The 62,187-nt window shown below is 40.4% G+C and overlaps 1 protein-coding gene and 1 long non-coding RNA gene across 11 annotated transcripts; both read right to left on the bottom strand.

Annotated features, from left to right (window-relative positions):
* Positions 1-24,419: 24,419 nt before the first annotated feature.
* Positions 24,420-42,861, bottom strand: LOC111245587 (chitinase-3-like protein 1). 8 transcript variants are annotated; one of them, XM_086980356.1, is made up of 12 exons: positions 42,537-42,861; positions 41,333-41,519; positions 35,483-35,578; positions 34,950-35,114; positions 29,664-29,814; positions 28,752-28,908; positions 28,325-28,489; positions 27,899-28,129; positions 27,493-27,674; positions 26,572-26,681; positions 26,254-26,379; positions 24,420-25,994 (listed from the first exon to the last, which is right to left on the bottom strand). In XM_086980356.1, exons 5-12 carry the CDS (start codon positions 29,764-29,766, stop codon positions 25,797-25,799), a joined length of 1,272 nt encoding a protein of 423 aa, XP_086836482.1. In that variant the 5' UTR covers positions 29,767-29,814; positions 34,950-35,114; positions 35,483-35,578; positions 41,333-41,519; positions 42,537-42,861; the 3' UTR covers positions 24,420-25,796. The 8 variants fall into 8 exon arrangements, 6 of the variants coding, with proteins under 6 accessions (XP_086836482.1, XP_086836483.1, XP_086836484.1 ...); XM_086980357.1 differs by lacking the exons at positions 34,950-35,114; positions 35,483-35,578; positions 41,333-41,519; positions 42,537-42,861 and adding exons at positions 30,970-31,163; positions 31,711-32,493; XM_086980358.1 differs by lacking the exons at positions 34,950-35,114; positions 35,483-35,578; positions 41,333-41,519; positions 42,537-42,861 and adding exons at positions 31,054-31,163; positions 31,711-32,493.
* Positions 42,862-45,252: 2,391 nt separating this feature from the next.
* Positions 45,253-51,037, bottom strand: LOC111244507 (uncharacterized). Of its 3 annotated transcripts, none has more exons than XR_002670903.2 (3): positions 48,561-50,876; positions 48,331-48,427; positions 45,253-46,845 (listed from the first exon to the last, which is right to left on the bottom strand). It is a non-coding gene; the product is annotated as an uncharacterized LOC111244507 (long non-coding RNA). The 3 variants fall into 3 exon arrangements; XR_015321514.1 differs by having other exon boundaries at positions 48,331-49,457; positions 50,728-50,871; XR_015321513.1 differs by having other exon boundaries at positions 48,331-51,037.
* Between the last annotated feature and the right edge of the window lie 11,150 nt (positions 51,038-62,187).

Here is a 62,187-nt window from a genome sequence, read left to right as displayed (position 1 = left end):
TATATATATATTTTGTCGTTACTACTGTGCATGTAATTCTATTTCTATCAGGCTTACATAAGAGAGGTAAAAAAAATTCTGAAAAATTCATAAATATAATAAGAAGCTCGATGGATTATTTTTAATATGAATCGAAGTGATCAAGTGGTAGAGATCTGCATCATTATCGCAAATTGTATATCTAATTGGGAGGAGACACAGGCTGTGCCATGGGTTCTGATCTCTTTTGAGAGCAGTTCATTCCTGGCGTGAAGCATGGCCCCAATGATCCTGTTCTTTATTGAATAATTCAACATTCAAAGAAAATATAAATTCTTTTAACATTGTTAATAACCACTAATGATGATAACAGAAATGCACCACTAGGACTAAGTTGCAATGCAGCAGTACTCAGTTTGCATGCTTCACCGTAACTTAAGGCTGTAAGAACTTGCGACGAAATGCTCTGCTCTGCGTTTATTCTAATCAAGTTCTATCTCTTTGTTCTTATGAAAATATTCTACTCCGCATACGCTAGTCTCTCGTCCATTTCGTGCAAACCCTAACTCAAATGCGCGCTCATCTAATCGCTTCACTCAGTGCCAATTCGTAGTCGTAATAACTATTACCCTATAATAAGCGTTTAAGAGTTCTCATTTGAATATCGGAAAACGTCGAATGTTCTAACGGCAGTACCGACGTAAAAACATCGTAAGGTAGATGTTAACGCAGGCACGGAACTACGATGATGGATTACTGATAGAACCCACCCCACTGGATAGCCCGGTATACTTTTCTCATGTACACATGGAAAGTTTCCGTAAGAAACTTTTCTCTCTGCACTTAATTATGTTCTCTGAAGTATCCTAATGTCACCGACAACTAGCTTTGAAGAAATATGTAACATCATTGCTCCAGAGGTCCGTTGAAAGGAAAGCAAGCTTAGGCAATAATATGACTTGGCATGACAAAGTGTCTACGCCATATTTTTATCGATTTTGAGTTTCACGTATTTCCTGAATTATTTAATTCCTTTGAAGATCTGACCTTAGTGCTACTGCATCAAAGGCATGATTTGCTCACTTTAGCCAGATAATACAGTTAAGGTTCAAAGACGGTTCCAACATGTATAGAAAACGTATCTCGATTTTCTCAGCATATTCTCGATTCTACCTGAACTAGACTTGGACCCTTTTGCACGAAAACGTGTTATGTCACACATAGTTCCGCCGTAATTTGTTATCCCCACACCTATGCTTCTTTCTAGCTCTATCTGGAAACACTCTATTCGTGCAATTCTCTGTTCACGAAACGACAGGCGCATGAGCGGTTCCCACGTGCATCTTGTGTACGTTTGCTAAAGTGACGATTCTACTTCGTAGTGGCGAGGAACAGGAGCAGGAAAGCAGATACATTCAATGAAGATGAAACGACGATGGTGAAAATCGTCAGAAATTAAGTCATTAACTCTCTTTGGGTCGCTTTTCGACAAACTGAGGCTAGCTATCACATTCTATTCAATAGAATAAGCGTCTTCTTGAGGTATTCTGAACATCGATACCGGCTCGTATTATCCTCTTCTCATAGCATTCTACTATATTTAGCAATTTTTCGTTTTTTGCTGTAGTTCAGAAAGCGTACGTACGCATAAAGATTTGTCTATCAAATGTACCGTACAACAAATGCTAGTAGCAGCACAGAGCGAAACGAGACTGACGGAACGATAGACAGAACTTACCTGGCTAGCAATAACTGGTCTTAACGTGTAGGCGAACTGCGTCGAAAAAAGTGCCTCGTTTTCTCTTTCCGCGCTGTGTCCGCCGCCTGTTTCCTGTATTTGAATCCGTTTGAAGTTGAATTCAGCCAGTATGTTCATTTGTTGTTTTTGTTGTCATCGCCGTCGCCACCGTCGTTGTTGACTTTGTTGTGCTGGCCATGTTCGTGGTGATATTGTGTTACTATTGAAAAATCACATCCGTTAGTTTCAGTTAACATTTGTCGTTGCTATAGGTGGCGGGATCGCTATCGACTGCCGGAAGATATGAAGGTGCTCATGTCAGGTTGGATAAAAAAAACTACACGAAGCGGGTCTCTGTCGAGGTGACAATGAACCTTTACTGTGATGTAGGCAGTGGTGGCGACATAAGCAGTAGCGAAGGCCTCCCAGGAGAGCTGCTCACTGGTGGCTGCCGGGGGCCCCGTGCCTGGTGGTTTGTGTAGTAGTCGACGACTCTGTCGATAAAAGCGGCAGACCGCCTGACTGACTCATGGGGGAATGGGATCGATGCGAGCGAAGAGAGTTAAAGAAATGTTGTGCTTCGTAACGTTTGTTACCAGAGAGACGAAAAAAGGGTGGCCCCAATGTAACGCACGATGCTATAAGATAGCGCCATGCTTGCAAAAAGGTGAGGTTGCGATTGTCAGCTGCTCCTATGTGTATGGCTTCCACCTGCCAGCAAAGCTGAGACAGCGGTAGTTTTTCTCGTTTTTCCAGAAAACCAGGGCAACGATAACGACAATAACGACGACAACGAAAGCCAGGCTATTCGTATTGCAGTAGCCTCTCAAAATCTACTGCTAACGTTTCTGCCAGTCGCTGAGCTTGCAATGTCTACAACAGCGAGAAATTCGACAGAACCTGTATAGTGTGCGGGTGGGTTCGCTTGCTAATGTCCAATCCGGTACTACCTAGAACCAGCAGAACTAAGCAGTGAATCTTAGTAGTGTGCAGATGTCATAGCCATTTCCACATGTGCAAGCCGTGGATTTCTTCTAACATCTGATGATAGCACACCAGCGAGTCAACGAGGCGGATACAGTGGAGGGATTGACACAGCAACACAAACGGAGAAAAGGCCGCTATTATAGGGAAAAATGGACTTTGACGAGTTTATACGCGCAAGACTGCTTGTAGACATTCGCTGATTCGATGTTTTCCATATATTGCTATTGAAGGAGATACTAGGCTTACTGATTTAGAAGTTGCTCTAAATACTGATTTAGAAGGAGAACGAGAGTTTATCTTTGGCAGCTACAAGATGCAACGAGTGAATTAAGACGTTAGAGGAATGTTCTATCATCTTTTACGACAAATATGAAATCACATAGATTTGTAGTGGGATGTTGGAATAACTGCGAAGATAGGGTCTACCAACATTTGAGAGAAATTTATAAAATGTTATCAAAGTTTTACTTTTTCTAAGAAAAATACCATTTCACTCTATTTTCTACCTATTCACAGTTGCCAGTATTTCTACCTACACAGTTGCCTGACTAAATAGATATAAATTACCCATCTGACGAAAACGAATAGGTAATCTTACCCTTCGCACATGTCAAATTTCGCTGGTCTGCCTGTCAAAGAGACGTGTGATCTTCTGAATGTCTTGGATACACAACATCATCTGCACATGGACGATGCACAGTCACGGTGCGACCCGTGCTCTTACTCACATGAGGGTACTGATAGGAGGGCGGCACAAGTCCACTGGAAATTTGCCTTTTTTCTAATGCGCAGAGAACCACATGTGGCAGTCGTGGAGTGCTACTCCGTAGTTAATGCCGCCACCATCTCTATAGTCTGGTTCTGGCTCACCGCTTCTCGAAGCCTCTGTCTAGCATTTAGTCATCCCCTTCGTCAACCATTTTCAATCGTTGAATCCTTCAGCACTGTCTCGTTTGAGTCGGTTCCGATGCAGACCTCTTCATGCCAAAGTGGAATTAGCAAAGAGGCTCAACTAATACAACGATACTTTCTTGTCGTAACGCTGTGCCCACGTTGCTTCTTTATTTTGCAGAGCAAAAGAGAGTACAGCAGCTCCCGTCCGATAAGAGGTGCTACCCCATAAAGAGGCAGAAAAAGACAGGGATCGTCCTCTAAACGTAGCATAAACCTGGTATAAACTCAGAGCTACTGAGTCTTCTGTCTAATGGGGCTGAGCTTAAAAGCGATGGCGAAGCTAATACTCTGTCTGGTTCACGCGGCCTGGTTTTTCTTTTTGCCCCCACCGATACCATTTGAAATTTCCCATCTGCTGGTTTGACTATATTCTAGGTAGACGTTGTTGGCCAGGAATAGTACTTCTACTAGATGTGTTCTGTCTGTATGGAGTAATCTAGTAGCCCGGGTGGAGCTATGTGGGAGAACACGAACACGAGCGCATGGCGAGTGAAAGGAAGCGAGGAAGAGGGGTGCAGCCTGTTAGCAAGTGGTAGATAAGCGACTAATGTCCCCTCATTGCCCTGGGTCTAGCAGGTCTCGAGAAGAAGGACTACAGATGTAGAGTTTCGTTGGGGAAACGTTCACACACACACAGACAAATGATTGGGCGGTTGCCTCGTTACTCACTGCGACTGGCTTTGTAGAAGGGGTCAACTGGCTGGATGGATAAGCCTGTGCCCGAGTAGCAAGTAAATGTTAAACTACCGATGACGCAATATTATAACTCTGACTGAACTAACCCTCCGCATGGCTCTGTCTTAACCTCACGCTGTTCAGTGAGACGAAGAGCTCATTTCAACCTATCGAATACCCTTCTTTGCATTACATTAGCACACACGCTCCTGCATTGGTAGTCTATTAGGAAGTAAGTTTCCGCTGAAAGGTCAACTCCCTCTGGGGTCACTTGTGTGAACATTAATTGAGCCCAACCTCTGGCCAAGCGAAGGGCAGCTTCTGACATCTGTACAGCTGTTTCGTTGGCGTCATTCCAAGCAGCGTCCTCTAACGTTTCGGTTCGCTCTATAATATTCCTAGCACTCTGCGTGGTGAGAGATATTTCGGGTGCGTCAATAATTTATGACAAACCTAATCCAGATAAACCGCGAAACAGCAGAAAAGCCGCGGGCAAATGTGGGAAGACGAGCATACACAGAGGTTATTTGCAGCTGTAGCCCCAAATAGTATAATACGAAAATTTACCCCTTATGTGTACCATGACAAACGGATCAGATACGTTATACAAGAACAAGACAAACACAGCTTGATTGGAAGAGAAGACAGTTAAATTCTGGCGCAATGCACACATACGACCAGCGCTATGCCCAGAGCAATGAATGAATTATGGAATGATCTATAACCCTATGACATACTCATTTTGTCGTCTTAGATAATGGTATTTACCCAAGAAGTGTTCCTCTATACCGTACTTTATAACACTTACAAGTAATGGGAGTAAAAAGACCTGTATTAATATTATGTCCCAGATATTCTTGAAATAGGAATAGAGTATTAAAGAACTTGTGTCGTAAATTGGAGGCCTTTGTTTTAGTCATTTAAATTAGGCGCTACAAATATTCCACAACACTTTCCATACTCGCCAGCTAAAAAAGAAGTATATTAAATAAACATAATAATACAATTCTTCCGGCCTAATAATACCTGTTAAATATGTAGCTTATGTGTATTTGTAAATCGGTTTCTGCTATAGATTGCTCTTGCAGTTGTTAGTCCGATACTGAGCTCGACACTCAATACTGAAGTTTGTTAAACTCCATGATTGGTTTGAAATGACAAACATGAGAGACAAACAAGAGCTGGGTCGTTCTTGTTTTTGTCACTTTGTATAATGAAAGATTAAACGTTTCGTTTTCGAGATAGCATAATAATTAGAAACGGACTGAAGCGTAACCGTCGCCTGTCACTAAAATATATGATACTCTTAACAGTGCATCCTTCCGAATGCAAAGGCCTTTTGTAAGGCTTTCCCTTACGAAACATATTTCATAATTTTCGTTTCGTTTATTTTTTGTAGTATTTTTTTTCGATTAGTTTTTCATCCTTAAATAACTCCTTAACACTCTTACTTTTCCCTATAAGACTTGCTCTCTCATTTCCGTCTTGATCGACCCACAACCGACGTTTCCTGAACCCATGTTGGACCACACTACATTTGGATTTTCAACTCTAGAAAAACTGGGTCTTACAATGCCATTTTATTCAGAATAGCTCAAAAATAATTTTTGACCAATTTGAGAATCTACGAACATCAACACAATCGTGGGACAGATCATGAGAACTATTTGGGCAGTAAATCCATACGCATAATGCATTCGGCATTATCGGTAAACGTGCTCCTCTGGACTACTTTAACAAACAAACATTAATAGCTTTACGAACTCATTAATCATTGCCTCTTTCTAGGTATGGCAAACAACTTGGTAACTTGAGGATTGTTCTTTTGCTAGGAAGCATTATTGACGCACGAACCTGTTGCATGAAACAGTGGTTGTTCTACGAGATCTGGTCTTATTTCTAGAAACTGTCTATTTTAGACTACCGCTCGACACTTTTTCAATTATACCCCGAATTTTTACTCGGCTAGCATAAGTATTGACAAGAACATCAACTCAGAGAAGAGCTTCGATATCACAGAAATCCAGCTACGAAAAAACGTGTCTCGTTTCAATCATTCCTCGTTCTAAAGGCCGACGATGCTCATTTGTATGACTCCCTTGTCGATGTTCAATAACAGTCTCATTCTATTAGCTGTTATTTATATGTAGTGGCAATACAACACGTCTGTCAACGAGACCAGTTCTGAGTGCGCCACGAACCACTGTGAAATGCAACGATAACGTTGTTGACTTGTTTTTGTATCATTATATCTTCAGTCGTTATCGGGGTGAAAACACGCGGATAGTCAGGACTCTGGTTTTCGGTGAACCTTGCCTCTCGACACGCGGATTCAATGGCGCGACATGGAAGTTCTACAGGGTTTGACCGCTTCATTGCTAGTAGGACCGCCCTAACAGTCTAGCCACTGTTTATCAGCACTGACGGCTAAGGCCAGCCACGCTTAAGCACGTACAATCGCTCTGTTACGAGCTCCGACAAGACTACCGAAGATAGAAGCCTACTAAAGAAATTGTCTCCAACCAGCTAACGTTTTGCTCAAGAAGGTACAAGTTTTTCAGCTAGCAAGCTGGTTCCTCTCCGTTGGGCACTGTTAGCCTGTGCTTTTTAGTACTTCTGGCTAAATCAGTCCATATTGTTATCGTAGAAACAACGAGCGGATTTCTCGAGGTTGGCGCTATCACTTCGGCAGCACAACGAAAACCGTGTATTGTCTTCCCTAATCTTACCAAACAGACCCAACCACTCGTTAACATAAAGTTCCATGATTTACCGTCGGAGCGATGTCCAACCCAAAGCTATGCAGGCGATCTGCATATACCAGTTGGATGGCTTCTCTATGCATAGTAAATGTAACAAGCTGATTTAGTGGTGCTAACGAGACATTTGACCGGCTGGCTAGCAAAATTAACCATGACGATTGTTGGCTGAAAGCGATAAAGGTTTTTCCTCCGAGACGGTCAACGAAGTCCTATCAAACAGAGACTGAGTTAGATACAATGGATGCGATAAGCTGAAAAAATAACAGGCCTGATTTGTTTTGAGAAGAGCTGACTTTCTGCTAACATTAAGAACGGTCAGTGAACGCATGTCGGCTACGACGAATACTCTAGCAAAGATTACCCGAATTTGAATGCTCCACGCTACATAGACACATATAGCAACGTAGTGATGTAGTGATGATTACAGACAAGCGTAATATTTGTCTGTTTTCTGTGAAAGAGCATCTATTATACCATACTAGCTCGACTTGATAGCTATTCCCTTGTACTACGCCATGACCTAATATACACAGCTTTTATGGACCTACAGCTACCAGCACCGCTGCTATTATTGACTACATACAACCATTATGGATCCACTCGTGTAGTCTCTCAGTAACTCAGATAGTCTATTTTCTAAGAGATAGAAACTCGATCTACGTAAGTAGAACAGCGAAGAGAGGGTTTTCCTCGTATTGCATTTGATGATGTGACTGGCTTACTAGGATAAGCGTTCTCTCGTGAGGTTCAACGATCGCAAATTTCCTTATCCACTGGCTACTGAATGAGATTGGCTATGTTTTCTGTCGTATTGTATCACACACTGTAGTTTGTCGTCGTCCCTCTGACTGTTGTTGATGCCGACTCGAGAGCAAATAACCGAACTCGACCAGACCTTGTTTCTCGTAACGATAGATGGTGAATTAACTACGAAAGCTGATTTAATATTGACAACAAAGCCATTAAATGTTCGATATCATTCCGGCCGGGCATTGCTACTATTCTTCAATCGATGCGAGCACCTTGTAATGTTAACATGAGTTTCATCTTAACGTCCGAGACACAAAAGAGGAAGCCTAATAGTACCGTGGAAACATTAAAGGCAGGTACAGCTCAACGCGTTATGCCTTCCCATCGTCTTTTCCTATAGAAGTCAAGAACAAAATGTACGTGTAAAAAACAAGGTAACATATATACATATATACGCGGTAGGAATATCACAGGGTAGTCGACGAATTTTTGTACATTGTCTTGGCTCAATCAAGAATCCTATGACGAAAAACTATCCGGAGAAATTCAACTGCGCGTGCTCCCCCAGCTACTCCCCAGCTAGGTATATTTGTTCAATATTGGATGATTTAGTATCATTAAAGTACATGTTTGGAAATTATGCTATATACATAAGAAAATCACAGTCGCTATAGGTGATTATTCAAGTGTATTAATAGTATGTAATAATAAATAAAGCTGAATTGTTAATTGTTGTGTAGGAAGTGACTTAAAGTAGCAGCTATTGGTGTGGCTGCTGTTTACTGTCAATAAGACGAAATTGTATTCCGTTTGAACTAATTTACGGCACTGCTAAATCTCCGTATCATTGTCACATCACTTCTATACCGATCATGTCAAGCGACGCGGGTAGGAGCGCGTCCTCAAAAAAAGGACAGTGTAAACTAGCAACATATGGAGAGTGCGAGGCTACAGGGCCAAACGTGCGTACCTTATAGCTTTGTGTAGTAGCGAAGTTTGAAAATCTTCAGAGACGGAAGGCTATGGGACGCACTAAACCGAGGGTCGGTCAGAAAAAAATACATATATCTATTTGGTGTGTGCCACTAAGTGTGTATATAATTTATCCATGCGAAAAAACTAAAAGGTAACAGAGCTGCTTAAAGTTCGGCTCAAATAAAATCTCTGGAATATGAAACAAAGCTAGGACCTACTATGACTATGCTTCATCCCCATATTAACCATATATATTTAGCACATTCAAATCCTAACCCGTACCTTTCTTCTAATTTTAGTCGTCTGTTTATATTCTGTCATATTCAGTCATAGCTGTCCATATACTAGTGTCTCTTCTGCGACATATCCCGTTTCTAAGAAACTAGTCAGTTCAAAATTAGCGGGCCATTGTTATAGCCCAGTTTCGCCTTCACTGGGGCACGCGCCTCGTTTCATATGGCTTTTGCCACGACCATTCTTAATATTTTTTTAGCCATTGATCAATTCATACTGTTCAACTTCTCAGAAGACTGTGCAAAACAGACCCCAATAACCGCGTGGTGTTCGGCAGTACGGGCCCTCCTTGATTCTTTTGTCTCTTTGCATTTTCTGCCCCGGCTTGTTCGCAGTCCTTTGCGCTTTTTCTCCAGCCGGAAAAATGTTTCCTATTGCAGAAAAACACTCCGATAACAACTAGGGCTTGCTTGTACTTCCTGTGCATAGCAGTAGTAATAATAGAGCTTCTTCCTGGTGTTTGTTTCGAAGTTTTCTCTTTTTAGAGAAATAGCCACAACAGCGGTATAGTACTCGACCCGTACTGGCTGACCCAATCTTTTCCTCTCTTACCGCGAGGCCCGCAATTTTATCTCGGGCTCGGAATGAGATGGTCGCAGACGTGCGTTGAATTTCACGAATCTTCCTCCGCAAAGGCGGCGGTACGAGGAGGGTCTTTGGGGTTAACTTGCTGCTTCGGGCGGTTCCCTCGGCGACTCCTCTTTCCCGCTATTCTCTCTGCGTACAGTGCTACCTTTGTATTTCCGTCTTTTGCGACGAAGCAGCTGGCACTAAAGCACCGCTTCCATCACCACAACCTCTGGCTCCATCAGCGTGCACGCTGACTTACTCTTCAGCTGCTGGCTCTGTTCCCAACTGCGAGGAATTCGGCCGGCCCTTTTTCACTCCAACTGGTTTTCTTTTTTCGTAATTATCGTATGCGTTTTCCTGAGTTTCCTTTTCCATCGTGCATAGTTCCAATCATGCTGCTCTCCTTAACGCTGAGCATGCTGGCCTGCTCAATCTCACTGTTTCTTTGGTGGCATGGGAGCCACCCGGGCTGTGACGATCTTTCAACCTAGTGCTTTCCGCGGGTTTGTAGTTATTTGCCCCTAGCTCGTCCTCTGTAATCGTGCTTGATAACACATCCTCTTATGGTACACCCATTTCCTCTTTTTTTTTTTTTTAGCATTCGGTCATTTCATGTGACCTTCTTTTTGCTTGTTGAGGTCTCGCGCTTCAGTCAACTACCCAATCAATATAAATCCGCCTCTCCTGCCAAGAACCACTCCACCATCACAGCAACTGGTCTCATATAACTAACAGATATTAGTCAAATATCCAAACACGTGAATCTGTAGTATCAAGTAAACAAATATAAATCTGAGCTGGTACAAGCTCAGTTGTACAGATTTGTGTGCCAGAAATTTCATTACACGTGCCCAATCGACGACTTCATCCTGCACAACACAACAGTGGCCTATTGTCGGGAATGGAAAACGTACTGGAACGGCTATGATTAGATAGTTTGAAGTCAAAAGGTCCAACAGGATAGCTTGAGTGGCCATCACCGTCGTAGACACTAGCAGCAAAAAAGTCTGAAAACCGCTATTACTGGTTGACAATGCAGGTAATTTACGGCAAATACAATAGTAGCAGAACCTGGAAAAAATCACAGTGTCAGTGCAAAAGCTGGCATCGACGAGGTGGCGGTCTTTTGTCAAGGCCATAGAATGGAGTTAAGACAAAAATAAAATGAACCCAGATAGGGTAGCGGCTATAGGTGGCAGATGGGGCGGATTCGTAGGGCAACCAGGAGAGTAGTAGACAGTAGACTTCGCGTGGGAGTAACCCCAACGCCACAATACCTACTACAACTCGCATGCTATCACGTTTCGACGAATTACGCGGCATTAATAGAACAGTGTAAAGTCATGGCAAGACGACGGCCTATAGGCCAGGATAGAGGTCCGGTAGATGTAGGCCTCGTGTAGCTGCAACCGCTATACACTCACACAATCATTGCAGCAGCAGCAGCAGCAGCAGCAATAACAGTAAAAAGAATAGCCGCAGTAGCAGAATCGGGAAACTAGCGACCGTTGCGCCCCGATTGCTGGATGCTGCTTAGCACTTAACTGAAAGCCTAACAGCGACTGGGTAGCCGTTGGGCTATTGGGTAGAGGGCTCGTGCATGCCTGCTGGCAACTACATCCAATAGATAAGATGGCCACAGCCGCTGCAACAATCGGAGGATGCGGATGAGAAGGAGACAGAAGAGGAGAAGGAGACCAAACGAACGAACCGCAAGAAAAGGGAATAAAGCCAGTTGCGGCACACCCTGCTTGTCTTCCGACTAACAGTGAAATATTCATGAGATAAAAATGTTCTCTGTACGTGAATGTGGTTAGTAAATTCCGCTGGTAGCGCTGACGGCCATATGCGTGGGTTGAAGCTAGCGGGTGTTCGTCTACTATGACTGTCTGCGTGGCTGTGGGTTTTGGGTTTGTTCGGGTTCCGTTTCGGTCTGACTGAGGCGAACCGGCCACGGCCAGGTTGGACGGCGTGGGCTGGTATCGAGGGACAGCCCTAGGAAGCAGGATGGCGGAGGGGCATGCTGAGACGAGTTAGAGGGCATCCGAGTGTTAGGGGCCACAGCTCTGATGGGATACCGTGTACGCGGTAAATAGTATTTGGCAGGATGTGGAGGAGAACGAGCCGGTCATAGATAATGTTACAATGCAGTGTCGTTTATTCTGTTGTTGCTGATGGAGAATGAATGATGAATGCCACGAGACGGACACACTAGACATAACCCTAGAAATTGCGCTGGTTGAGAGGTCCCGTGATGAGGTCGAGAAAGTCTCAGAAGGGGCCTTGCCGGAAGGGCAAAGGGGTCTTGACGTATGATGGGACTAATCGTAGGAAGCTAGCAGGTTAGGTTCAGGCAGATCGGTACTCTGTCTGCCATCACCCTATGGCACTAACAATAGGCTTTATGTCATGTATTTTTGGCAGCTGTAGTTGGCCAGTTAGTTATCTCATTAACTTCTTTACTCACTCGCTCCTAGCTATCGATGTACCATGGAAAACTTGGGAAGAACTACTGCTGCTGCTCCTACTAGTGCCAAAAGGTTTTCTATCACCTGCGGTACCTTATCGTAGTGCCCACGAGTGCAGCTGTCCACAGCCTAACATTGTCCGGGTACGTCTTTGCGACAGTTAGTGTTGGCTATGTTGTATAGACAGAGGTCTACAGTTAGACCGCTGCAGGACCATCGGATCGAGGAGAACAAAAAGTATGGAAGGGATCGCACATCACGCCACTCTTCGCAAGCAGTCTCACCGGGCTCTACCGAAGTATAATGCACGTCAACGGAGCACCACCAGCAATCATAGAAATAGCCGGCAAACGGCTAGAGCTGTACTGCCTACCACATGACCACATAATGGGCCGTTAGGGAAATCTCCGTAAATTAGTTCGGGCCGTCTGCTGGCGCTCCGGCCGCCGCTTCAACTCCTTCTACCTACATCGAAGCTACTATGACTACGAAAGTTGCAAACGGCATTTGTTGCCAGTTTAGTTGCTAGGTCCGTAGAATTATTCTTTTCGTGGAGTAACCAAGGCCAAGCGAAGCTTTGACTTGTAACAATGATTAAGAACATAGCAATATCTTGTTCGAAGAAAATATCTGCGCTGCGGTAAACGAGATAACTAATTTGTCATCACTTTGTGTATAATGCTAAAGGGAGGTTTATTTGAGCGCGAAATGCAGCGTCGGACGCTTGTGCTGGTTGCAACGGTACTCATGAAGCCTATCAGGCCGACGACGACAAGCAGATTATAGGGAAGGAAATTATTTCTATACCTAGCACAACATGAAACTTACACAGGTAACTGTACTTGACGACATCTTGCTCAAGTTCAATTGAAACATAGTAGATTGAGTTTTTCTTATTGTTAACCGTTTGTGCGCATATGAGCTTTCATTACAACGTTTTCACATATTGACGTATGGGGAAGCCAAATGAAATCCTCCGAGTACCAGTGTCCATTTTTAAAATTGTAATTGGAACTTGGGCATCTAAGACTCTGCTGAACTTAGTCCAACGTGCGCGAAGTACTGCCAAAACATTCGAGAAGGGGTTGATTTTAAATATTAGATTTGTTAAGATTCCAATATGATATACGGGCCAACTGTCATAAGTTAATAAGTTCTGTTCCACGTGGTGGTAGCTTTTTATGATTCTTTCTTGATACACTCTCATAGATTCTTAAAAGGTTTTTTTTTAAGAGTTCCGTCAGTCATACACTCAAGTTAAGCTTTCGCTAACAGAGACGATAATTCAATCGAATTGCCGTCACATGTAAATTACGTTATTGTTAGTTACAATGTGCAGAATTAGCAAAAATCATGTTATTAGCGGGACTTCATGCTTTGCCATGTTGCATATATCCTATACAACGATGCTCACATACGGCACTCAGCGTGCCGTTGCTAACGTTTCTTATAAAGACATCTAAATTTGTTGTATTGTTGGTAGTGTTCTTATCGTTTGCTAGGACCTCTACGGTGCATAACCAGTGTTGATACTTACTTACTACTATTAATAGTCTTGGAAATTCCTAAGCGTAGCGATATACGAATATACCTAATAATGAATAGATTGGACACGTGTGTTGCCCGCAAACAGAGGCAGTGACTGAAACAAGAGCCTTGCTGTCATGATTGCATCTGTGTTGTCTTTGTTGCGTGAAGATGTTTCCAATGTATATTACCTGTTTACTCTATAATAATCGGATGCTTTTGTTCTACGTTAGTCCGTTCCAACCGCTTCGCGTGAGGTCTGTTCGAGCCCGGACTCTTATCTTCAGCAGGAGAGGATTTTTGTATTATTACTGTCGCCTACACGTTACTAGTTCAGTAATACCTCTTGGGAACCCGGCAGGCCACTGGGTGAAGGTGTCGAAGTTTGGCAGGAGACAAATAAAATGACTAGGCTCATTGCATCTATGTATACCTTAATTTTCTGTGCATTGTGGAAGAAAATATGAGCACGATGCAAGCATCTGCTCCGCCCTCGTATGAACATCCCCTGCTGCTCGGCCGCAAGCCTGCTATGTTCAACAGCTCGTATGGCGGTTCAATACTGTAACGACGTGCGTGGTTTGGCCGTTCACGGTCACCGCCCCACTATCAGAAACTCGGCTCTATCAAAGATTGGCAGAGTTATTGTCGTCTGCTGCCGTTATGCCACTATTGTTACTCTAGGGCACACCTACTTCTGGTATCCTTAGATCCATCCATAATAGCAAAACTCTTTTTTTCTCTGTCATTCGTCCTTCATTTAGGGCCTCTAAACTCTGTGACAGGAGAGGCAAGCACAGCTCGATATATTTAGTTCAAAGCTTACTACTAACACTACTACGGTTCCTGCGTCATATAACTGTAACGCTAGCGTTATCTGTAATCGTGGTATAGCACCCTTTTGAACGCAACGACTGCCAGGGGCAATAGCGGCCTTCCCTGAAATTACATCATCTACATATAGCCATAATGTGTAGCCACCCTTGTAATCCTGCTGCGTGAGTAGGACTTAGGTGCAGAAAATACATGCACTCACATGGCCCGAATACGGGCCAAGGACAAGGTTCATCATCCGACTAGTAGTCCACCTTTAGGGAAGGAAGGGGAAAGATGAATCCTCGTTTATCTTGTCTACTAGCGGGGTCCCCTGTGCTAGTTCCATATAACCGACGTGTTCGTCTACGCATCGCCGTATGGGTTTATTTTCCTTACCGGTTTGCAGGGTATTCTCACTATAGTACAGACACTTATACTAGAGGAAATGATAGGTAGTTTATCGCGGTGAACAGGAGCAATCACATGTTGACTACGAACGCAATGTTGGTTGTTTTGGGTGTGTCAAAATAGAGAGTGGAAATTCGAAGAAAATGGGAAACAGCTTCCAAGGACAGGCGATATTGTATATTTGTTTACTAGATCTTGATAAGCCCTCGCAAAGCGGGTACCAATTAAAGGATGAAGTCTTCTGTAAAGTATTGGATGTTGTGCGACACGCTTTATTGATTGCCAGTTGCGTAGCCAAGAAGGTAAGCTTCTGTCCTAAGTTGAAAGCAATCCACCAAACGATCTTCGATATTTGCATTCTGATATAGCGATAGCTAAGTTTGATTTGCTACTCGGTAATAAGTAAATCTAGTCAAGTGAACCCGTAATATTTGTACAAGCAACCGTCCACCCGTTATAGATGAAGAATAGCGGAAAAGAATGAGAGACAAAATTACCTTTAAATTTAACCAAAACACTTTTTACCTAGTAGATGGGGAGAAATAATTCAATAAATGTTTTACGTCGGGAACTACTGCTAGGAAATACTTTCGATCAGAGTTTTCCTACGTTACGAAACGAAAAGCAATTACACCCAGACACGAACCTAGCGAACTTTCCGTGCCCTTGGGTTTAGTAGACAAACATTTTAACATTCTACCATCATGACGTTTAACGCCAAATACGTTAAAATTGCACAACTCGTTTCGTTGATTTTTCAAACCAAAAACAGCTACGCACCTCAAACAGCTCTGCCAGGTATCACAGCAAATTGTCAGAAAAATAGACATCATATTTCATAATATAAATCTATGTCTACACCCAGCTCGTGGTGTTAGTTAATAAAATACATTGCACTAAACATCAATAACTTCCATCAATAGCAGCGATATGAACGCTGGGATCGTTGTAGTGTTGGCTACTGTCAACTACTGCATCTCGCTTTCGTAAACAGGGCGGAGACGCTCACGAAAACGCGTCTACCATACTTCGGGAGTCCCAAGGCACACGCGACGTGGATTCAGCATACTGCAGCACGGGACCCTGGTAATGGCAGCTCATAAGAAGGTTGAGGGCGGGTACATTTGAACTATGAGGCTTACTCTTTACTTAGGAATCGTTCGGCTGTATTCTTGTAGCTCTCCTGTAGAAATGGCTGCATGGATATGAAGCCAGTTCGGGAAACAATGTCGTCAAAAAAGATCGGTACAGAACCCGCAAAGCCACCGAAGTTGGATACTACCGATATTATATAAAGGCATTAGATTATTCCGGTTAAGGGCGGTGCATTATCAACAATTTGCGTGCACTCTATATTGAGCTCCTTGTTCCGCATGAGAGGCGGTGCGTTCGATAGGCTGCAGTCGCTGCTATTAGTCGGGCCCTTGATAGGCAAAACTGACATTATTGTTGTGTACAGTGATGAAAACGTAAACCTCTTTAAATGATAATTATTGTAAAATTTCCATCTTGAGCCGAATTCTGCACTATGTAAAGAGAATATAAGCTGCCTTGTCCGCTATCATGTCACGATCAATTTGATTGAATACGAAAAAAGTAATAGAAAAATGACCAAAATGGCTCTGTCAATTTTCAATGTAATAAATGAATAAACAAGAGGACATTTTAGCATTGTAATTACCAGTGGCTTCAATTGGTTAATAGAAGTGCAAAAACTCATCGGATAATCAGAAATTAACTTTTCAAAAAATTTAATCGTTTTATGTTTATAATAGTAGCGCAATTTATCACTATTTTTTTACGAAAAAAATATTTGTCCATTTTTCACATGTTGTAAATATTGTTATTAAAAACTAATCTTTAAAGGCAATATAGACACGATTAGGGGAGTCTGTCTCTTACGGAAGGCTTGCTACGACCCTCAATGGGTTCCAAAAATACAAACCTGCTTTCAACCGTTGCTTTGTGCGACTTCGATCAATTGGCTTCTCCGATTTCCCTTAATGTTATTCGACTACTTCATCTCGATTTGCCGCTTACCGGATTTATCTCCACTAAAACTTTAGATTTGACCGCTGCCGTGTCAGATCTAAAGTATCATCTCATAGGGTTTCAAATAGGCCAATCTGTCCTTATGGACTGAACGGCCAGTTGGTGTCAACGAAGTGGACTTTTCTTTATCATTTTCGCTGGCTTTAACATGAAGCGTTCCATGATGTCTTTTGCTTCTGCATGAAAATTGGTGACTTTAGAGTCAGATAAACCGCCAGCAAGATCTGCAACTGGTATCACATTATCTGAACGAAAATCGGACCGTGAGTGGAGCATAGTGCCAATTTGCCTTTCAATAATACCTTATAGCTAGTTTTGTTCGCATGGACGATCAAAGGCAGAATTGTATGCCAATATCTTTGATTTCGAGACAGAATTTACTTAGCATACGCTATTTGTTATAGTCTGTTTCTTCTCTTAGGAAGAAATTCACAGCGGCACCTTTCCGTAGGGTATCCTGAAACGGCTGCTTGTCCGACCTACGACTTTTATAAATATAGAGCCTCTGCGGTAATCCGAACCACACTTTTAATGAATAAAAGATAATTAAACTAAAGATTCTAATTGTCCTGCACAAACGATTGCATCTCGCTTTTTACATCATGGCAGGTTGACGTTTTAAGCCACCACCCACTTTTGCCTGCAGGACCTTTATTCGATCATCTGCCACCAGATGTTTTAATAAGGTCGCAGGACCTAATATTCTGCACATATGGTTTAACTGGGGTAAACTTTTTTTTTCAGTGATGAAAGTGGAGAAAATCTGTGTCATAATACGGATCAACTTCTTCTGTTCTACTGTTAGACTCTACGATAATGACGTGAGTATTAAGTAAACTCAAACAGCGTATTTACTGCTACGTAAAGTACGTTACCAATCTATGTAGAAGTGAAGGAAATAGAAAGACATTTGATTCTGCAGAATCGTACGTACATCCATCGTTGTTGTTTTTCAGCTTCATCTTTATCTGCACTTCAAATGCTTTGGGGCATCATTTTGTTTTCGCTGTGGACAACCACTAAAGTATGCAAAAACATGGTGTGTATTCTACAACAATTTACAGTTTGTTAGAACCGCTGAATGAATGCATATCCACGTTATTGTAAGCCTCGTATATACAGGTAAACCGGGCATTCGAAGATTCGTGCTTGTAACACCCAATGAATAGTCTGTAATCCATCAACAATGATGATGAAAGAACAATAGAACAATGATATAGATCCCATTGGCATTGTTACACAATAAACGGGGTCTGTTGAGTCCATCTAATGTTTACAATATTTTATTTGTTCAGTAAGTATGATAAACACACCGTATATACTAATGCATCATAAAAGGTGTTTAAAGTACGAGCTGCACATCTGAAATTCAACTTATTTTTAAATGAACTTTACTAGAAGACAAAAGTTAGCAAGCAAGAGCTGGTATAACAATTTCAAGAAGGAAAATTTGCACGCGTAAGACGTAATTAACGGATAGCTTATTTAAAAGATCCTGCTTTGAAATTGTCGTAACTTTCGAATAGGATACCCCATTATCTGTGTAGAAGTTACACTATAAAATTGCTCAACGATAGCGAAGGTCATAAGGCAAATTTTCAAAGCCGAAACGGTTTTTTTTTATAAAAGCAATTTAAACAAGTAGATACATTAATCACCCAACGGTGTAATGCATACAAATTACTACGATACGCTACTAAGCGGAGTAAGCTATTTATAAGTCGACGAGGCAGGAAAGGACGCTAGTTAGGAAAATCCGCTTTATTATGCTTCAAGTAACGTGTACTTCGGAACAATGATGTCCCACTCGATTCCATGCTACATATATATGTATAGTTCAGACTTGTGGGATCTAATCACAGCTCAAAACGTTACAAACAATTCAAAATTAATTTTTAAGATTGGTTTTACCTCACATACGTCACACGTCAGTGATTAGAGTTTAAGGTAAAACCTTGAAATCTTCTATTCAGACACGTAAAATAACATCATGTGATTTAACCACTTAAGTCGGCTCTCGGTCTACAAATCCTTGTCGACATTTTTTCATTACGTTCTACCGAGCAGGGGTACGTCACACTTAAGACATTCCTAACTATCAACGAAAATCCCCTGTGCCGTGTTACTAGAACTATCAATGTCCTCTGCCATTTTGAACGTCAAGATCACCCTACGGGTACAACTTCATGTTGGCTACCTCCGTTTGTAAATCCACTGGCTCCGTCAATGGTCATCCAATAATCATGTTACCCCAATCGATCCCTTGCACACAGCCCTTCTTGGAGTGTCATCGGGCATACATCGTCCGGCGACTAAGATATACTTTCTATCGTTGGTAGTCGCTGTCCTCTGTGTTCTGGCTAGCATTTCCTAGGAGACGGTTTTGCTTTAGCACTGGACAGACTTTTTTCGGCTAAAAGTAGTCTAGCGTGATCTAGATTTCCTCGTGTGTCTCTCTATCGAGGTCATTTTTTTTTTATCTTTTACTTTATCCTCAGAAGATTTAGTGAAGCTTGTGAAGCTTACGACTGCCTCCGACCTATAGCCCTATAACTAGTGATCAATAATTTCCTCTTGTTATGTCTTGCATTGACTATATCAACATTGGTAGTTGGTTTACGTGAAGTCGATATCGATATACGAAATATGAAATGTTGCAGGTAACTTTAGTGTAGAATCAGAAGAATGGTTAAAGCTGGGGCAATTTTTTTCCTGATTCAGAACGGTTTCCTAACCTTGGCTGAAAGTTACAAGCAGTTACAAAAAAAAACTTAGCAAAAGCCAATATCTAACCAAAAATATAAAAAGCTCAGTTAACCGTATAACGATTAGGTAGCAAAACATTTATATAGAAAGATTTGTTGCTCCGATAAGTTACTCATGCGTGTTTAAAAAATCCTGGATGCTACATTCAACTTAAAACGATTGACGGCGAGATGGTTCGAAAGCATTTGCTCACTCTAAAGCATAATAATAACCTAAACGCTTGAAGCTTTCGAAATATTCAACGAATTCCTGCTGGTCTTGGGTTCGCAAGTGTGAATGTAATCTGCTTTTAATGCTACAGAGGCACCCAACAACCCCTCAAAATAGAGCACTACGAGCTCTTAAAAGATTGCCTTTGAGCGAAGCAGACTTCTGTCTCCATATGGTTACATGGGACTGTTGAATAGACATCTGTCGCTTCCGTCGTATTACGTACTTCTGCTTGTGTGGCTTAAATGCCTAGCGCTCACAAAGAGTAAAGTGTAAACATTGTTTAACATGTAAATAGTGTTGCACACCAATTAAATATCAACAAAACCGTAGAAACATTTTAGAAATGAAGTTATCCCATGAAGATTTGCTTATCGGGACTAGGAAATCTATTTAAAAAAAAAAAAAAGGAAAACCGAAACACTGTTAAAACATTTAGAGATTTTTTTAATTTTTAACAATGGGTTTGTACCAGAATGAAAAATTATTTGTACAGGTAACATTAGGAAAAGAGACGTTTGACAGCCAAAAAAAACAAACTCAACTCAACTGGAACCATTTTAGATAGCGACGGTCAAATGCTATTAGGGTTTTTTTTAACTGACCCCTTGCCAGTAACGCCTGGCGCTTGAGGCTCTCACGGTACTACTATAGGAGCTATAAGATAACCTGAAATACTAGTATATTAGTAGTAACTATTTGTCCTACTTGTGTAATTGTCATTGGGGAACCAAGTGTAATAAAATCAGTCAGACATTTAGATTAAGCAAAGGGTGACCACTGTTACAAGATTTATCCCAGCTTTACTTCTGTCCATCCCTACAGCTCGGTACGGTTGACGTTGATGATCCATTTTTGAAGGGAACGAAAAACAGCTATCTCATTTTGCCGGCGCACCCTTTCTCGTATCCAACGCTATTACGATACGGTGCGTACTTTCATTGCGTCTGTATGTGCATCCTAGGTACACCGGAGTATCTAAAGGGTCACGACATACAGGCGACACGCTGGGCCATTGCACGACATTATTGTATCCAGTGGCCTTTGTGATTAAACAGCATTTCGACGTTCAGCCAGCCAAGTAGGTAAGTCATGAAATTAGATTATAGAAAAAAAAAGCAATAACGGAAGAAGTTGACTGAGACGAGCAATTTTAGGGAGTGCTTCGTTGTAGCTAGACAGCCAACAAACGGGGTATCCGGTAGGCAATCAAAACTACTAACACCACTGGCACAGCTGCCGTCGTTATCCGATTGGTCTGCCTACTGCGACCTAACTAAGCCAAATAGGACGATAGAACAGGACAACCTGGAGAAAATTAATGTGTACGAATTTCGCTACCATCCAGAAACGTGTCGAGATTTACATCCACTCATTAGTTAGCCATTGTTTGAGACGGCTGACGTTCTCAGCCAGTATGACACGAAAAGCGGCTACGTTAGTTTTTTTAATTGCTATTTTAAGCTACTGTATAAAATTCTAGTACGATTATTACTGGCGTTGTTGCCACTACTCCGTGTGTTTGTCCTATTTTAACCGTACTAGACAGGGTAAAACAATTAAAAAAGTACGTCAATCATACATACGACTATACAATTCCGTATTATTTGCTGATGCCAGTTCGTATAGGATTCTATTACGCAACCCTAAAAAATTATATCGTAAAGAGATTTTTTTTGTGCTCAGAAAATTAGACCACTCGCCATACAGGTACCAACAGAAGTGTGCAAAAAGGAATGTAATTCGGTAAGATTGTGCCTTTTTTTTTTTAAACACGTTTAAAAAGTCAGGTAACTATGCATGATGGTACGAATTTTTCACGTTTTGTCCTTCTGATTAGCTGCGTGAACTTCCGAGCACCTAGTAAATATAGTATACATTGGCTTGTCCATATATATTGACTATTTGTAAGTTAACACATCGAAATATCCAAAACGAAAACGACAGAAACATCTTTGGATCGCATCTTAACTATAGATAACAGATATTTGGACCTTTATTATGATAAAATTGTAAAATGTAGCCGCAGATATTTAAGTCATCCTCAAGGAACTCTATCTCAGTTCATTTCAACAATTTTATTATTGCCCCATCCCAACGTTTAAATAAACACCAACGTCAACAACGATGCAACTAGGGACGAGTACCTGGGATAGGTGACTTTCGTTTAGACTAGCTAGAAAAAGAGTCAATATTTTTTCTCCAACAACATTCACTAACAATATTTGAGTTCTAATTGCGATAAGTACATGTGGACATTGTCGATTAGTCATAGATATCGATGGAACGCATAATGTACTAGTGGTAGCTGTTAAACTAAAGGATAGATAAGATAGCCTAAATTCGATATCGAACAAAACCTGTTTCACTTAGTGCTACAAAGAGTCAGCCGTCCAAAGCAATGCTCCTCCTTTATGGCGGTACGTATGAAAACATTGAATTTTTTTTTAGCATAGTTACGCTTTTGTTAGATAACTGTTGTAGTATTCTGTGACTACGCAAAGATTCTCTACAGGGACCTGTTTCTTAACTACGAAGTGTGAAGAGTAATAGGCACGTAAGGTCATAATAGATTATAGATACGATTTTTCCGATAGATGCAGAAAATTTGCTTATAATATAATAAATAAATAAGTTTTTTTCTTTAGCATATTGAACGGAAGCAACTAGCTATCAAGAGATACTGGCACGCAACGTTCTGGTAGGTCTTCCGAAGTCGTCATAAAAAAGTGTCGTGTGTTCAGCAAAAGTAACATGAAAAAGTTGATTTTTAAAAAAAATTAGACTTCCCGTTGCCCCGCATGAGCGGCGTTTAAGCGATCGTTTCTCCTGTGGAAGGCAGTTGTATATATGCCCAACCTAAGAGAGAAATCTAGGGCTAATCTGAAAAACATTTCGAATTTATTTTAACTGCAGCGGATACGATGTTGTGGCAAACTTTTCTGAAGCCCTTGCCAACTCCTCGGAGATGTTCGAGACTATGATTAGGTTTAAGACTATCTGCTAAAGTAGGCTTATCCCTTGAGGTGGTGAGGTAGAAGGGGTAAGTTCTGCATCTTTTAACAACTGGGTTCGTCGAATGTACAGTAAAAAGACCAGAAAAATTAGACCCGGAGTAGTTCAATCGAAGCCACCGAAACATCAGATTAAATTCTTACCCTGTCATATAAATGTCTGACCATAAAGACCTAGTTAATATCCTATTACCAACTTGTTCATGATTTTCCTTATAGCTGCTACTGGTATCCAACTTTTTCGTTGTTGCCGTGTGGGGGTACATCGCTCAAACCGTAAACGCTGGATAAAACTTTGAGCATTACGATATTTACCTTTTTCAGTCAGCAATCACTGACCGAAACCCCGTTAACGACGTATATTAAAACACAAGTGTGATTAAATACGTATAATTCGCTATACATGTCGTTTTTTTTTTGCTTCAAAATAATGTCTTGCCTTCTACAAGCATTTTGATGCGTTCATTTTTTTTTTACTATCTACTGTTATCCTCTGATATAACAGAAAGACGACCTTGAAAAAGAAAGACATCGCTTAGAAATGTTTGACCGAGGACAACACCGCCATATCACATTAAACACTAAGAACGCGGACGTTCTGTCGGTCGTTGCAAGAAACAGGCCTGGGAGAACAGTGTTCGTATCATTTTACCCCTCGGTTCGTGAAGACACCAAGAGGTTAGCTCAATAACTTGACGGCCTTTTCAGCAACTTATTCGAGTAGGAAATGTTTAGCAGTGCCACTTTCGGGGCCTTGTTTTACCCTCTCCACTTGCCCCTGGAAACTAAACGCCACCGCACTGGAAAGCCCTTCATTTTTCCGAAATAGCTGAATACCAATTATGGTTATAAACAGCGACTCTCTGAAAAAGCGCTTTGGGATGTGCAGCCTGGCCTGTTCTGGCATTTGCCATCGGCAAACGAGTGGCTGAGTTATCAGCTTGCAATTTTTCAACAAGCTTGCATACTTACCTGAAAAAAGATAGCTCATCTGATGTTATATATTCGCTAGTGACATTACAGTACGCCGTAAAACCTATCAAAATGAGGTACTAAACAAACATCTGTACCAATTATCTATCAATTGCTGCTACTTATAGTTTTTAGCCGAGAAGTCGTTGTTCAAGAAGAGCTCAAGGTTCTCTTGAAGGACCTATTATCTATAGAGGGAAAATTAGCAGTAGCCTTAATGAAGATTGTACTGTTATCTACATAATTGGAGAATATTGAATATCTGTATTTTTCAGGACAGACTCTGTTCGGTACGATAATAGGTAAAGGAATTTATTTGATATCTGCATGGTTTGCTTAGATCAAGAAAGTCTTTCCTTCTATGGCTTCGAGGATACAGGCTAGAGGTCGTTCGGCATCGTTCAGAACTGATCGATAATCCGTAATCGAATGTCGATCAGCTTTATTTGTTTACGACCTGGTAGTTGTGCTTGGGCCTATACTATATTAGAAACAGATGTAATATTGTTATACTGTCTCTGTTTTATTTTTTTTTTTGTATCATACTGAAATAAATTCAAATATAAGTAATAGAACACACAGAAGGCCAATCGCGTTGTTGTTATTGTCGTATTCTGACGCAGAAGATTAATTTACGCTACGGCGTGAAAGTGACTTCCGCATATAATCCTATGTGGGTCTCACACGAGAGACATACCCGGCGTGCAATAGAAAATGAGGTCTCGAAATTTCACAGGGGCAAAATAACACCAATCGATATTCGTAACATAGAAATTTAACTAGACATGAGAGACGTTGGCATACATGAATATGTACCTATAGAATTAGACACACTTAATACACATATGTGTGTATATATATATATATGTTGGTGGGTATTCATAAATTTCAAAAATAATTTCTGAAAGACGTTACAGTCGCTCCACAGGCTAAGCCGTGGTCCAAATTCTGACTTTAAGGAAACACTGAGACTTCGTATCTTTACAAAAGATCTTTTTTTGTTCGATAACGAATGTCTGTAGCATAAAGTGAAACATATTGTTGGCAAAATATTTGATCTTCTCGATTGCCCCTTCTTCGTCGGGTTACAGTGACAGTTGTCATGTTCTAAATATGAAAAATGGCTTTCAGTATTATACTACACATGTTGGGGACAGTTTGACCGGATCAATTAATACTTTATTTGCTACTATAAGCTTTGTGACAAATTTCTCCAGAAGGGTCTAAGGTGTCAAGAATAATGCAGGAATACTTACATCTCGGTATATAAACAACGTCTATTAAGAACGGCCTCGGAAGCGGACTTATGTTCATACAGGATTGGTATACCTATCAATCAGGTTTATACTGGACTTCATCTGATTCTAACTAAAATCAAATATCGCACACAAACAGATCAAAAGCGTTGTTTCGTAGCACAGTAACACTTTTTATAAACTCAAGGTATTACACGTTGACCACTCCAACAAACATGTCTACTTATATAGCTATTAGCAGTATAATATCCTTTTTGTTAGAAATAAAAAAGTAATCGGCAAAATCCCTGAAAATGATCCATCCAATGCCTACCCGACAGCCTGATTATATGTGTAATAGGGTTTTTCGGGGACTGAGACGATGCCTGTCGCAGATAAATAAAAAAAAAAAAAAAAAAAGAAGCAATAAGTCAATATATGCTATCAATTTTCAATGCACTTCTAACTAACCGTCCTAAGACCGCCTGGTAAGCGCGCATCGTCTAATAGGCCAAACAGCCAATTTCTAATGGGTAACAAGTACCCGGACAATACTACACTAGACACAACGCTAATAATCATCGTAAACATGAATTATCATTTTATTTGTGCCAAGGGCTTGATGGAATTGAAGCGACCAGGGCCTAGAGTGATCTCATTCGACCGCTAACGCTTTCGTTTGTTCTGTTCAATCTGACTGGCGTACTAGTTGAGATTCGCCAGTTTTTAACGGCAGTCATCGTAAGCGGGAACTGCTGTTGCCCACACTTTCCAGCATGGTCATCTGCATTCAAGCTGAAAATCATAATGCCTCCGAGGCCTTTGGTGCGGGCATATTCCACCTAGAAATAGACCGGGAAGAAGGACTGTCTTACAAGTTACACTACGCCCTTTTCATGAACAAGCGCAACTCTCAAACGATATTCGTACCTATTCTTGCCGTAGTCCATAGTTTGTTTTATGCTTCTTTCGAAAGTCATGCCGTTGGAAGAGTTTCGAAATCGAGTCACTGGTAGAAATGTGCACCAAATCTTTCTTTCAAGATAAACAAAATGTCTGAAAGCTTGACTTATTGATTGTGGAGATATTTCTATTTTAGACCTTTTTAGTGATGCTAATTGGGTCGTCGAAGCTAATCCACGTCCCATTGCTGTCATCGATAAAAGGTGCGCCAGATGCTTCGTGCCTGTGCGTTTTAATCGGTTGAGATTTTGCAATCTCACAGATCTATAACAGGATCAAAGGAGGGGCACGATTAGATGACGATACGAGCCGAGAGAAAAACGACATCTGATTACTCTCAGTATTTCCGACAAAAAACATATGTACTGTATGCTTGCTATATATATATATATATAGCCTATCTGTGCAAGGTAGAACAATGTGTTCTTAGATTCTATTCAATGTAGGCTCTCCTACCGTTTCGTAGTTTACATTAGCGCCCATGCGCAAGTAGCCTTTCACCGACGAAAAGAGCCCTGTTTGATATTTGTTGGTCAGTTCGTATCCCACGCCATATGTAGGGATTCCTGGATTCAATACGACAGGAAATCGTGGTTCATGCTTTACTGATTTTGCTATATCACATAGTTTTTCAGCTTAAATTACTAAACTTAAGCACAGATCTAGTCATGTCAATGATCTCTTTTAATATGGTACGATCGAACCAAAACTGAACTTGATTAAGGTGTAGGAACATGCCGATTCAAAAAAACATAGCCTAGAATGAGAAGGTGGAAGAATAGCTTCACACTGTCCCCCCTATCGTTCCTGTAAAAGGGTCGATACCCTATGTTAAATCTAAAGTTATGATTTAGTTCGGAGAAGTTCCCTGTAAAATTTTCTACTAATCTATCAAACTCTTACCGAAAGACGAATGTTCCTGTCTTTCAAAAAGGTCATGTGGAGGCAAGGTGTCAGGAGGCTAAAGGCTATTGTCCCCGTGATAACTTAGTAGGTAACGTATTTGACTGGTAATCTTAGAAACAGCCGTGTGATGGACTGTCTGATGGCGATCTCGAAAAGAAAACTCGAAACGCAGAGGCTAGATGCTATCAGTGCCTCAAAATTGGCTTGCTACGTTAAGCACGATGGGAGCTAACTAGCGCTTAGTTACTTGTACTAAGTAACAACTGGACAAGAAACTATTGACCATTAACGTGCTATGAATGACGCTGATACCTAAAATAGAAGTATTTCTTATCAGCTTTTATGCATTTTCTATAATAGTGACGTGTTTGCGTTAAGTATAATTTTTTTTTGATTCAGGGTCTAATACTTCATGCCGATGGGTCAGATAATGACACAATTCGAGCTGATTTCGTTGAGTCATATATTTACCAAGATTTATCATAGGCCGCGTGAGACCGAGCATCAACCAAAACGATACTGTGAAATCGACCGCAAATGGAATGTACCACCACGATGGTTGAGCGTGTAAGGCACTGTGTAGAGCTGTTTGTCGAAATACCGAATTTAACAGGACTAAATCGTATGCCATTAAATTAACGAAACTGCAGTACCTGAAAAAAGACAATGAAAGGCAATCATGAATAAAAAGAAAAAACAAGGGGTCAACTCTGATCATATATTCTGATGAAATATTGCTAGTGAGCAGGAGAGAGCAGTGACCCATTGAACCCGAATACGATTTCGCAATATAGTTCCATTAAGGGAAACAAATCTAAGTAGGTGAGAAACGAATGTGTATAAAGTCACCCTGCGTGCTATGTCGGTATTCACCAACCTGCTAATCTCCCTCACATCAAAACCCAACGCCAGGGTGAATGGTCCCGGTATAGCGATCGACAACTCAAACGGGTCAGATTGATTACTAGCAATTCCGCTCAACATGGCCGAGGTGTCCCGCAGCAAAGTCGCTAGTTGGCCCCTGTCGCGAAATCCGGGAAATTCCCAATCGAAATCTAAGCCATCCAGAGCTGTTATGCGGATCACCTCAGCGCATGATTTCAGGAAACTGAAAGTAGATTTGTTTTGTTCACCTTCGACATGGTTAATCTGATAAAAATCTAATTTATTTTTTATGCAAATTCAGGTATACAGATTAAATAAGATTTTATTTAGCTTTTTTCAATGTGAATACTCACATACTACCTCTTAAAAGGATGCAATATGGATCCTAAGTGCGTTTCAATCGATACCTTAAACTTACACGTTCCTATTGTCGTGAGATCCGACCATTTCCGCGAAATGAGCATTGCCTCCCCCACCGCCCACAGAAAGCATCACTCGAACTGATCTGAACTCGCTGCTATTGAACAGATCCGAGTCTTCGCGTGCTCTTATTTTCGTTTTCTTCCGAATTTCATTAATAACTCTGTAGCGGACACGGTCAAGACGAAAGTACGCAGTTGTCCTTAACAAAAGAATACTGGCATGTGAAGTTAGGGCCTTTCATCATGTCTACACAGAGTTGCAAGTAAACGTAGCGAAAGGGCTTGTACAAGAGTCAGCGCAACAAAAACAATGCACTATGTGTCACCGGTTGACATGATGCCGTCACCTTGCATTAAATAAACTCTAGAAATACGTATAGCGATAACACTGATCAATAGTCATGACGTATAAAGAAGACTTACTGTTTAACACCGGCAATACCGCCTACATCGGTAAGATTCAATTGGAAATCGCTGCCGACGGTCGCAAAGCTTAGAATTAAATGAGTGCATAATAAGCTCGTAGAAACTGCAGATGGCTCTAAGGAGTTAATCTTCCATCTATAATAGCAAACCACACCTGAAAAGATATTGCAGAACTTCGAAAAACGACTTGAGCTCTAATCTGCCCCTAGCGATAACTCCAGTTTAATGGATTTATTCCCAGTAGTTATTTTGTGAGTAGGCACAAATCTTTCGGCGGATAATCCTGCTGGGGGGCATCGGGCACGCAGGCAACATAGTTTATAGCAAGTTAAGTAGTCAAATTTCAAGTTTCGCAAGTCAGATTGCTAAAAATTACTACGGCCCGTCGCTAACGATTGAAACATAAATAATTATTGTGTTTTTTAAAATCAAAGCTGTTCGCCTATTAATGGCAACACACTAACGTTTCAGAATGATGCCTAACCTATAAAAATTTTTATATTTACGAAAGGATAAAATAAAAGTTTAATCTTATCTGGTAACCTGTGAAGAAAGCTACACGTCTTCTTCCAATTCAAGTATTTAATATGCTATAAACAACGTTCATGGCCTGACTATGAACCCAATCGTTCGATTACAGTTGGTATATATAAATATATATATATATATAATATATATATATATATATATATATATGTATATAAACCGGTATAAAGCTTAACATATCGGTTCAATTATCTTAGGCGTTTAGCTGATGCCAGGTTTATATGTAGAGGAAAGGTAGGGCATATTTGACGAGAGTTCTAGGCTGACGTCTTTTGCCAGGAGGGAATATTAGCAAAGCCACAAATGTCCAATAGTTATTTTACTGACATTCCCATAACATCATCAACATTTTCGGTTACTTACGTCTGGTCGTATCATCACGCGGCCCAAGTTTGATGTTGACATACGCAACGATAATTAGGCTGACACAGAATATCAGTGCTACGTTGACGATAAACACAATCATACACAGAATAACATTGGACCCGATGCACGCTTGCCATCGGAGAGGATCCTGTTGACAGGAGATAAGAGGCAATCTAACGCGTGAATTTCTTGCGTTTTCGCAAACTCGGGAACTTATCCATCTATCTACATTATTACTATGAATCATTAGCTAACTCATGCGAAGTGTTTAATAGACACTTTATTTAAAAAATATATTAAAAAAAACTTTATATAAAAATACCAGCTAAGAACTGTTTATAATATAATAAAAATGTACGTTTAATTTTTGTGTTCCCCTTCCACACTTGATAGAATATAGCTTTTTGACACTCGGCACTGAAACACAGCATTTGAATAGCGAACGGGACAATGAGATAGGGAATTATGCAGGGGGAAGCTTAGAGGACTCAACATCGCTAGTAAATTGCGATAAGGCGTAACAGCTAAAAATATATTGCAGCGAAAAAAATAAGCAAGGATCAATACATCTGCGACTTATTATAGTTGAAGCTCGTTAGATAGCCGTCAGAGCCTTCTACGCATGGCAAAACCAATAACGACAACGGCCTTGACTCTTTCCAGGGTAAATTTGTTGGTCAGCAAAAAAAGCATACGGAAGTATGCGGAGTTCTTAAAGTCATGTAAAGATTATCGTCATATTCGTTGATTTTACCAGCTTCGGGTTAGGTCAGATCCCGAACCGCAAAAGCGTCTACGTAGTGCTAACGCTTTTTCTTTAAGGCAAAGTGCAAATTGCTACAATTATACGGAGTCCATTAGACACTTTGTGGGGAGATACTTTTAGGTGTTTGGTGTTATTTAGTGCAGCTGATCTTCTAGAACCTTATTAACGTATCCTTCGCCGTCGGAACACTGCTAAGACCCAGTGGGTTACAAGGTATTAGAAGATCAAGAACTGACTTTTTGACCTTGCGGTTAGGTCCTATCTCAACGTACCTAGAACTTGCATACATTCATATTTATTTGTGATTATTTTATTGGCCTCACAATAATTTGTCGCAGTGCTCAGTATAGGTGCTCGATAACAGGCGGAAAAGGTCGTCTTGTTTATAATATTTTGACGAATCTTGTCTACTAGGTTCATTGTAATCAATGTCTACTTTATACTCGTTTGTGTATCAGTATTAAAATATATGGTCATGCTTGCTAGTGATAGCTCTAGATGTATTGAATAGTTACTCGTCCCGCTTATTAATCCTACCTTAACAATACTCCCTGAATTTAGACCTTATTTCTGTACATGACTGACGCCTATTACGTGCCCAATTTTGAAGCCATTGCTCACAAGCTCTCTCGTCGTTCTGGAACTACTAGATGCACACGCATGTGATCGAGATGCGTTTCTTTCTGATCGCCCACAGCGCACACGCTGTTCATTTAAGTTCGGCCCTCCATCTTTCAAAGACAAAGCACGCAAATCATATCATTACTACCAGTTGCAGAGACAAGAGCCGTGTAAAATACACGTCGACCTCAGGGTCGAAATAAGTTGTTCTATGTAAGTAAGTTCGTTGCGTGGAGAGTTTTTAGCAGTCAGCCATATTTTAGGGAATCCTTGCCACGGAGAGTCGACAATATCAGTGGGTATGAAAGGCATGCAGTCCTTGTTTGGTGTAGTAGTTAACATCGATAAAGGCGGAAGATACCGCTGCACCATCATTTAGTACCCTAATTCCGTTTTGCGCCGATAGACAGCTTAAAAAAAGTATGCAGAAGTCTGGCATTTTCTTCCACTGTTATTCACGTTAGGCTTAGATGAGTGAACCTTTGGTACATACAGGTTGGTGGTTTACTATGCCCTCATGGATCGAGCTTGACCGTTCCGAAAGACGCTTCTAGGGACCTGGACACAGTTTGGGTGTCGTTGTGTTGGTTGGAAAACTGTGAAGACAGCAATGCTTTTTGTCGGATCTGTCTCGTTTTCTTAACGTAATCAACATACCTGAAGTGATTTTTGGCAACACTGCGGTTCAGCTGGTAAATCAATGTTTCGTATCTTCCTTGTAGGCTCCATTTGTATGCAGATAGCCATGGCTTCAAACGATTTTCACATATTTCACGTGCAACTTACGCTGACGACCGAATTCGTCTCATACCGTTGCCAACAGTCCTAAGTTCGTTCCCTACTCTTTCCTTTCCCGCTGTACACTCCCCGCTGTTACTATATGGTCATTGTTTTATGAGCGCTCCTAGCAAATCTCACGCCGCTCTTCGTCCTAGCTAGACTAATTCTTGAGTCTATGAAGTAAACACTTAAGCGTTCTTTTGTAGCATGAAATATCGGTTGCGGATATAATGATCGGTCAACAGTAACACTCTAACACTCCTTGCGTTTGTCAAAGCCATGAACGTATTATACGCACTGGACTGAACGAATCCGTAAGCGGCCATGGGGCATCAAACATTCTACCACGAATCTACACGTACCGATCGATGTTGTTAGCTCCAATGGCAATTGATAAGGCCTAGACAATGCTTATCGCCTTGTTTCCCTTAACAGTGTTGTGTGTATTGTGGATAGCAAACAAGCAGTATAGAAGTACACCCGTTCGAATCCATACACACCACGGACGTGTATGATGCAGTATGACCACAAACGTGTAGCTGGTAGCCAATCAAGTATATCTGTTTTTGTTTATGAGAAAGCTGCCTTCCTTATATAGTGTGGAAGAAGTATTCAATAGCTCTTAACTGCAACATGTATGAATATTCGAGTCATTACGTACAATTCTACCGCTACCCAATTTTTTTTGTCGGGCAGGTATCTATAGCAACGTTGTTGGTCTCATTTAGTTGGTGACAGCGATACTGTTGTGATGATTATTATAAAGTGAACCGTTTAATGATTTTGCCGGTTTCGTGGCCCAACATGACCTTAGAACGGGACCAGCGAAGAGCCTCTACAGAGGAACAGCGGGCCCTAAAAGCCAACTTCACGGGGAAAAATTACTTTCTGGGTCCAATTATTAAAATGGCTAGTTGGCAAATGTAACCCAGAGGCAGATCACTTTACATGATCGCAGCAGTACTAATTGCTCCTCGCTGGGTTCTGAGGCAATATTGAATTTCCATCCACTTAACCTATCATAATTTACATAAAATGCGTGGGGTAATCGACGCGATTAATCCTGTAAATGGAGAACAAACGAAATAATGATTTAAGTAAACCAAAACTCTATTCTGTACTGTGGTTTCTTAAACCGAATATCGATGAAAAAGGACGACAGCTGAATTCAATACGTCGCAAATTATATAGACAATTTTCTATGCTTCTTTCTATTTGTGCTGGGCTCATACAGTTCAGAAATAAGCGCCTATGGGCAGGTTACAACTGCTCACGTTTCATAAAATAAGAAAGTGCTGTCACTCTCTTCTTTTTTTTCAGGCTTGCTAATCAATTTTCCAGATAACATTTCGTTCCTCGTGTCAATAACGGGCTTCGTTGGTCGTTATTACAGATCCAGAGTCTTTTCACTGTTTGATTAGATCTTCGTTTATCTCTATTTCGTATCGGCGCACTCACGATTTCAGCGGCCGTTCTGTATGAGGAACGGCGTGAGTCTCCGCCCTTTGTTCAATAGACTCGCATGCAACGTTATAGCCCGCTCAGTTTATTCCTATTGTAACCTCATACCGTCGTCCCATTGCCGGACGCTTTGATCATGTAGATTGATTCCGCCGGCCAGTTTTTGGGTATCGTTATACATACTTGCCACCGAGCACAACGTGCGTGTGACGTGTGGCCCAAGTGCAGCTCTACTATAACGTACAACATGAATTGAAAAATAGGGAGTTTACAGGAATTCGAACAGAAGCCACATTGCCAATCAATGCACCCTATACAGCCAGCAGTCAATCTGTAAGCAGGACCATTTATCCGTTATATATGTACTCTGAAACAACGAATCGTCGGTGAAGCTTGCACATAGCTCGTCTTTGACGGCACATCCACGCGTTCACCGGAAGCTGGGATTAATTGACGTGGGTTTCGTTGTCATCGTTGCTGTACGGCCGACCGGCTCGCGGCTCGCAGATAGATAGACGAAGCCTTAGTCCCGGATGGGGAGTGAATACTAACTGCTTTTTTCACTAGTCTATTACACAGTCATTCTTCGTCTGTCGATACGGCTTTACCGCTTACGGTTTTTTCTATTAATCAAGCGATGACTAAGGACGATCTTTATCGCTCGACAAGGGTTTGTCAACTGTCACAATTATGTAGGTATGTTTTGATGAACTAGCAGAACAGTGATTCGTGCACTCAGCCTGCTCGCTACTCTAGCTACCGTTCATACTACGTTAGCTTTGTTGATCGCGGCAACTTTCTCCGTTATCAACGGTAGCGCGGTACTTCCGGACTCGATAAGGTTACGTGTTATGGTTACATTTTTTGGCTAGACAAATTTCGATTTGGTCTGATCGTTTAACTTCGTTCGGACGATTTGCCACAAGTATAGGCAACGATTAGGTAGATTTATAAGCACTAATATATGGAGTAATGAAAAATCTCTCGTCGAAATAAAATAACTTCACTGAATTATAACACTCAATATTATTTACTTTGATGCGTTATAATTGTTTTTTTTTTTTTTATTACAATTTAATTTAAACACACCTTTATTACGTCAAAGGGAGATTTACAAAAGATGACAGTGGCAGGAGAGCCGTCCTTGTGCGTTCATCTTGAGATGCACCGTACGTAAACCCTATTATTTTCGAGTTCAGTACGCGCTAAGGTCTTGGGCAGAATAAATGTCATATCTACTGTCAAAATAAGATTGTTCTATCTATTTGCAAATTTTCACTCGGAAAAACGGCTTCGTTAAGCAGAATAATGAACCAAAAATATTCAAAAGGTAACTAAAGATATGCTAAATAACTTATTCCCAAATAGAACTTCTATTTGCTACGTGCTACTGCTTTTGAGTCCTGATAGATATGTGTGTTACGGCAAGCAAGATCTTCATTATACCATATTGGTGTCACCTTCAGCAATCGGATGCGCCGTTCGATACTTTTTTATAGTATAATTATCACATTGTCTTGCCAGCTTGAAATTTCAGAAGTTTATAGAGAAAGATTGGTTAGGGCCGTAAATGTTGATGTTTTGTGAAGTGAGCAATTTGTGTCATAAGAAGAAGATCTTCAAATGCCGAACCTAATCTTGTCTGTAACACCTGCCTATCAGTGAGACGTGAGATCTGTTGTTGCAATGCAAATGACCACGATACCAATCTCCTTTCAAGGACCTGCCTATTCGATGGAGTTAGTCACTGAAGGCCGCGATGTCGACCATTTGCTGCTTGTAGATATGGGCACCCAACGATCGCTGAGAAGGTCTCTGACCTAATAGAACAAAGCCGGGAATAACAATTGTGTGTAAAAGCGTGTATTAAATATATAGATACGTGCTAGATTCGAGAGCAATTTTAGAAGGTAACATGAATCAACAAAAGTTTAAACATTTAGTAACTTTTACGGAAAGATTATTTATCTTTGTTTGAGCCTAATAGAAAACTAACATTACTTTTCCAATATTTTTTTACTATATATATATCTATATATATATATATATATATAAACGATATTTTAGCAATGTAGAAATAAAGGACAACTTGTTTTCTGAAGTTTTTTATAAGGCGGTGCTACACAGTGGGATCCTTGATCCTTGTTCATTTGTACGATGTTACGTGCGCTTAAAGCCATCGACGTACCGTTGTTTATCGGAACCAACAAAAACTGTCACAGTCTTTGACCAGCCAGTGCGTGACTTAGAAACGGAAACGTTTACCCAATCGGTCAGTAGACGTCTGCAAATAGCGAAAAAAAAAAACCCATAATATTTTAATTGCTATGCACACGGTGGCTGTGTGACCAACTGATAAATCCAAACGGCGGAGATATAAGATCGTTGTACACTTTCTTATGATATCAGTTATGTGATAATGACTTGAAGCAAATCGATGGGACCCATCATCCCCAATATGCCGTCAAGAGGTAGCCGCAATGAATCGGTGCTAAATTTAGTTTTCGAGGTAACAATCTAAATTTTCCATTGGGGCTTTCAATCCCATTACTCACAGGTGAAAACGTTTATTTGACTAAATTAGTTGCGTTTTAGGCGGGTCTTTTTCCTAAGAAGTTCGAAGCGGATATCTACTATAAATGTTTCAATTCCTATACATGTCAATGATTCGAAATGGCCGGTTTTATTGCGGATAGGATGTTACAGAAGTTTTGCATACTGCCTTGCCAGCATAATAACCTGATCCTGTACGATTCGTTGCTGGTCCCTTTCAACTCTTACTGATCGCGCCAAGCCACAGAAAGAACAGTAAATCGTCAATAGACAACTACCACCTAGTAACCTAAAGGTTCATGACGGAAAGGTTGAAGAACATTGAGGAAACGTTTTCTGGATTTCGCAAGAAATATATTAACGGCACCATCACTTACTACAATGATTCAGCAGCAGACATTGTTTCTGAAAGAGGAAAACTCTCATTTTATTCAACTATTTTGAAGGTTTTGACCTGCTTAATCACAACATCGCTAACAATTTCTCTGCATCTCAGATAGTTTCGAGCTCTGGTTAAAATCGCGAAAAGCTGATAGGAGACATTTCAAAGTGTAAACATCTTTTATTTCAAATACACGGTGCTATTAGGACGTCTATTAACAGGACAATGGCAGAAGGATCTTGCATTAAAGGCTACCATCGCAAGGAACCCGCCAAACTTAGGTAAATCATTGAGTGACCCTCCGAGCTCGCTGCGGCTAAAAAGTAACAATAAATAATTTTCGCTGCAATAACCCTATGAAGAACACGCGGCTAGCAGGGGGTGTAGGGAAGGCAGATTAACGCCTGAAACAACCAGTGTCAGAGAAATACGCCGAAGCTTGATTGTATTGTCCTTTTCTAATCACTTCATTTTAGTTTTGTTTTACTTCAATGAACGCGCATCCCCGCGTCACGTTTGCGTTTATGTAACTCTTTCTACCGAAAAGATAGCGTTTAATTTGACAGCGCAGAGCATTACAGATTTGCTTGCTGACGGTGCAACATTTTTCGTGGCTAAATAGCCGTGCTGAGATTAGGTAGAATATATAGATAAAACAGATACTCTCCTCTTTGATAGCTTCCTTCAAAATGGTAGGTTTAGTGACCTTTAAAGAATGTTACAGGTTTTGAGGTAGATCATTAGAAACAGAAGGTTACCAATCTTGTAAATCAATTCTTGATTTGTCACGACATCTGCCGTATGTACGAATAAGGCCGATCTAAAGGTACTGTATCAGCTTGCTCTCGATGAAGAAGGCTTGTCAAATCATACTGAACGCCAAAGTATTATTAGCTATAATTGGAAAAACGACTATTCTATCATGGCGGGCTCAACTTATATATATAAGACATAATTTCTGCGGTTAAAACATTCTCGTCACACATACACTGCCTGGATAGAAAATTTCACTTGACCCTTGACATTTCAAACAGTTTTCCTGGTGTGTGATTTATAGGGAAAATATATTATGGAATTTTTCCCTTTAGTTTGAGGTTTATTTAATTCATAACGTATGGGCCACTCTACATTTCTTATCATACGAACGAGAACGACAAATAAGTGCATATATTTACCATTTAAACGCGTATTGTCCTCACATAAATTTAGTAAAACTCATAAAGCCCGTCTTATTGTTAGTTATCTGCCAAGTAATTTTTACTGTCCCCCATAAGTTCTAATCCTATCCGAGCTCAAGCGTGCAGCTGGTAATGTGCTAAATACTAATAATAATTCTGTTAACGCACTCATTGAATTTTTGGCGTCATGCCTTTTGCCATACAAACTTTGCCTTATGCGATTCTTTTAGGCATAAGAACACTATTTTTTTTTTTTAACTACTAGGACTCACTTGTATGATTTACAGGCACATAGTGCCTTAATTTAGACGGGCATGCATTTAAACATCGTTTTTATTTTGTTGCTTCAATTTTTGCAAAACGTAGGCGTTGTATCGGTGGATAAAATGAACACAAGTTTAGGTAGACCTCTAGTCGAGTAAAATAACTTACGTTGGCAATATGAGAATACAGGGCCAATTTTCAAAAAGGCCTTCCTAACTACCGTTTCTGTTTGACATGACTGTTGTTAATATCAGCGCTAATAGTACTTGATATAATAGTATTAGCTATATGTGTATCTGAGGAAAAGTGATGTGTTTAGTGTGTTTTTATATTTATAAAATACAGAGAACAAATAGTTTCGACCAAACCGCGACTATTAAACAAAATATCGCATATGCTGGTTATGTATGCAAAGCAAGCCGGCTTATAAAAGTCACAGACTTCTACGGACTTAATTACTACTTTATACGACGTCCCAGAGTTCTAGTCGCAAAGCCAATAAAAACTTTAGAAATTATAAATTGCCTGTTATATCCTCAACTTAAGTGTAAAGCCATTAACGCAAAAGGAGTGGTGTGCACACTCAAAATGCCGCGATTTAGGATAACTGCAGTATCTAAAAATACATAATGGGAGCGGCAACCGCAGTAGTAACAATAACACATTGTTAAATCTGAAGCTTACGACGTCTGCTAAGGAGCCGGTATCAAGTGTGATGTGGACGTGAGCGTAACAATTATATATATTATAGACCAAAGTATAGGGCCACAGATAGGTCGCAATACAAGTTACCATACTAAAGACCAACACAATTAAGTTCTTGAAATGATTGCGTAGACAGCGTGCTGATCATGACAGGGCGTAAACGTACTTGTCAGCTGTACGTGAAAGCGTATGATGCACGTAGACGGCCCGAATAAACGGCAGCGACATTGATGGGAAGCTAGTCATTAAAATATGGTAAAGTACACATTACGAAGTGTTACGTGAAACCGATCATGAAAAATGCTTACAAAAATATTTTTTCCGCAGAAACTAGCTTGAGAAAATACCTATCTTAATTAAAAACAAACAATAAAACAGCGTAATAGACAATTTCTTCGTAAGGTTAGGTTAGGTCGTAAGTAGGGAGAAGACTCGGCTTTTGAACAAACTAGGTACTGTATACATTTTGTGATCCAGTCCTTCGTGGAGTAAGATATCATAACAAATATTAGAAGACACATTACCGGACTAAGTAATTACTGGCTAGCTTTGCTTGCGAACCTTTATCACGCTTCTGGGGCACTGCTTAATCTTTTGATTTCAACTCTTCACATGGCATCTACTCTTCCAGAATTAAACTAACATAGAGCAGCAGGCAATATGCTCAGAGGCCTGGGGCATCATTTAAACCCAATTTATCAAACTACTTTCCTTCAATGGCGCCACACCCTTTCTTTCTTCCTTCCTTCATGTTTTTCTTCTTCCAGCTCAGCTTGGATGCTGATTTAGTACGATTTAATTACCAAACTCTTATCGCAACTTTAAGCCTTAATATTTATCATTGTTTTCTTACCACTTGGAGGAACTGACAGTTCTTCTGGTCACCTGTAACATGCTTCTATGGGCTGCAAGAGAAAGACTATGGAGAACCGGGTTTGTTGGCGGTGTGCTTGTGGTCGCCTATTGCTTGGGACCGTTTTCGGTTCTGCTCTCGTTCGTCTCTGCTCTCACTGGATAAAATAAGCCTGATGTGCACGATCCTCATGGGAACTCTTGTATCCTTTTTGAAGACTTCTTTTTTTAGCTACGTTTGCCAAATGCTCGGCTTGATGTGGTCAAATGTACTCCGTTCGTGTCCAGTATTGCGTGATCTTCACCTTGATAATGCTGCGATATTACCCTTTCATGACGATTACCGAAAAATACTTTATTTTAACGATATCGCGTTGGCGTAAACTTTACGAATTGTTGTCGCCTAGATTTTCTTCCGACCCGTTTAGTTGATTTTGGTCTCCGCTGGGATGATACGGCCGTACGTGCGCGAGTTTCAGCCCCAGGTTTTTGGCAAATTGACATCAATTTTGTATTCAAAAAAACCAACGTGCAACAGGGAATACACATGTAGCGATAAACCCTATGCGAAATCGAAGCTGTTTCGCTATTAATTTGCTTGTCTAGCTGCCGTTCTTGAACCTTGAATGACGAATCATTTATCAGCATCGAAGGACCGTACTATTATTCTCCTAGATCTCCGAATTATTCTGAAAGTAATACCATTTCGCAAAGTCCTATAAACTTTCCATGATGGCCACCTCCTTATTTCAAACGGTGACACCCTCCATGAAAAACAATTTGAACCGCTTGCCTTGCGCCTAATTTTCATTAATCAATGTTACCTTATGATTTATCTTTTATGGTTACGAGCATGAAATACTTATTTGTAGCCTTTTGTGGGCAAGCTCGGAGAGGATCAATCGACAGGACACACTTACGCTAAACATTCGATATCTTCGCCAAGAGACTATGTGCACCGTCAGCTTGGTCACTTTTCAAGCAAACAATTGTTGATTTCAATAAATTATCTCACATCAAATCGCTAGCATTTGTTCTCCGTTTGTGAACACTTATATTCAGCGAATGACAGCGTTTTTGGCTCGATTCACTGCTTACAGCCGCCGGCGAGATGGTATACCCACACCGATTTCGGTAGAGTGCTCATTAAGCTTGAGATGCACTATTTGCCTTTGATAATATATGCTTAACCTGCGTCCTTTTACGGGTCTCAACTTGGCGTAGCTAAACGCCTCTTCTGAACCTCATGAAAAAGATATGTCCTTTTTCATCCCGACGTGTATAGGACACGGCCTCGTACCTACCTCTAGCCTGGCATCAGACCTAAAAACGATTTCAGCTGGTTATTTTTTGTTCGTCGTGACGCGCCCCTAGTCATTTTTACGTCATCGACCATTTGTTCAAAGGCCTTTCGAATCAATGTGTCACCTTAGATCTGTAGCTCGCTCGCCATTAAGTTACATATATTTAGTTTTAATATATTATAATATATTGGCCTATTTTGCTTAGAAGTCTTTTGACTTTGTTATGATCATCTTCTGAAGTGTTTGAACTTCCGATAAACATATCTTACAGTGCGCCGTTTTACATTAATTGCTCGTTGTAACTCTATGCTAGAAGCCTGCACCGATGCGATCGTTTTTACAACATAGATCAAGTGTTTAGCATCCGTCTTCTTGGCGGGATACATTCTGTATAGATTTATGGACGAGTTGGTATTAACGAGCGCTGTACTTTTAGCAGCGTCAGTACGGATAGAGAATCTGTGTCGATCAATAGTTTCATTGGAACTCCTTTTATGATTATTTCCGCTTATAGCCTTTTTCTTTATTTTCACAAAAAGTCCCTTAATGGCTGATAATAGGCTATCTCTAAATCGCGCAAAGCTACACTGAAAAGTTGCTACGTGTATTTGAGTAAAGATTTGTTTGGATTTTATTGATATCCTTAGAACTTATATCTGCAAACTTGTGTGGACTTGGCCAGATCAAAAGGAAATTGTACAATTTACAACTCCGCTAGAAACTGGCTTCTTTCGGTGCTTGACGTATTCTGGCAACCGTATTTTTGGTGGCCGTATCGAACTTGTTTGGAAATGGCATACCTGTTGCCGGCTCGTAATCTTCGGCGTGAACTATTACACACGACTGTAGAACGTAAGCACCTACTGGATCTCTAGACTGGTTATACGTTAGCTACTATCATCGGCCCAGTTTGACCGCGTCCTCAGTACGCACTGCCTGGCGCTTTTCTTTCCAATTCCTCACATGTCGCTTTTACGAGGCCTAGAGCTAAAGTGGGAAAGAGCAAACGGTGATGTAATAAGGAACTAGCACACTAACTGAATCTCCTATATTTGTACCATAGTGGATTAGCGTGGCTCAAACTGGATATTTATCTTACGCGTGATATATACGCAGGGAAGTTTATCTATTAATCACGAGCATTTAGTAAATGGAATTAAAAACTCGGTAACGGCAATAATTCCTCCGGAAACCATTCTCTAAGGATAGTATCTACCTTTACTTCGCTCATCAGGGGCTATTTTTCTACGTGTCGATTTTGTTCGATATAAATACAATAAGGCCTTATACAAGTTACGGCCCTAGGTGGCTGGAGGTCGCTAGAGTCAGTATTCAATATAGAACGTGGGCACTAATTTTAAGTATATGTTGAATAACAAATGTCTTCCTTGGTTAAGCAAAAATGCTCGGTGAGCTAATACTAAGAATTCAAATACATCTGAAGAATCACCGGGTTTCAGCCGCCTATAGCTTTGGAGACCCGGTGTCCTGCTCACTTTACCACTTCGGCACTCATAGAGTGCTCATTCACCTTTAGTCTTTGTTAATCATGCCCAAAATGATTGCTATGTAAGCTTCTTTGGCCTCAATGACCAATAACAGGGACGGCAACGACGTACAAAGAGGCTTTGGTTTTATTTCTCCTCTCTGACCAGTTTCGGTCTTTAGTGATGTTTCTAAACATGAATCCTCTAAGGCCACACGACTATCTGAATGACAAAAGTTAGTATCGTACTTCAGTCCGTTATTCCATGCCTCATTTTTTCGGCCTAGATTCCCGTGGATTCGTTTTTTAGCGTTCTTAGCTATCGCCTTGATGTGAACAAAGGTTTGGATTTACCTCTCTTTTAGGTGTAGCATCGATGACATGTCCCACCCCACACACCCGCACGCATACACATGCACACATACACATAAACACACACACACAATCTAATATACATACACTCACACACGCTCACACATACACACGCACACTGGGAGTTCAACCAGAGCGAGCCTTACTGGTCTTCTTATATCGAGTTCCTTCAACAGATTCCTCTGCGATGCCACGGTTTCTTGTGTTATCCTACGATTTTTTGTAGACTTTCGTTAAACGACTCCTGTCACAAACACTACAATCTCAGGATATGAACAGAGAACGGCTCGAAGTTTGTCGTTGTTTACCGTCGAAAACGCAACTACAACACAGCGCGACGGTGGCGTTCAAATGCTGATTTTATCGGTGACATTAACTCAGTGTACGCACTTTGCCAAGCCACGAACTTCAGGAACGGCTACGAAAGCAACAAGACACTCAAGTGGGTAGGAGCGAGTGTTGTTACAGAAAGAAAAGACCAGGATGAAGCAGAACAATAAGACGTGGTGAACACGAAATTCGATTGCCTACCCTGACCTTCACCCTCCTTTCACCCATCACCCGTCCCCAGACGAGCAGACTGCTAATGCTATTGTGGAAGCCACTCCGTGCCCACGCCCTCGAGAATCAGAGTAGCATGAGAGTTCGACGGGTTGCAATACGATCGTTCTTTTTTGTGTGTTCCGGCAACGGTCTTCCGGCTTCGGCTTACCAACCGAGACGAATGACCGATCCAAGCTGACTTAAGTAACCCCCAATCAGATGGCAAATTCCGGAACCAAAAGTGGCAAGCGCGGATAGCGGCGGAGCATCCATCTTAACAATTTAGTTTATTATATTAAGTTAAATGGATCGGGCGGAATAAAAAGCAGGCTGGCGAGAAGGGGGCACGCAAGCCGCCGAGCTACGGGTAGCAGCTTTCCTGCTTTTTTCCCCATATAAGAGAAAAAACGGAAGATGCCTCTGTTAGCCATTGATTCGAAGCTCGAATTACGGCCAGTAGAAGGATAAATAGAGGAATACATATAGATATACATATATATATATATATATATATATATATATATATATATATATATATATATATAGAGAGAGAGAGAGAGAGAGAGAGAGAGAGAGAGAGATTGGATTTTTTCTTTGCTATTATTATCATTATGCACTTTAAATCTCCGCTACGTGTCATAACTATGAGGCAAGATGGCCTGTGCAGTTTTGGTTGGACAAATAGCTTCTAAAACGTATGTTGATGATTTCCACGAGGTTTTGAGCTCAAAAGACTCAAATTATATGTGACGCTAACAAAAACTAATGTACTACCACCTGATGTATAACATGTACAATGTAACTTTTTTTTTGTTAGAAAACCAACATGTAAAAAGGTTTTGATACATGTCTATCTAAAGTGTAGTGCAAAATCGGCAGACGTTCAATATGTGCACGATTAGTTGCGATAATGGTTGAATTTGATTACTTCATATTTAACAAACTATACATGAACAGCAGTCGTTTTAGGAGTCTAAAACAATCATTAGAGCCAAAAACTATGAAAGGCTCTACGATACAAGTTTTTCTATGGATACCCTTCAGAGTCTAATGGACAAACTTACATGTAGGACTTTAAATAAAATGCTTTTATATGTTTGGACTTTTATGGCCGGTATCGCCGCTAGGGAGTTTTCTGACTTCCAGATAAAGGGCACACACTCACAAATTATGAATGCGCCATAACCTGTAAAACGTACGCAAAAAAAGTTTGTAATCGATGAATCGTTTGATGGTGACGTAAATTTCCAAAAATACTCAAAGATATTTATAGAAATTCAATCAATAAATCCTAATAAAAAATGCATTCTGGCCGCTAGTCACTGGCGTTATGGCAGTCATTCCATATACTAACAGGAAACACCTCTATAAATATAATAACCCAAATTGGTATCTCAAACGGGCCTCTTTTATACCAATATGTATCCACCGTTAATAACGTTAACAAAAATTCTTTGTAACTGAGAAGATCATGTGTGTCTCTCGTGTGTCTTGGTACGATTTATTAATTTCTAGTGTATTTTGATCAACTGAGTGCGATCGTGCTGGCAAAAACATTTAAAAAAAAAGACTGCTTCTGGATAATTTCGTCTTGAATGCGTATATGTATCTTGCACCTGTGTATGAATTAAATATTGCTTACTTCTACACTGGAAATCGATCGATTGTAGATCTTAAAATGTTGTTCAGTCTACTAAAGTTAAAATAACGTTCCATAAAATTCGTTGCAAAAGACTTGAGGAAGGTAGTCCAGTAAACATGGAGGATTTAAATAAACAAGCAGTACTGGCTTAGAAATTAAATACGAAATCGCCTACGGTTCTCGAAGTGACTGCCATATATTTTTCATGGGAACTATTCGCCTTTTCATTAGCTACTCCACGTTAATTTCCTTCATTATTTACCCTAAGTATTTAATCATTCAATGGAATAAATATTATGAAGCCTGAATGGTCCTTCCATCTCAGTTCTGAATTGTTGTGTTCTCGTAGTCGTAGTGGTCGGGGTCGTAACCGTATCATTAGTGAGACAAGGCTTAGCTAATTTCTGGCGGCTACCATCAACCCGCCTAAGTGCAATGACACCCTATGTGCTCGCCGCGAGGATTATTGGTTTACATTATCCTAATATTCCTATATAACTTAGTGGGGGAAGGGACGAAACGAGCTAAGGTGTGTGTGATCCAGCGAAAAACATCAGCACATCGAACATACAACAATTACTGTAAGAATGCTATTTGCTCACAATGATTTACATCGATGTTTGTCCCTGTGCTGTATCGTATTAGTACTAAGCGTATCGTTACTGCATAGTCTGTGTTATATGTCTCTATGTAGTTTTATTGTTTTAACATAAACTTTCCTCCGCTAATAAGATCCTTTTTTTTTCAGTATAAAAACCGAACCTAGTATTGTGCACCAGTTTTTCAACAGTAATAACAGCATTATTGTTATGCATCGTTTTTTTTTTCTTTTATAAAAACGCAGTAGAAACCCGCCATAGACTTTTATTTTCTTAGCACTTTTACTCGAGTTACGAAAATAGTGCATTTCAACGAAGACGATTTACATGAAGCTGCGAATGTCTAATAAGAACTGAAAATATTTAACTGAGGCAATCATCCAAAGGGTATGTTGAACTGATACAAGTGGTCCATAGACCTCCGCAATCCACCAATGAGGTAAAAAGCTTCGTTTAGGACCAGAATTACAATATACTTTCAGGAAAGGATGCGCTTCTCGGTTTGTAACAATGTGCTAAGACTTTGTTTTTTTCTTAACCACCGGATAGCATGTCTATACGTCTTGGGGCAAATACCACCAACCATTTTTTTGCGTTTTTTTACGACTTAGCTAAACTTGAACAAGAAATCTGCCGTTTAGCTACATTCTGGCACCCCCTTGAGAATGCTATTGCAAGCTTAGCGTTATAGCTCTATGAATATTCTAAGTGCCTGACCATAACTTTATAATCGTGTACAGAAAAAAATATCCCTAGTTAACCAACACGCTTCAAGTATTATTATGTGGCTATATGCCCTTTTTACTTGTCGTTTTTTGAGCCATAATAATAGCACGGTCGACTGATGCTTAACAACAGACATGCTTTCATATATAGGCATAAATGTATATATACGAAGGTCTGTTAAAGCGCAAAACAATGTTGCCAGTTTACCTCAACGCTACCACTCGTAGACATATCGAAACTAAATAGTACAAACGGCCCAAGTTCATCCAACATAATATGCCCACATCTAATTTACAGTATAGAAACGCTGGTTGGTCTTATTATAATAAGTTATATAATAATAAATAATAAGGTCGCGTGTTACTTCTCTCTAATCGATCTCAACGTATTTGCCTTTCGTTGCTTCTTTGACATTATCGGACAACCTCTCTACTGTTCTCGGATTTATTTTCATTCAGTTATCACAGTTTTCACCGCCTCCAAGGCTGTACGTATCCGAGTGCATCGGTTACTCCTGTCTCATGGCCGATCTCGTTGTCTGGCCAGCAGACAGACGAGCGCCACCTGGTGTGCAAAATTGAAATAACTATATATCTGTATATGCCGGCACAAATCATAAGGAAATTGAGTGTTGATGCTCAATCGAGCCAGGGCGTAGCGTGTTGTTACTCTGACACGAGAGAATGATGCCGATTCATTGAGATGGTCTCCTTCGTATTTATGATGTATACGATGGGGTATGTATAACATAAATCATTTCTTGCTTGCTATTGGGTTAATAAGTAAGTGAGCTTGCAATTGTCAAAGGGCATCGATGGAAAGTCGGCTTTTGTCTTGTTGAAGTGATATGTTGTCCATGGTCCTTGGCCAGGTGCGGACTGAAACAGCTTTTCCAGATGTAGATAGGTTCAATCAGGTTAGACAGAGATCGAAAGACGACGTACGCTGAAAAAAAGAAAATATTATATACGAGGCAGCCGAACGTGTATTGTGAGGAAAAACAATAGCAAAAATTCAGGTGTTCTGTATAATTAGCTATTAAATAGATGTAGAAATTCGATTTGTGACGGTCGCGAACTTGTTTAAAACAAGCTGGATACACCTTCTATCGAAAAGTTAATATTGTCCCAATCTGCGATTTTCGTTATAGCGTTATATTTCGTGGAACAATGCGTCAGTAACTGGGTGTAACTGTTTATTCATTACTTGTAATGACTGCGTTTTACCGTTCGCAGCAGTTGGTCAAGCGGTAGGCGTTACTAAATAAATCGAAAGTGGTATCTCTTTAGTGGGGATTAACATGCCAATATGTGTTCATAATACTATTAGCGTAAAGCCTGGTTTAATGCTAATTCCCAAATAACCATTGAAGTAGACCGATAACGGCATCAGACATCTAATTTGAAATAAATCGAAGATTTTTCCAGTTTCTAATAGGGTACGAGTAATATCTAGGGTTTTCTTTATATACTAAAACACCTTAGCTTCATCTACACCTAATTCAGGATAGCATTTAGACTCTAGACGGAGACGTGATGAACCGTTCAGGGTTGTAGTAGACCCATAAACTTCGGCAGACAAAGACTGAGGACTTCATCATTGAGTTTCACCACCCATAACGATCTATGCATCTGCGCGGGCGTTGATGATATCATATAATGCTTGTATTTTTTTTTACCATATGTAAGTATTTTTACTTTTACCATATGTAAGTATTCATATATGAGACCGATTGTATTTGGTTGCGCAAGCTGTTTACGTGTGAAATGGACGTAGCCGAGATGGCGTCACCCTTACGGTGCCACATCATGTCCCAAGCTACATCTTTTGTGAGCTAGATATAAAAAAGACGTAAACAAAGTGTGCATTGCCTTACTTTACGTTTTTGTTCGGTAACAGTACTGCCGAATAGCATTGCTCCTCCCTCTCTGGAAGGCTGTCACGCTATAAGGTATTAGCGAAAATAACGGCATAGCTTTTTTATGAGCAGTTATGGTATGAAATGGCTCGTTAAAACGCTTTTTCCACTAGCTGAATTCTCCTAGCTTTTACAAGAGCTAAAATGTGTCATTAATTTCATTATTATGATATCTCGCAGTATGAATCTACACGTCACAGATCGACCCCCTTCTAGGTCTCTGTTGTCGGGTAGTCGTTGTACAATTATCCTGCTTACAAAAGACTGTAAAATTTACCTCTAGTGACGATCTAAAAGCATCTTTTCTTCTGTGTAAGCTACAATATCACAGACGAACTTTCCTGTATACTTAAGGATAAAAAGCTAAATCACTACTGAAATCACCGTCAGAAGAACGCTATGGACTATTCTAGATACATATAGTTATGACTATGTTTATTTGCATACAGATTTCTACCTAGACTCCAACCGCTATTACAGATATCAATTATACAAGACACATTTGTACATACATGTCTCGTTCCTTCTTCGCTTTTTGATGAAAGAATCAATTTTTAAACGCTTCAAACGACTTCTGTAAGTGCTGAATCTGGACCCATTGGCTAGATACTGTTAAGAGGAATGAAAAATATTAGAAACTTAAGTCAATTTCTTTAATATAATTTTCAAATCTTTAACATACTGCACTGATACTCAACCGTTTAAGAGTGCTCCGAGCTGGAGCGTACAAATTTCAGGTTACCATTGAAAGCGTAGCCGCCCTTGAGGGTCCACTGTGATCGGTGATATTATGCATGACAATGTCGAAGTTGTTTTCACTCAGGCAGCTTTTTTGACGGAGCTTGAACGCTTGCTGGCGAATCAGTTGCGAGCAAAAGCGCGTAGAAGTTGCACGTACTGATATCGCACCAAAGATCCTCAAAGCTAGCCGCCTACCAAGAATTACTACATAACATCAGTTCCTGACCACGGTAAAGGTCATGCCCACGACGAAAAACACTGTAAATGCATCCAGACCGGATTTATGTTTTTGTCACCGTTTTGAGGCCCTTTAGACGGTTTGATTGAGCTGTTGAGATTGTTGCTGTATCACCAATACTATGACAATAGCAACACCTAGCAACACGACGACAATAACCAAACCACTCCAGGACGTTACTTACTATGACGTACGTTTTGCCTTCGACGTTTTTGAGATCGCTGAAAATACCAGATATCATCATCTTGTTCCCGTTCAAACGACCTCACTGTTTCAACCTGCAACCTAAATAATAACTACCCAACAACGAAATACAGACCATCCATACCAGCGCCGACCATTTTTTTTATTTTGGAGATCACCCTGAATCTGTGAAGGTTTCCACACGGCTTGACAACATTCGATGGTTAGGTTAACGATAATAAATGTGCTTGTTACAAGAAATACCATCATAAATAGCGAGAGGAAAAGGCAAAGTAAAAACACCCTGATGTATGGTTAGGCACGCATATTGATCAGTTCTACGCGGTTGTTGTAGAAGAGCGTTGTGCAGAAGTCGGAGACGGCCGGCGAAAACAAGCAGAAGTACAACGACGTTTCTTGAAGTGTTAGGGTAGGATTAATCAAGTCTGCCATGAAACGGTAATTAGGTTTAACGGCCTGAAAAGCAATAACTTTGTAAAGGCGATTCTTTTCGGATGCGTCGACTTCGTATTCGTTTGCACTTCAGATCGATTTCGGTTTAATTTGAGAAGGCCACGCCGCGGCTAGAAAGGCGACCCCTCATTTTTGAAATGTCATTAAAGCCCTGTATTAATAGCACAGTGTTATTTGTCGCCAATTTACGGGATGGCTGAAGAAGTAAGTTTTCTAAAACACAACTTAGAAGCTATTGAGTTGTAAATATTGCACAAAATTTTAGCGTTCTGTTACGGCGTGGTACGAGGCGCGAGCGAAAGACGATTGTTCAGAGTGACTCCGCTTGGAGACATTTGGTGTCGTTAATTCAATACATTGAATCCTATCGAAACATCCAATAAACGTAGGGTATAGCATAGTTTTTACTAAAATTTTCCATTAATACATTGAAGGTATTAGTTCTGCTGTGTCAATAGACGCATCGATTTATTGTATCATAGCAATATTTCATAAAATTACGCTTATTTTTTAATTTTATTGAAAATTAATAGATTATCGCTCATAGACTAATATGATTATAATAATTATCGCATCGATATTTTACTACATACAACGCGGTAAAATATTTCTGCAGTATCATAATGCAAAGCATCCTTGGTTTAATATGCCTATTACTAATTAAATAATAATTTATGAATAAAAAAAATAAAATAATCTAAAAGCCGAATTCCTTAGAGAAGAAGCTGTTAGAAGTATATTTAATCAGTCTTCTATTTTTGCGTTCATAGTTCACACAAATGTAGTTGGATATTTCTACAAGGTGCTAAAATAGCCTCCTTGAATTTCGTTACCGATATCAGGTGTTTTTAAAGAAAGAGACTTATGGTCGAAATTTATCGAAAAAAAGAGCTTTTCATATTCACACAATGTAGCAAAAATCATCACTGAGCAACTCAGCGTGAAGCTTAACCACCCATACTAATGAAATAGGTTTACTTCAGGTAATCGTTTACGTAATCTAGACCCGGCACATTTGAGGCTGGATCATATGAAGAGGTGCGATATAAACCAATTTCTCCCATACCAACCATAGTTAACAACGAGTAGACATCTTTTTATTTGCACGCATTAGTTTTTTTTCTCGTTGGGTCCCTGCTGAATTTCATCCTGGGTCAAAACGTCCAGTTGTATTGATCACGTTCGTGTACTGCTACATTTGGCTAAAAAAGGTTAAACAGTGAATACGACCTGAATTGAATAGGTATCCACTTTCGACTATCGCGGGCCCTACCTTGTTCGCCTTTCCATTTCATCGAATAACACGATTGAAAGCTTTACTGGACAGTGATCCCAACAAAACCGGTTCACAGAACTCAATCGGCAACGAAAAGCGCCACACGACACTTCCATTGTTGTTTTTGGAGGCTTATGAAAGGAAAAAAGTTTGCTCTTGTCCAGGGCAGATTGTTTGCCCTCACCATATAGGAAAGGCCTGGCGTGCAAGTAGCCATGGGGTCCTTTGAATCTGAAATGAAATGGCATTACAGTCAACGCAGCGTCGAGTAGGCTGAACAAGTGCTGTGTCACTAAAGGATTTTGAATCAGCGAAACTGTTTGCGCGGTACCGGACTATAAGTACCCGCCTAGCCGATCGGCTTCTTCCCCCATTACACTATGTACATGATCTGACTACATTGTTACGTTATGTTTCAGCTTGTGTAATTATTGATTATATCTGTCGAGTTCCCTTGGTATTTTCGACACCTTCAGTTGGCCTTCGTTCGGACTAGATGTAATTATTTTTTGATTGTTCGTCGATAGATAGCATTTTCATCGAGTTGTTCTCTAACGGTTAAGGCTGTTCTGCTCCTTTTGAATTTGTTCAGGCTTTGGATATTATGCGGAAAACATGCTCTGACCCTGTTATAATTTGTTATAAAAAAAAAAAAAAAAAAAAAAAAACGTGAATACCAAACGCAGCGTCGTCAAACGCACTGATTTCTATAACAGATGTACCTGCTCGAATTTGATTCTTCTCCAGATAGAAATTTATCATTACACACAGCAAAGAATGTTATTAATCAAATGGATTAGATCTCCGTGGGTGAGCGCTTCCCAAACCCGGGAGAGCAAGTATCTTGCTTGTTTCACGCTATTAACTTCGTAGAAATTAGCAGTGTGTGTTTATTGTTACATGCGTTGTTGTTTTATACAGAAGGCTATATTAAGGTTCTACGCTCGGAAACGGATTCCTATATAGCTACCTAGACAAAAATGCATAAAACTCAGATGAGTGCTAGTTTATGCTCCTTCTTCAGAAAGTCCTCGCATTGATGAATGTATGAATAATATTTCGAGATACAAGATTTACGTGTCACTAAGTAGATGCGCTACTATCGCCTCGACCAAATATTTATCGAGATGATCATAGCCGTTTGAATTTAGCGCGCCAAACCGAAGCCCGCTGATTCAAGTTCCACAATGAGACACATGCCTCAGATACTTATGGGCTCGATCTTAGTGTTACACATAAAGCGTATCTTAGGAAACCAACGTATAGTACCCGTGTTATCAGGGCGATGCTTAAAGCTGTAACACGGATAGTATCATAAGCCGCTTGGCACAGGTCGATTGTTCAAATCTATAAAGTCCGCGCAAAAAAGTTTCTACGGAAGTCATCCTGACGAGGAAATCATTCCACAATGAGGAATCGGTGTGGGATCGCCACACTTAGAACACTTTCTTGATGTGGAAGGACGTGAAAAGTTGGATTGTAAGCTAGACCTGGCAGGGATGCAGGCGCAAATCAGACAGAGTGGATGAATCTCTATGCGAGTCGAAAGCCCTCAAATGACTTGAGACATCAGATCATCGTTATACGTTTAATGAGGAAAGGAAACACGTCTCATATAGAGGGAAAAAAATATTACGAACTTATTAACGATGCTAGTCCAGGAACACATATGGAGATTGCATGGCTACGTTACCCAGTGCACGCATCTTACGGCTCCCGCAATGAAATACAAAGAAACTTTGAAAGGCGAAAGCTGCGAGGCACTTCGGACCGAAACTGGGCCAGGGACAAAAAGACTCTTTTCGCGCGTGACTTAGTTTAACTGACACACGTTTGCATACATTGAATGATATCGTAGCATCCTGGAGTCATATTCGGATCAACAATAATGTCTAAATGTGATTCCCTGTGGACTGACAATATGCGCTAGTGAGCAAACCGAATAGATGTTTCGTGCGTACCGTTCATTGATCATTTTATCCTCTGAAAATTAATTATCATCTTTAACATTATGATCGACTTGATAATCAAGTCTGTGTAGCTGCAAAACTCTGGGACTCTCACTGTAGACCCATTTGCCTGGGTTGCCATTTCTGATTTGCATATGGTCGTTCTATTTTAGAATATTAGTCCACCACTGTAGTGTAATATTGTACACATAGTTGTACGTTTCGGTATTCTTCTGCTAGTAGGTCGCGGCCAACTTGCATAAATAACTGAATGATGCGATCTTGGCGTAGTTTTCGTGACCGTTCAAGATTTATGTGGAATGGTACGAAAATGCGAAATGTTGGAGCCCCATTATACAGTGTTGCTGTGCTCCTGTTTCTAACAACGATCGTTATACGTGCTTCCTTTGCGTAACAAGTTGTAGCCCCTATAACAAACGTGTTAATGGTAATAGCAAGGGAAACGTTTGTGTGAGAGGAATGTTACACGGATGTTTTCAACAATTCAACAAACGCGATGATAAACCCAGAATGAACCATACAGTCACTAAGATGGTTTTTTGAATCCTTCGAACAATTGTGATTTGGTATAGGCGCGATGGTGCTGCAAAGGAAAGTACTCCTAAAGTAAAGGGAAAAAAATAAAACCTTATTGTAATGGTGCTAGTTCTCGTTACCGATATATCCCCTATCGCGATGAGCATTTTATTTATTGAAATATTAGCTATTGTGCTCTTCGACAACTTGTGCGTTCTGCTCGCAAATACGAAAATCGCCAAACACGAACCCCAGTGTCTACTGCCCTTTTATTTGTAAATAGATCGCAGATGTCTGTGAATGCTTCATTGAAATACCAACACCCCCAATAATTACGGGTTAATGCAGATCATAGGGCCCAATTGTAAACGAACTATCATTGCTTCCCTATGGTGAGTACTATATCGCTCGACCGGTAATTGTATGTGTCGCGTGCTTGCGAAGTCAGTTTTTGGAATTCTATATCGAAACCTTGTCAGAAATTCTGTGTCGGACTACATGTCTGCAATCTTGAAATATCCGTTTATCACAAAGCTCTTCTACTTAGCTTTCAAGTGAGGGTCTTGTGAATATCAGATGTGAGCATGCGTATCTCCGGACCGCTCTGTAGTAAAAAATTCACAAGTATTCATTGATATATATATATATACATATATATATATATATATATATATATATATATATCAGCTAGCCATCAAAAGCGTGGAAACATATACAACAACAATTATAATGATGCACACAGAACGCTGTAAGACAAGATACATTTTGAGATCACAGAACAACACAGTTTTGGACTAAATATTCAATCGTTGAAACAGCTCCTTATTACACAGTTACGGCGCCCTGCATTTATGGAAAGACGTGCGGAAGCACCGCAGAGCATTGCATTTACTAGACCTTGCGCACATGCAATTTTTATTAGAGTGCCTGAAGTACAGTGAAACTCACGCAGGCCTATCCCGGCCGCGACGTGTCCGTCTAAAAGGCTCATACACTTCTTTAGATCAGCATGTCTTTTACTATCTATGTGTTGTGGGATTCGTAGTTAGGATCTGCGGACATGCGTTTTCCGTCATCGATACTCGTAGTAAAAGTTTCCAACTGCTTCCCTTCTCTAACACTAGCCAAAGTTGTCACACCTTGATTCTGCAAGTTTGAGAAACACAATGTAACTTGTCAATATTGTTTGAATTCTATATTATTGTTTTTACATTGTCGGGTGGCTTACACCGGCGACGGCTGCCCTTCTGAGCCAATGATTTAGGCAGCCATCCAGGCCACAGTTCTGGCATTGCGACATGATGAGATCAGAATGGAAACACTTTCAGAAAGTTTTGAGCCTCTTCCGCAACCCCACCTTATTCACCCAGCAGCAAATCTGATGCCCTGTTTAACCAAGTTTACGAGATATCTACCTTTTCTTCTACACAACAGAGAAGCAGTCTTTTCACCATCTCTAGACTATACTCATGTTAGTAGTTCTATAGCTTTTTCGTAGCGTTCTTGTTATTGTTCTCTCACAACCCTGTTTCAGTAACTTCACCGTATTGGTCAATTCATTTCATAAGTTCGCTGCATTATTCGGCAAGAACTTTAGTACTTGCGCTGTCCTGCTTTGCCTACCCACTTACTCACACTTAAATATCGGTCGTACTGGGAGCCAAACAACTTCTGATAGAACAGCTAACGGCCATAGCGGGCGTAAGATTCGGCACATGAAGGCCGCAAATGTTAGATCATTGCTGATTTAGACCATAATCTCGGGTCTGCCTATTGCATGTCCCTACTGACATCGATTAACGCTGCGCGTGACTTTTTATTCTATCTTTTTCCCATAGATATGGGCCCATTTCTATCTATATCGCAGAACATCCTTCAATTGAGAAGGCAGACAATCTTGCCCTTGCCTTCGGCTTATTGTCTGTCACTTCAAACCCCACTAGTCCCCATCTATTTTTCCCCAGAACGATGGCAACAGTTTAATGTCTCTACCTGCCTCCAAATTGTTAGTCCGGATGATTCCGTTAATGGAGTTATCGCGTGCCGCTTGAAGGTACTATGAATCGCCGGACCGGCGACGTAGAGACAAAATCCCCTGCATGAGTCGTTCGAAGCAAAATGATTATTTGGTTCGATGTTCATTAAAAAGTACTTGATTTTTTAAACTTAACCTTTGCCGCCAAATGAAGAGACTCTTAAACGATAACAGAACGAAGCATTTTGAAACTGGGTAAAATTCAACGACAACTGGAAAAAAGCTCGAATATCATCTCAAGGGTACTTTCAGGGTAGCGCGAAAAAAGATTATTATTGAATCCTTATTTCCTTTGGCAAATGATCAATAAGCATGAATATCATTGCGGAAAACAAGGACATACTCTGACTTCGTTTATTTCTCAGAAATAGCGATTTTCACCAAAATATAGTTGATTTTTTATACATGTGGTCATCTATGACAATACAGTACACTTTTTTACTGCCTAAAATTATTTCTTAAAGTACGTGTTGTACTCATGCACGCCAATTTTCATTTGTAAAAGAAACGCACACTTCGATATTTTCCTTTTCAACTTATCGAAGATAAATGTTTCCAATACTCCCGTAAAACATGCATTCAAGTTCCTAAAAAAAGGTCATAAAAGGTTCCTTTGCACAGAACCAACCACGTCTGCAATCGGTTTTGAACCTAGACCAGGTCTTGCACCCCTAGATTGGATAGATAAATATGTAGATAAATATGAAATATAAAAAATACACGTTTACGGAAACGTATCTGTTTGACACAATGCTTGCAACGTTCTCTACTGACACAAGAGAACCTTAAACACCTAACGCACGGTGACAGAAAATATAGGCCTGCCTTTCTTTGCTTTCCGGGAAGCAAATCTATTATACGTAAGAGATATCCTTCGTCCAGCTATAATTTATTGCGCATTTATAAAAGTGGGTATTTTTAATCGTCTGTTTTTCGGCGTCTACTATGGAATACTGTAGATTTATTATGTCTTTAGCTGTCCGCAGAGTGATGCCGGGAATGATACGGGAACAACTGGGCGAAAATCAAATCGATGAGAGGCCCATTTGGTTCTAGTCAGCTGAAAAGTATATTTTGTTTATCCGAACGGGGTCGATGCCAAGTGAACGCACAAAGTCATTTTGGACCAATTTCAAGTTTAGTTGCTTGTACTACATATCTGGCCAAATTTCTTTTAGAGTACACATCAGTATCAGGAAAACCAATTAAAGAAAACATAAAAATGATGAATACCTGTTAACTAATGCCTGCATGACGATACCGGCTGAATATTACAGATTTGTATGTGAATAATAAGGTAACCTGTAAATACTAGGAATAGGCACGAAAAGGTTGGGTAACTGATTTCAACTTGCGTTGGACGTTTTTTTCTTTGAGGCGACACTATTCCTAATATGTACTAAGTTAAAGTAACTAATTTAACCTACACTATTTGGCACTTCGCCAGACATCTAGCTGTCTCAAGTTGTATGCCCAGCAATACCGTTAACCGTTGCTTCAAACGGCTGGCTTCTGCCAGCGCGAGACGGAATCGAGATTAGATTACCACGTGTCTTCAAGTTTAGCAGGCAAACAGGTTACCTCTGAGCCAGGAGGAACACAATTTCCAAGATACTTCGCAAATGAAAACCAATAGGTAGAATTAGGGACTAGTGACAAAAGACTGAGTGATGGAATGACGCAAAAACGAGGTAAATTATGTATGTAACGTTGCATTACGGAAAGCTCGCACATCATACGCTAGATTTAAACCTCTGAGAGCGTTCTCAAGTAATGAACCTATGGCGTTTATTACTGTATGGCGAAATATGATTTCGGCTGGAAGTAAAGAGCATGCGTTTTATCTGATATTTTTCTTGCAATGAGGCCATTAGTTTCTTAAACGGGCTATATACAAATTAGTGAAAATATCGATGAGCACAGTTCTCAGCGACATAGACGCCATTACACCTCCGTTCGAAGGAAAACACGATATAAACGCGTAGCGATTGAGCTCTGTGGCATCGTTATTCAGGTACCGATAAAATACAAGAACCCCTCATTAGAAAAACTTAGAATAATTACAGTGTAATCCTACGATGAAACGATTCACATTTTCATAATCTTTATAATTTTTATATAATGGTTGGATTTAATTTAATCCGAATGTAAATTGTCCAGTAATATTGAAATCAACAGTGAACCCAATCTCTTCCCTATTATAAAAACACCGCTACTCAACGATATACTTGCTTCCATTCGAGAGTCCAAGAATATTATCATCCGAATCTTCATGTTCAGACTACAGTTTTAGCCAAGCATCCGTTAAGGACCCGTCATCAACTCATTTTCTGCGACTTAACTCAACGCCGTCCCAGAAGCGGCTTTACTTGGCTCCCACACAGTTGGCATCTAATGAAAACTCCATCAACCATGTACGAGCGTGGAATCTGAAATCAGCCTCGGTAGCTGCTTTCGTACCAGCAAAGAACGTACCACACTGACGCTGCAATTACTCCTAAGTCGCCTCGATCTGAGTTACGTGGAATGGCGCGAACGGCTAAAATCACCATTGTCGCCCGTCGTTTATAAATGCGGCAAAGTGAACACTACCTATGAGCGAGATAAGATACAAATTATAATCTATCGCGAAATGATTGCTCGGTTGTTTATTGGAGCGTACAACCTACATCAATCCTATTGAAACTTTAGTTGCATTTCGATTTGAGACAAATCCTTGCTTAGCGACGTAGAGGTAGGAATAGCACCTGTTTTTTCTTTTGATTACTCGTCCTCTCCTCTCACAGTGACAGGAGAGGTCACTCTCCTGAGAGTCCTAGCTGAATGAGACTGACGCTTCTCCCTTCCGCCAGTACTCGTCCGGCAAGGATAGACGAAACGCTTTTCTGATCGCTAAGTTATGTGGTCATGACTCGTGCTGCAAATTATGTGGGCATTGAAACAGAATCCGATGAGAAGAGTGCTTTTAGTGAATAAGCGTGCACTTCAATATATCCACGTGAGGCATCGGGGCTGTTTAGGTCGTCGCAGTTAATCTATAATAAAGGTAGAAGGGTTATTTGAGCTCGGCTGCATACTAGCCCCAAATAAATGTTTCAGACTTTGACGTTTCGTACTGCCTTAGCTGAGCATTGCTTTAGAAAGTCGGCGCAACAAAGTGCGTCTACGTCCAGTTCACAAGCATCGGACAAGTTGACACTGCATCTCTGGAAAGACTAGGTATTACCCCTGGAACCCAGAGACCGGATGAAATTATGTAAGTGAAATAAATGAGAGGCCCCAATCAATTGACAAATATGTTTGGAAATCATCAAACGACGTTTGAAACTCATGTTAAATAGGCTTGATTAAGAACATATCAAAAATAATATGAGCCTTAGAATCAATGGACAGTACGATGTTATACTATAACAAAGGTAAAAGAGCTGGGACTACGCTGCGTGAAAAGGCTGGCCTTGCCAAATCATTTGGTTAGGGTCAAACTAATGCGGCAAAATTTGTTAACGCCTTTTTCTATTAAATAATGCATATGAATTACTTGAAGGCAAGTTCCCTGATGAAGTTTGACTTGTGAAGCCATTTAATATGTGTTTTAACGACCAAAAAAACGGAAGATATTATATTTGAAATACGCTACCTTAAAATGCAAATGGCATTTTAACGAACGACGACGAAAACGTTACATTTTGTCACAACATTTTGCTTACCTCTTCAACAATATAATAATAATCACTAAGTACTACCGATAGCAACAAAATTTTTACAGCTGATTTTCGCCTTCTATGCAGCACGCCCCGCAACCCCTATTTAGCGTTATTTTTTAAACTAATGACAGGAACGGCCCAAAGGAACCAACCTGGTGAAACCAAGCAGAAGAAGTATATACATCCTCTTTTCTTTACTTAGATTTGCACCCTAAAATAAGGCGTGACACGGCCTAGACTGGGTCCTGGGCCATCTCTGTATCGCTTCGGTGTGTAAGCACACGCAGATTCCACAGTTTCTCAGAGTCTCAGTTTCCCTCTAAGCAACGCTTAACGGCAATACTGGTCAGCTGTCCCTTCTCCGAATAGAGAGGAATGCTCTTGTTATGATCATCGATCGGAATAGATTCGATGGTCTCAAATGTAACCCTTTTAAATAATGCTAGCCTATGATGCTATTTAATAAAGATTGTATTATGTTGGCTTTTTGTCAACTTTTCAGCTCATCTGATCACCTCAATTCATCATTCCCAATTGGAGATTTTGAGCCGTGAATAATATCGATACACCCTATACGAATCAAATAACCGGTACCTTAGGGCCGGTTGACGTAAACACTAACCTTATTATGGCTACCTGAGACAACGAAACTCACTTTGCAATCACCCAAACCGTCCTGGTAGAACGACACTCGAGGAGAATTTTCCGCTTATCGAATGGTCCATGCTTATCCATAACCATGGTCGCAAAAGACGCAGTCGCTTCTATCTGTTTTAGTTTACATGCTGCTTGTCTATTAGATGACGTGATAGTTCTTCATTTTGACGCTAAATGTCTACATTGTTGAGTTCCTCCAGTGTCACATATGGCACCGATGGGAACACAATTCCTCGTAACGAGCCCGCTGCCAGTCGTCGTCCTGACCATCAAACGCTTTCAAGTCCCGTGCAGTCCTTTTAGGGATGAACGCCTGTTAGAGAGATGTTCAACTTTATTTTCATATTTATTGTTCTGCCGAGCCTCTTTCCTTCAGTAGCTTTGACAACGCCGATAAAGCCCTTCGGGAAGATCGCGATAGTGTTATACTATATCAGGGCTGATGCAGGTAACATGGCGACTGTTTGCCACTTCAGCTTAACGGGCGTTTTGAAGGAAATCCCGACGACTAAGATATTTTATATTATTCGTAAGCGTATGTCTTCAAGTATTGTCGATAATTACAATTGTACCTGTTAATTTGTTCGCTATTGCAATCGTGCTGATAGAATGGAAACAAGGGCGATCGAGCCTTCAGCACTTCCCATTGCCCTGCGGAAGGGAGACAATAAGCCTGAGGCGACCTTGTCTATAGATGTTGACATTTTTCCCTGCTTGTGTAACTCTTATTATGACCAGAGAACAGTTTTCGAATGTGAATCTGTTCTTAGACATATATGGTGTAGAATGGATTTTACTTCCCTATATAGCTTTTCCCCGCAGATGATTTATCAGCGTTCGTTTAAGCTGGTGATTATTCGAAAGCGAGAAGGCTTAAGCGTGGCTCCAGGATGCACTTGAAAACTATCATTGTCTACATATAAAGGAGACTATAATATATATAAGGGAAAAATCCACTGTCTTGGTGTTCAGTGTGAACTCTGCGCTCTCCGAATCCACTAAACATATTATATATATATATATAAATTATAATGAAACGATAAAAAAACACTTTGTGCTACCTGGATTACTAATTCTATATTATACAGCTCAGATTCTGAAAATTGTACCGCATACATACAAGACAGGGCCAATGGCAGTGTTCGATTTTTCTAAAATCAGACACAGGGGAGCAACGCCAGAACTTCATATGTATATCTAAAGACAAGTAAGTGAGACGTCCAGTGGAGGTATCTTTGGATCAAGGCAAAACAACGTAAGTATGAGGATAATTGCTTAACTTTTTAGTAAGTTGATCGAATGTGATCTAGGCGTGCATCTATGAATAACGTGCTAACAGAACCTGTGAGACAGAATCGTAAGACCCGCAAACGTTAGTTTGACATGACATCATACCGAATCGTTTTGCCAACTCGTGCGGCCTTCCCCTCCTGCGGCCTTCCGCTCCTGCAGCAGACAAATCTCATGTCAAACGATACCGTTGGATTTCATTGTTCATCCTATAAGTGTTTGTATAAATTGTATCGTTCATCTGCTTTTTAGCAATACGCTATGAACTATTCGAAAGCACTTCATTTCCTCAGCGAAGCTAATGCCAATAGTGTTCCACCTGCACAAATGAAATTTAGATCGATTATACGTAGAAATGCCTAATGGATAACAGTATTTATCACTTTATCACTAACATCACTATAGTAAAATATCAATTAAATATGAACTCTGCTGGATATGCGGCCGGCTTGCTATCAGACACACTGTTTGTTGGCGAGTTATCATTGTACCGACACTCACGTAAGGTTAAGCGATACGTCAAATTGCCGGGATATTTACGCAAAAATTAAAAACTCCGCGTGTTTTTGTCAGCCGTTTTTTGTTATGATAAAACATCCTTATTTCTAGATTTCTCAAAGACTCGACCAACCTCAATTGCTCTTGATTAATTATCACAAGCCTGTACAAAGTCATCTGATCATCTCCTTTCTCTAGACACAAGGTAGAAGTCTAATTCCGCACTCATGGGATGTTTTCAACCGACCCACCTACTCCGAGGGACCGAAACAAAAAGTCGACATTTTAATTTGGATATGCTACCTAACCAGAATAATAAGCATAGCACTCGTTTGTTGTACTTGACAACAATTTTCATTACTCAACATACATATATACTTAAACTATACGATAGAATTGTTCTTGTCCTCTTAATCTTTTGTCGAAAAAACGTTGACTTAGACTAGTTACCCGTGTCGTAATAAAGCAGTTGAAGATCACCCAGTTGTTGCGAGGCACCAAATTAAGTTAGTCCTATGCAAAATCGGGAAAATAGGCTTTCAAGTCAGGGCTGCTTTAGATAATCTTTCGTCTTTTGCCAACACTTATTGTAGAGCAGTGGACCCATTCGCATTTTGCTGGCTTTAAAGTGACGGTATAATTGATAGTAATCTTATTAATGGAAGAGGTTCCGGCCGTTATGAGAAAAGAGGAGAAATAAAAATTGAACTTGCAATTGGACCGGTATCGAAGCCCATCAAACGCTTTCAAGTCCCGTGCAGTCCTTTTAGGGACGAAGATAAGTTTA

Source organism: Varroa destructor, unplaced genomic scaffold, assembly GCF_002443255.2.
Source record: "Varroa destructor unplaced genomic scaffold, Vdes_3.0 BEIS01000002.1, whole genome shotgun sequence".
Classification (NCBI taxonomy): Eukaryota; Metazoa; Arthropoda; class Arachnida; order Mesostigmata; family Varroidae; genus Varroa; species Varroa destructor.
Note: the sequence above shows the minus strand (reverse complement) of the source record. Positions and strands in the feature narration are given on the sequence as shown.

Bases quoted from the DNA above. Each gene is read 5' to 3' on its own strand.
- LOC111245587 (XM_022794126.2), bottom strand. From the start codon at position 31,800: ATGGCTATCTGCATACAAATGGAGCCTACAAGGAAGATACGAAACATT. The intron at 28,909-29,663 runs GTAAGTAACCGA...ATATCTTTTCAG, and splicing joins GCGTGATGATACGACCAGAC to GTGTGGTTTGCTATTATAGA. The intron at 27,675-27,898 runs GTTGGTGAATAC...GTCTTTTTTCAG, and splicing joins GATGTGAGGGAGATTAGCAG to GTACTGCAGTTTCGTTAATT.